The 72,089-nt window shown below is 41.1% G+C and overlaps 3 protein-coding genes, 1 long non-coding RNA gene and 2 pseudogenes across 5 annotated transcripts; 2 read left to right on the forward strand and 4 right to left on the reverse strand.

Moving 5' to 3' along the window:
- Window positions 1-5,471: 5,471 nt before the first annotated feature.
- LOC121847587 lies at window positions 5,472-9,899 on the reverse strand. The gene is made up of 9 exons (XM_042329349.1): window positions 9,877-9,899; window positions 9,419-9,468; window positions 8,782-8,843; window positions 8,554-8,665; window positions 7,144-7,509; window positions 6,677-7,027; window positions 6,356-6,496; window positions 6,092-6,153; window positions 5,472-5,971 (listed from the first exon to the last, which is right to left on the reverse strand). Exons 1-9 carry the CDS (start codon window positions 9,897-9,899, stop codon window positions 5,840-5,842), a joined length of 1,299 nt encoding a protein of 432 aa, XP_042185283.1. The 3' UTR covers window positions 5,472-5,839.
- Window positions 9,900-17,698: 7,799 nt separating this feature from the next.
- On the reverse strand, window positions 17,699-21,417 carry LOC121847428. Of its 2 annotated transcripts, none has more exons than XR_006084278.1 (5): window positions 21,333-21,417; window positions 21,105-21,164; window positions 18,718-18,858; window positions 18,458-18,516; window positions 17,699-18,341 (listed from the first exon to the last, which is right to left on the reverse strand). It is a non-coding gene; the product is annotated as an uncharacterized LOC121847428 (long non-coding RNA). The 2 variants fall into 2 exon arrangements; XR_006084277.1 differs by having other exon boundaries at window positions 18,458-18,519.
- Window positions 21,418-24,679: 3,262 nt separating this feature from the next.
- LOC112259924 lies at window positions 24,680-26,387 on the reverse strand. Its single transcript, XM_042328314.1, has 5 exons — window positions 26,041-26,387; window positions 25,545-25,895; window positions 25,299-25,430; window positions 25,135-25,184; window positions 24,680-25,030 (listed from the first exon to the last, which is right to left on the reverse strand). The coding sequence occupies exons 1-5, from the start codon at window positions 26,360-26,362 to the stop codon at window positions 24,887-24,889; spliced, it is 999 nt and encodes a 332-aa protein (XP_042184248.1). The 5' UTR covers window positions 26,363-26,387; the 3' UTR covers window positions 24,680-24,886.
- Window positions 26,388-40,575: 14,188 nt separating this feature from the next.
- Window positions 40,576-41,574, reverse strand: LOC112260991 (annotated as a pseudogene).
- A 10,785-nt stretch (window positions 41,575-52,359) lies between these two features.
- On the forward strand, window positions 52,360-55,336 carry LOC112259921. Its single transcript, XM_024434620.2, has 6 exons — window positions 52,360-52,450; window positions 52,576-52,926; window positions 53,044-53,394; window positions 53,502-53,630; window positions 53,774-53,823; window positions 53,934-55,336. Exons 1-6 carry the CDS (start codon window positions 52,408-52,410, stop codon window positions 54,051-54,053), a joined length of 1,044 nt encoding a protein of 347 aa, XP_024290388.1. The 5' UTR covers window positions 52,360-52,407; the 3' UTR covers window positions 54,054-55,336.
- Window positions 55,337-65,680: 10,344 nt separating this feature from the next.
- On the forward strand, window positions 65,681-67,456 carry LOC112260992 (annotated as a pseudogene).
- The last annotated feature ends 4,633 nt before the right edge of the window (window positions 67,457-72,089 follow it).

Raw genomic sequence — 72,089 nt, forward strand, 5'->3', positions numbered from 1 at the left:
CAAAAACACCCCTAAGCTAGACTAGCCTACTTTAACAGCTAACTAACTAACCAAAAATACAGTGGGTGGTCCGCCCAGTTCTAACTAGTGTATTTAACAAAGTTCACCTACGGGTAGTGTATGCCCATGGGCGACTTGTCTTGGTTTCCCCCTTTTCCCACCAGCAACAAACAAACACCATAACCAAAAACAATACTCACAGGTGATGACAAAGTGCTATGGAGGTGCTCAAACAAAAAGGAGGTTAAGACACAAAGCGAGAGTGAAACACAGAGACCTACAAACATGGCATTTACAGAGAGATTGAGCTCTAGAGCAAACAAATGATGGGGTTTTTAAACCATGGGGAAGGAACTGTGATAGGGTAGGAAATAGGAGGAGGTGTGTCTTCTGATTGATGATTGATTGTTGACTGATTGGAGAGTGATGATTTTCACCTGTGAGGGGAGAAGGAGAGAAAAGAAACACACACACACAGGATACACACACAGGATAACTGTATCCGTAACAGTATGTTTGGAATGCGCGCAGTGGATTCATTTAAAATGCAGCGATTCTAGCTTTGGGGTCAATGAAGCTTACCGTTGCTGTCGGTGTGCTGTACCCACGGGGTGTGCGAGCATTGAAGGTGGAGTGGGACCAGAGGACTACTGAGGGTGGAGAGTGCACCGGAGGAGGGGGGGGGTCCACAACAGAGCGGAGACAACCAGAGACGAGTGACGGGGGACACGGTGGTGAGGATGATGGAGTGGCACCTGGGGAGGGGTGCTCCATGGCGACAGAGAGGCCACCGGAGGCAGGGCAGTGGGAAGATGGCAGCGCAGTGGGAGGCGAGTTACAAGTGGATCGGAAATTCAATGAGGCCTTGGGGAAGAAGGGCTTACATTTTGTGCACTTAAACGTCCGAAGTCTACTACCGAAGATCGATGAGATACGCCTGTTGGTTTGCAAATCAGAGGTGGGTGTCATGTTTTACTGAGACATAGTTCATCTGTTTGTGACTCAGAAATTGAGATAGGTAATTACTCTGTTGTCAGGAAGGATTGGAATCAGAACGGTGGGAGAATATGTGCGTTTGTAAGATCAGACATTGCTTTTAACGTCAGATCGGATTTAAACGCTGATCTGGAGATTGTCTGGCTGGATATCTGCCTTCCCAAAACCAAGTCGATTTTGTTGGTGGTGTGTTATATTATAGGCCGCCGAAGCAGAATGCATTCTATGAAGGTCTTGAAATTGTGTTGTCAAACTGTATTGATTCCCTGTTGACGGAAATCATTTTGTTAGGGGATTTCAATACTGATGTCTGCAAAAAGAATAGCCCAACCCACAATGTTTTTATGCACTTTTGTAGATCACTTGCTCTGACCCAAATGATAAAATAATCCCACCAGGATATGTGAAACAGTGCAAAGTACAATTGACTTAATATTGGTGGCTGATAAACCTAAAATATCGCAGAGTGGAGTAATAGTCTATGGAATCAGTGATCATTTGATTACATTTTGCACAAGGAGGGTTTTTACAGATATATAAGTGTCACAAAACCGTTAGAATCAGAGGACTCAAAAAATACTGTGCAGAAAAGTTTAGGGAGGAAGTGGGTAAAAATGACTGGTCATCTGTGCTAGATAGTGTAGGGGTAGACAGTGCCTGGGAAGCCTTTAAATGTTGATTCCTTGATGTGGTGAATGTGATGGCTCCCATTAGACGGGTCAGGGTAAAGCAGAGATTATTAATCAGCAAAGTAACCCCTCTTAGCTTCATCTTTCCAGCCCTGTGCTTCATTTCTATGACGTTTATATAGGACAAAATCATGCTGCTCTTGAGAGTTCTTACATTTCTTAAAGGTCTTATTCCTTGCTTGGATAGATTCTAGAATCTCATGATTAAGGAACTAGGCTGTAGTAGTACTACCAAAAACAAACTAAATAGTATTGGACTGAACATCAAAGGGGAGATGGTATATGAAAAAGCAAAGGTTGCCAATGAACTCAACTCTTTTTTTACTTCGGTTGCCAGCAAGCTGGTTAGCAAGCTGCCCACCAGTTCTGGTTTGTATGGAAGCAACTAAGTCAAGAAGTATTATGTAGAGTTGAGGGTTCAGCCAAACTCTTTTTATTTTGTAAAGGTAGCAACAGCCAACATAGTCAGTATGCTGGCAGAGCTTAAATGCTCCAAAGCCACAGGTCTGGATAATATTCCTGCAAGGTTTCTAATAGATTCTGATGAGCAAATTGGCCCTTCTTTACGCATATTGTTAATCACTCTCTTGAACAAGGCACCTTTCCCAGGGACATGAAACAAGCTAAAGTTATACCTCTGTATAAGAAGGGGATAAAGTCTGACCCTGGGAATTATAGGTCTGTATCTATCCTCTGTGTAACATCAAAGATCCTGGAGATAATTGTACATTAGCAAATGTATGAAAATGTTAACAAACAGGATCTAATGTATGATTTTCAGTCGGGTTTTAGAAAAACATACTCCACTGATTCATGTCTACTTTACTTGACTGACTTCATCAGGAAAGAGATTGATGAGGGAAATCTGTGTGGAATGGTACTGCTTGACCTACAGAAGGCATTTGATACAGTTCACCACTGTCTCCTAATCTCCAAACTGGAGGCACTGGGGTTAGGCAGTATCCCTCTAGGCTGGGTAAAGTCCTATTTATCAGGAAGGGAGCAAGTAGTAGAGGTTAATGGTTCACTGTCTCAGGCAAAACCAATGAGTTGTGGCGTTCCGCAGGGGAGCGTGCTTGGGCCTCTGCTGTTTTTATTGTATATTAATTATATGAAAGACACTTGTTCTTGCCGTCTTTTTCTTTATGCGGATAACTCTACACTTCTGGTGTCTCACAAAAGTAAAACTATGTTGGAGAGCATACTTAGCACAGAGCTTACTAACATTAGCAAATGGCTTGGAGATAATAAGCTACCTCTGCACTTAGGGAAAACTGAAGCAATTATTTTTGGATCCAGACCTAAATTGTGTAGGTCGTCTGAAATCAGAGTGGAGTTAGGGGGTGAGGTGCTGACTACTAAAACCTCTGTTAGCTACTTGGGATGTATCCTTGATGGAAGCTTGGGAGGTGTGAGCATGGCCAATAAGGTGCTAGGGAAGGTTAATGCCAGGACTAAGTTTTTGGCTAGAAAGTCCAAGCTGCTTGATAAGGACTCCATGAAAGTGCTAGCTACTGCCCTCATTCAATGCCATTTTGACTATGCCAGTTCTTCCTGGTTTGGGGGCTTATCTAAACGTATGAAGGGAAAGCTCACAGATAGCCCAGAATAAGTTGATCAGGGTAGTATTGAAGGTGAGTCCACGTACTCACATAGGTAGGAGCTGCTTTCAGGAACTAAACTGGATGCCTATTGAGGCTAGGGTGTCCCAGATTAGACTAGGTTTGGTTTACAGGAGTATTTATGGTCCTGCGCCCAGATATCTAAGTGATTACTTTCCTCGTGTTAGGGATGCACACAATCACAACACCAGATCAGGTGTTGCTGAGGTGTGCTTACACAGGTTCAGGAGTAATGCTGGGAAAGGTACTTTCTTGTATACTGGAGCCTCAGAATGGAATGAGTTTTCTCTGCCTATAAAAACAACGTCCTCTCTGGACAGCTTTAAACATAAAGTAAAAATATGTTTGATGTCTTCTGTGCCCATATGAATAACCCCTATGATGTAACTGGAACGATGAGATAGATTATCTTCTTTTACGTTTTTGTTTAATTATTTCACCCGCCATACTGTGTTCGATCTTGTCCAGCCATCTTGTCTCAAGAGGACCACAATGGAAATAAGTCTCATACTTTATTGTATGTTATCCTCAATGATTTTATACATGTGCATGTATGGCTTTTAAGTTTTATGTGCGCGTGTTTTTTTTTTAAATGGTCGAATTAATAAACTAAACTAAAGGGCTCTTCTCACACTGATCCCTACTGAAGTGTAAATGATTCTTAGACAGGATTCCCAACTTACATACAGATACAGAATGACGTTTTAGTCTTTTGAGCTTCCAGTCATGAACTCTATGCAGCCTACCCATTCACTTTTTATAGCTACAGTTTACAGGTCTCCGGGGCCATATACAGCGTTCCTCACTGAGTTCCCTGAATTCCTATCGGACCTTGTAGTCATGGCAGATAATATTCTAATTTTTGGTGACTTTGATATTCACATGGAAAAGTCCACAGACCCACTCCAAAAGGCTTTTGGAGCCATCATCGACTCAGTGGGTTTTGTCCAACATGTCTCCATACCTACTCACTGCCACAGTCATACTCTGGACCTAGTTTTGTCTCGTGGAATAAATGTCCCCCCTTGGGTTGTGCCGTGGCGGAGATCTTTGTGGGCTATACTCGGCCTTGTCTCAGGATGGTAAGATGGTGGTTGAAGATATCCCTCTAGTGGTGTGGGGGTTGTGCTTTGGCAAAGTGGGTGGGGTTACATCCTGCCTGTTTGGCCCTGTCCGGGGGTATTGTCGGACAGGGCCACAGTGTCTCCCGACCCCTCCTATCTCAGCCTCTAGTATTTATGCTGCAATAGTTGATGTGTCGGGGGGGCTAGGGTCAGTCTGTTATATCTGTAGTACTTCTCCTGTCTTATCTGGTGTCCTGTGTGAATTTAAGTATGCTCTCTCCAATTCTTTCTTTCTCTCTCTCGGAGGACCTGAGCCCTAGGACCATGCCTCAGGACTACCTAGTCTGATGACTCCTTGCTGTCCCCAGTCCACCGGGCCATGCTGCTGTTCCAGTTTCAACTGTTCTGCCTGCAGCTATAGAAACCTGACCTGTTCACCGGACATGCTACCTGTCCCAGACCTGCTGTTTTCAACTCTCTAGGGACAGCAGGAGTGGTAGAGATACTCTTAATGATCGGCTATGAAAATCTAACTGACATTTACTCCTGAGGTGCTGACCTGTTGCACCCTTGACAACCACTGTGATTATTATTATTTGACCCTTCTGGTCATCATTGAACATTTGAACATCTTGGCCATGTTCTGTTATAATCTCCACCCCGCCACGCCAGAAGAGGACTGGCCACCCCTCATAGCCTGGTTCCTCTCTAGGTTTCTTCCTAGGTTCTGGCCTTTCTAGGGAGTTTTTCCTAGCCACGTTGCTTCTACACCTGTAATTGCTTGCTGTTTGGGGTTTTAGGCTGGGTTTCTGTACAGCACTTTGAGATATCAGCTGATGTAAGAAGGCCTATAAATCAATTTGATTTGATACGGTCTGTATTCATTGATGAACCAGTGATGAGTTTCTCTTTAAAATGCTTACGCTTTCAAAAAGTTGTGATATCTATCTTCAAATGGTGTAAAGTCAGAGTTACTGCTCTGTATTTTTTCATCATTTGAGTTGGTTTCTGAGACTAGTAGCACATACAGTGCCTATAGAAAATCAACACTAACATTGGATGTCTTCGAATTTGGCAAGTCATTAAACGCATGAAATAAAAACATGTTTATTTAAATATCGCACAAGCATAAAGACAGTTTACAGAGTTCCATGTTACAACCATTACCATCAAAAGGAAGAGTTCCAACATTTGCAAAATCATTAAACATACAGTATTTTTTGCAAAAGCAGATATATCCAGTCTGTCAACCTCAGCCACTATTGCTGATGATTTTATACTTATGAAACCATCCTAGTGTCAGCTTTTACACTTGCTGAACAATTATGGTCTGCATCTGAATGATTCTACATTGATATTAGGAGAGTATGCCAATGCAGTGACAAAACAGCCAAGTCACACAGACACAGTCTAGCTCAAAAAGGAGGTCAGTAGGGCTCAACTTAAAATGATGCTGATTGGAGGACTGTCACATCCTGACTTGATAACTCACACCAGAGTAGATGGTTTCTTCCTCTCTCTGTTCTCTCCTCTGTCTCCTGGGCTTCTTGTCAGTGAACTTTAGGCCAGCATAGTTCAGGCCATCATCGTCACCGTGGAGCTGTTGGGATGAAACAGACTCACTCAAATCAGACTCTGGGTCAAATCTAATGCTGTAATCTTTTGCTTTAACAAACTTCTCCAGACTCACTCTTGATACAGTACAATTGATCCTGCTAACCTGTTGGTCTGAGGTGTTGGAATGAGGATTCCCATAGTGGCTTTGTTGAAAAGGGGTTCCTGCTAAAAGGCAAATGTCAAAATATTCAATATATTGGAAAACGTTTCTTGTTTACTGATAAAAACACATACTGCTGTGAATGTCATATTTTCTGCTTCAGAATGAAGTAGGCCCGAGAGGGAAGTGATAAAAGGAGTTTGAGCCTTCACCCTACTTTATGATCTATTACTACTATTGCTATTAGAATGAAAACATTTACTGTACCTGCACAGTGTTCACATTGTGACCTCTTCATTCTCACGCAGAGGATAATGTTGACAATCACACTCAGAATCACAGTAGTTGTCAGGCAAGATATAATGATGAGGAAAAGAAGATTACTCTGATCGCCCAACAGGTCTGTAACTTAAAAAACAAGCCGTGATTATTTTCGGTTATTCTTTATTCCTCTGTGATTTTGGCATAAAAATGAGCTATACAAGTTATATTTTAAATCTAATATGACTTGAAAGTAATAGAAATACATATTGATATTTTCTACCATTTGAGAGAAAATGTGTGATAGTTTGGTTATGCACAGCTTACCTTCGATGTCCAGCTTGGTCCTGTTCCCGAACAGTATCTCCCCACATGAGGCCACAGCACAGTAGTAAATCCCAGCATCAGAGAGGCTGAGGTTCCTCTTGGGGAGGTTGTAGACACAGCTCCGTGTAGGAGATCCAGCCTCAGGGCTCTTCTCACAATGATCTCTCCTGTCTCCATTGTTGTAAATGATTCCTGGATGGGATTTTCCTGAGCCATGTCTGAACCAATAGACACTGTGTTCTCCTGCAAAGGTCTCAGTGTGTATTGTACAGTTCAGAGTCACAAAGTCCCCTGGCTGGACTGACTCAGACACAGGTTGCTGGAGCACAGACATGCTGTTGGACTCCGAATCTGAGGAGAGTGAGTAAGATCATTGTGTGTACGTTCTATTTTCCTGAGATATGAATTAATTTAGCATTATATGAACACACTTCAGTACCAACTTCTTTAAAAGCAACTTATATTACCTTCGACCATTAAAACAGTTCCTTCTCCAAATTTGACTTTGCTTACTACCAAAGCAACACAGTAGTATGTAGCTGAGTCTCTTGACTCTGTCTTGGAGATGGTCAGGTTGAAGCTGTCAACTCCTCTCTTCACACTCAAACGTTTAGTCTCAGTAAAGTCTTTGTTAAAGTTGTTGGAATAAAAACTGTTTTGAGTGTGATAAAATGATGATGCCATGAGAAGAGGCTTCTGTCCAACAGTTTGCTTGAACCAAGAGACTCTGACTATCAAATTAGATTGACAAAAGCAAGTGAGAGATACATTTTGTCCCAGTTGTGTAACTATCAAAGGGTCTGTTTGGATTACATCCTTGTTAAGTGCACAACCTGTGAAGCAAACAAACTAAATAAATCAAAGACAAAGGTATAGTACAGAATTATACATTATTGTCATTATTCAGACTACATAGTCAAAAACACTGTGACATGAAAAATAAAAGGAATCATAGGAATATTTCTTACTTACCCAAATTGGCGTAAAACAAAAATATTGTCCAATATATAATCATCATTTCCTTTCTGCACTATACAGTGTGTGGGTCTGACAACAGGGCACCTTTTATATGATGACACTCATCGGGTAATCATTATGAAGTAGGAGGAAACACTGAACTGAGTGATATTATTGGCTGTCTGAACAGGAATAAAACATCTGATTAAAACTACAATGTAACATGTGTCCTGTGGCATACCATAGTTAGAGCAGACATTCAAATGATGTACAGTCAGAGTTACTGGTCTGTATTTTTTCATCATTTGGGTCAGTGGCTGAACTGGTACATATGTCCTCTTAGACATACACAGGGGGGTTACATTGTATTTCTCACTTCACGACTGTAGAAGGCAGTTCAAGGTTTCAGGAGGAAGTGAACTCTAGTGAGTTTGGCAACTTGCAATAAAAAAATGCAATACTTGATACCTGGTGCAAATAAGTGTTTTATTGAAATATCATATAAGCATTAAGGCAGGTTACAGAGGTCCATTTTACAACCATTATCGTCAAAAGTAGGAGTTCATATATATATCAAAATCATTATATACATTGTGTTGTACACTTCTCCAAAAACAAATGTATCCAGTCAGTCAACCTCAACCACTATTTCTGAGGATTTGAGACTTCTGAAAACATCCTCGTATCAGTTTTCACACTTTCTGAACAATTGTGCTCTGCATCAGAGTGATTTTACATTTAAATTAGGCAAATCTTGGCTCCTGCAATGGCATCCTAAAACAAGATAGAAATGTATATTATCGCCAGGTCACACTGGAACAGTCAAGATCAATGTGGAGTTCAGAGGAAGAGTGGAACTTAATTTAGAATGATGCCTATTGGATGACTCTCACATGTCACATGCTGCCTCTATGACACACCAGAGTAGATGGTTTCTTCCTCTCTCTGTTCCCCCTGTATCCTGGGCTTGGTGCTCTTTTTGTCAGTGAACTTCAGGCCAGTATATTTCTGGCCATCATTGTCACGGTGGAGCTATGAGGAAGAAACACACACTCACTCAATTCAAACTCTATGTCAAAACTAATAATGTACTCTTTTGCTTTAATATTCTAATCCAGTCCCACTCTTGGTACAGCAATTCTGCTAACCTGTTGATCTGACGTGTTGGCATGAGGATTCCCATACTGGCTTTGCGGAGAAGGGGTTCCCACTAAAAGACATAGACAAAACGTGTAAAAGAATTGAAATCTCTTCTTAAAAGGCGGACTACCATGTCTTCTTTTCTTCTGAATTAACAAATGATACCAGAGTACCAGTAAATAGGTTGCTGTGTGTGTGAGGCGGGTGCTAGTGGCATGAGAAGAGTAAAAACTATTCATCACTACAGCATAAAGAAGCCTGCATATGGAATAAATAAATACATTCAACTTATTTTGTCTTGATTATTGTGAAACGCTTTATTTATCACAAGTGAAATGAGTGAGGCAAAGAAGCAATGCACCTAATTCATTACAGTTACAGCTAACAAAGTTAACAATTAAGGCTGCGTCATTCATCCAGTTCTACTGTCTGATCCCAGAGTACACCATCTCATCCAACATGTTGCTTCTCTGTCTTTTAGACCTGTTCTTCTTGTTGCTCAGATTCAGAGCTACGTAATGGAGACTGTCTGCATCTTCGGCCTGTGAAGAACAATTATAAAATGTAAGGGACTATTACTATATGTTTTTGTTACCCCTTTCACACTTCTTTATATGGTAGTTCAACATCAGGAATTCTGCTTACCCCTGTATCTGAAGAAGAGACTGCTGGACCTCTTGTCTGAGAGACGGGTCCTGAAAAGAAAGACAGAAAAGATAAAGATACAACTCCTTCTTCCAGTAAAGGTACATCTGGTGATGTCAAAGAAGAGCAACTTCTATGAACGACTTTACCTGTTACAGCACACTAAGAGAAGAGAGTCTGCGCTATTGTCTGGGAAATTATTGCACAATTTCTTGTGTGATCTAAAAAACTAGTACTGTATGCAGTTTTACACAGTAGATTATACAATAGATAAAAACAAAACTGTAAGATGTTTCACCTGCCCTTGATGTCCAGCTTGGTCCCATTCCCAAACAGTATCTCCCCACATGAGGCCACAGCACAGTACTAAGTCCCAGCATCAGAGAGGCTGAGGTTCCTCTTGGGGAGGTTCTAGACACAGCTCTGTGTAGGAGACCCAGCCTCAGGGCTCCTCTCACTGGACAGGATTCTCCTGAGCCATGTCTGAACCAATAGACACTGTGTTCTCCTGCACAGGTCTCAGTGTGTTTTTTACAGTTCAGAGTCACAGAGTCTCCTGGCTGGATTGACTCAGAAACAGGCTGAGGTACAACGGTTGGGTTTCTGGATGCAGAACCTGACAAAAAGATTTTGATGTCAGTAAAGGTGTTTCCTATTGTCACGACTTCTGCCGAAGTTGGTGCCTCTCCTTGTTCGGGCGGCGTTCTGCGGTTGTCGTCACCGGCTTTCTGGCTGCCACCGATCCACGTTTCTTTTTCCATTTGTTATGTCTTGATTTTACACACCTGGTTCCCATTACGTTATTGTTATTTCCCTATTTAACCCTCTGGTTCTCATTATGTTTTGTGCATGATTGTTCCTTGTTTTGTGTGAGTCTTTTGTGTTAGGGTGGGTTATTCCCTGCGTGGATTTCATGGTTAATTATTTTCAGAGTAAAGTACGTTATTTGACTCTGTACACTGTCCTGTGCCTGACTCTGTCCTCACCTCTGCACACTAACATTTGACACCTATTTTGTGTCCGAAACTAAACATTTGTTGAAAACTTAAGCTGCATTAATGTCTGATTTTGCAAATAACTCACATTTTAAATAATACCTTGTATTTCCAAGACGTAAAGTGCAAGAATGATCAAGATTGTAGTTGCAGAACATTAGTTTCTATTTATTTGCTCTCTAAATTTAGATTGTGAACATTTAATAATGAGAATGGCTCCTTCTCCAAAATCCACCTTGTTGGAATAAGAACTCTCTCATTAATATGTTGCTGAATCTGAGAGCTGCATGTCTGAGATCATGCACTGAGAAGCGAGGGTTGCCTTTAAATTAATTGTGGACACAAGGCGCATGACTGAGGATTGTACCACAGCTAGAATACACACAAAGACAAATATGAATTGTATCAATAAAGTACCTGGGTGTCTTCTGTTGGGTTGTAATTTGAAATACTTGCTACACCAGAAGGTAATGGTTATATGTAGGAGGAATGTATATGGTGGGGTCAAGTGAGGGTAGATAAGTGCCATGGGCCTGAAAAGTTACTAAGTAAGGGAAAAGGCAATCACATGGTTGTGGTCACTGATACGGGTGGATAGCTGTGGATTAGTGAAGAATGTGAAGAATGGGCCGAGGTTAGGTCAGGTCACATGAAGGGAGAAGGAACAGTTTATTACCCACGTCACTTAACGTCCTACCTAGCAACAAAGATGTAGTGTTTGAGAAAAGGAAGGGACTCTACCTAAAGTGGAGTATAAATACTTGTTCTGGTGGAAACATGTCTTTGTCTTTGTAGCTGCTTGACCCACTGGGTGAATAAACTTGGTCAGTCTTACTTTCACTATCATTATCAGAAACATTAAGTGTAACACCTGAGAATTTAGTAGGGGCCAGTGTTTGTAACTGGATAGGTAGCGCTCTTGGCTGTAGTCTGGATACACCTTCTACTCTACACTAAACTAATGATTACAGTTCAAGAATGGATAAAACATTTGATCTTGTAAGTGATAAGATACTGTGTTAGTCTACATGGCATGCAGTATGTCAGTGGAACTGTGTTTCTAATAGTGATGGGGGTGAACAACGACGAAAGAGAGTAACTGACTGACACCACATAGACATCCTTCTAGAACCACATAGTGAGTGAAAGGCCAACCAGGCCTATACAAAGCAAAGAGACAGCCTTGTCTTGAGCTCACCACAGATCAAAGTGTTCAGATACCTGTGAACAGCTCACTGAGTGCATGATGTGTGGGTGGGTTCAGCATTGTAACAGTAGGTTGTCTCTGCAGAAGCCCTCTGGACAAACATTCATACAGGCAAACTATGTACAAAACCCAAGAGATGGAATATGTTTTTTTCCATATCAGTTGCTTAAATAGATTAAAAGAAGGTGCATTCTGAACATAGGGATTTCAGGAGAGCAGTTCAATCAATTAACACATACAGCATAAGCAAGGATGATGATGCTCAATTGAATTAAACATTGTAACCTAATATTTTTCAAATGCACCACAAGCAACTAAGCAATCTCTATAAATAATAATTTGCAATGCATAGCAATGATACAGTATCTCCTACTTTACTCCAAAACCCATCTCTAGTCTATTCACGCTGGTCTTAGCTTTATCTATTTCCGGGTGGTGTAGATGATGATGAAGATGATCAGACAGCAGAGGAGAATTCCAGTTCTCATGATGGAGAGAAGGACCAGGATTCTCATCTGTGGATCAACATCACAATATGAAATAATACAATTGCTCTTTAAATGACATAGACTGATCAGGTGAAAGCTATGATCCCTTCTTGATGTCACTTGTTAATAAATCCACTTCAATCAGGGTAGACTAAGGGGAGGACACAGGTTAAAGAAGGATTCTTAAGCCTTGAGACAATTGAGACATGGATTGTGTGATTCAGAGGCTGAATGGGAAAAACAAATGCATATGCTTACATATGCTCTTGTTATCAACATCAGATGTGTGCCTTAGATATCTTTGACTCCACCACATGCAGCAGTTACATTTCTCCTGATGACCTATAGGAGGACTGTTATTCATAGAACATCACTTGATACTGTACGTACAGGATGAATAGGGGTGGAGCATCATGAGTGTATAAGGGGATAACACTTACAGGATGAAGCAACTATATTTTATGTCAGTCTTACTTTCACTATCATTCACAGAAACATTAAGTGTAACACCTGATAGTTAAGGGGTCAGGGGTTTACCTGGGTGAGTAGGGCTCTAGGCTTTAGCCTAGTATACATTGATTCAACTTATACTTTTAAACTCTGTAAATCAATTATTGTAGTTCAAGAATGAACACGAACATGTATTTTTTGTCCAGGACCAGTCATAATCTGTATCTGGGAAACTGGCCCATGTGATAGATAGAGGCTATATAGCATGAAGTATGTCAGTGGACTGTATTTCTAATTGTCATGGTTGTGATCAGCAATGTAAACATGAGAGAAAACACACTGACACCACATAGACATCCTGCTGAAACTATGTAGTGAGTCAAGGCCAACCAGGCCTGTCCAAAGTAAAGAGACAGCCTTGTCTTGAGCACACAGGAGATCAAAGTGTTCAGGTACCTGTGAACAGCTCAATGAGTGCATGATGTGTGGGTGGGTTTAGCATGGTAACAGTAATGTGTCTCTGCAGACGCCCCCTGGACAAACATTCATACAGGCACACATTATGTACAAATCCCAAGAGATGGAAGAATTCTATTTTAGTCCATATTAGCTGTTTAAATAGATATTTATTCACGCGAAAAGAAGGCATATTCTGTACACAGGGTTTTCAGGAGAACAGTTCAATCAACAGCATAAGCAAGGATGATGGTTCTCAATTGAATTAGAAGTCGCAGGCTAATATTCTTCAAATGCAATACGAGCAAATAAGCAATCTCAATTAATCATAATTTGCAATGCATAGCGATGATACAGTATCTCCTACTTTGCTCCAAAACCCATCTCTAGTCTATTGACACTGGCCTTAGCTTGATCTATTTCCACAACTTTTAGGTTGGCTCCATTGGTTGATTGTAGAGGAAGTGCAATTAGGAAAGTCTTACATTGATTCATGTGTTCATTACATTGTGTTCTTTGATTAATCATTTATATTTTTCTCTCAGAAATGCTTATGCTATCAACATGGTTTTCTTTCTGTCTTAACACTATAATGTTAGAGCTATTGGTTTGTATTTCTTTACATTTGGGTTGGTGGCAGATTACTAGCACATATGTTGTAAAATCAGGGGTTGGAAACAGTTCAGGGAGCAGAACCGAAATCTGAAAAATAACACATTTTTCAAGAAACAGAAACAAAACCGGGAAAGAACTTGATCTATACTGTTCCAGACTAGAACTGTTATTTGAAAAGCATGGGAACTGGTTAATAACTTCATTTTATGTTCAGAGATTTTTTTTTCCAGTCTCAGAAAAAAACGCAACAAACTGCCTTCCAGTATCTGCCTGCCAGCTGAAAATATTTGCCACTGTGTGTGTAGGCTACCTGCCCCTCCCCTCCGAAGCCTAGTCTACTAGCCTACTACTGATGTTACAAGGTTGATTCAGAAATTAGGGAGAGATATGTTTAATTAATTATAGTTATCACGTTTCAGTTTGGATTTTTTAACTACAAAAATGTAAGACTTTTTAATTTGAATTCTGGTGCTGCTCTGCACACCACAGCTAGTTTTTGGTCCAACATTAAGCCAAGTCTCTGAAGTTCAAAGACATTAAAAGTTCCTTCATAGAAGAAGGTGGGTTGGTGGTAGGTATAATTCTGTGGGCCTAATTCTGATTTAGCAACAAGATACTTAGAGCTTCATGCTACTCCTCCATCCGATCTCTTTCAAATCAAATCACATTTTATTGATCACATACACATGGTTAGCAGATGTTATTGCGAGTGTAGCGACATGCTTGTGCTTCTAGTTCTGACAGTGCAGTAAAATCTAACAAGTAATCTAACAACTCCACAACAACTACCTAATACACACAAATCTAAGTAAAGGGACGGAATAAGAAAATATACAAATACATGAATGAGCAATGAAAGAGCGGCATAGCCAAGATGCAATAGATGGTATAAAATAAAACATATACATATGAGATGAGTAACGCAAGATTTGTAAACATTATTAAAGTGGCATTTTTAAAGTGACTAGTGATCCATTTTTATTAAAGTGGTCAATGGTTTCAGGTCTGTATGTAGGCAGCAGCCTCTGTGTTAGTGATGGCTGTTTAACAGTTTTATTGTCTTGAGATAGAAGCTGTTTTTCAGTCTCTCGGTCCCAGCTTTGATGCACCTGTACTGACCTCACCTTCTGAATGGTAGAGGGGTGAACAGGCACTGGCTCGGGTGGTTGTTGTCCTTGATGATCTATTTGGCCTTCCTGTGACATCGGGTACTGTAGGTGTCCTGGACGGTAGGTAGTTTGCCCCCGGTAATGCGTTGTGCAGACTGTACCACCCTCTGGAGAACCTTATGGTTGTGGGCGGTGCAGTTGCCATACCAGGTGGGTTTTAGGTGACAAGCCACATTTCTTCAGCCTCCTGAGATTGAAGAGGCGCTGTTGCGTGTGGGTGGACCATTTCAGTTTGTCTGTGATGTGTACGCCGAGGAACTTTCCACCTTTTCCACTTGATGTGGATAGAGGTGCTCCATCTGCTGTTTCCTGAAGTCCATGATCATCTCCTTTGTTTTGTTGATGTTGCGTGAGAGGTTTTAATCCTGTCACCACACTCCGATTGCCCTTACCTCCTCCCTGTAGGCTGTCTCGTCATTTTTGGTAATCAAGCCCCACCGTTGTGTCGTGTTTGAGTTGGAGGCGTGCATGGGCACGCAGTCACGTGTAGTTCAAGGTATTAAGGTTGTATTAGGTTGGAAGCAAAGCTGCCTTGCGGAGGGAATAAGTACACTGTTTGTATTCAGCCATATTCCCAGTCATGTTTCCATGGTTAAATGCGTGGTTCCTGCTTTCAGTTTGGCGCGAATGCCTGCCATCTATCCACAGTTTCTGGTTAAGGTTGGTTTTAATAGTCACAGTGGGTACCACATCTCCAATGCACTTCCTTATAAACTCACTCACTGAATCAGTGTATAAATCAATATTATTCTCTTAGGCTGTCCGGAACATTTCCTAGTCCGTGTGATCAAAACAATTTTGAAGCGTGGATTCCGATTGGTCAGACCAGCATTGAATTGTTCTCATCACGAGTACATCCTGTTTGAGTTTCTGCCTATGAGACGGGAGGAGCAAAATGGAGTTGTGGTCAGATTTGCTGAAGGGAGGGCGAGGGAGGGCTTTGTATGCATCGCAGAGTAGCGGTGATCTAGTGTATTGCCTGCACGAGTGCTACAATCAATATGCTGATAGAATTTAGGTAGCCTTGTTCTCAATTTTGCTTTGTTAAAATCCCCAGCTACAATAAATGCGGCCTCAGGATATATGGTTTCCAGTTTGCATAGAGTCCAGTGAAGTTCCTTGAGGGCTGTCGTGGTATCGGCTTGAGGGGGATATACACTGCTGTGACAATACCCAATGAGAATTCTCTTGGGGAGATAATATGGTCAGCATTTGATTGTGAGGAATTCTAGGTCAGGTGAACTAAAGGTCTTGATTTCCTGCATGTTGTTACGATTACACCATTAGTCGTTAATCATGATGTAACAAATCTCTTCGTCGTCTGAGGAGGAGTAGGAAGGATCGGACCAATATGCAGCGTGGTAAGTGTCCATGTTAATTTATTAGACTGAACACAAAAACAAAATAACAAAGCGAATGAAAGAAACAGTTCTGCAAGGTGACATTCACTAAACAGAAAACCACTACCCACACCCATAGTGGGAAAACAGGCTGCCTAAGTATGGTTCTCAATCAGAGACAATGATAACCAGCTGCCTCTGATTGGGAACCATACCAGGCCTAAACATAGAAACACAACACCTAGACATACAACATAGAATACCCACCCACATCACACCCTGACCAAACTAAAAATAGAAACATACACACATGAAACATGCACCCCCACCCCTCTTCTTCCCAGAGAAATGTTTCTTTCTGTCGGTGAGACGGTTAAAGAATCCCATTGGCTGTACCGACTTCGACAACATATCCCATGTGAGTGTATTATTATCCCTGATGTCTTCTGGAAAGCAACCCTTGCCCTAATTTCATCTACCTTGTTATCTAGAGACTGCACATTGGCGAGTAATATACCCGGAAGCAGTGGGTGTGTGCACGCATCCGGAATCTGACCAGGAGGCCGCTCCGTCTACCTCTTCTGCGGTGACATTGTTTTGGGTCAGCCTCTGGAATCAGATCCAAAGCCCTGGGTGGTGGTGCGAACAAAGGATCTGCTTCAGGAAAGTCATATTCCTGGTCGTAATGTTGGTAAGTTGATGTCGCTCTGATATCCAATAGTTCTTCCCGGCTGTATTTAATAACGCTTAACTTTTCCTGGGCTAATGTAAGAAATAATACATTTAAAAAAATACTGCATAGTTTCCTGAGGACTAGAAGCGAGGCGACCCTCTCTGTTGGCGCCATCTTGCAAAATTTCAGTCGCATCTCGTGCCCTAAACTTGTCTGTCCAACGCATGTACATACTTTGCCCGCTCCATAGCAAGCTACTCTGCACTGAAGTAATTAATTCATGTTGAGCTAAATGTAAAATAATTACTATATCTGATGTTCCAAAAGGAACAGAGGCGACGATATAAACTGTTACTTTTTATTGGTTAGATCCAGTTCAGAACTCTATTTTGCAATTTCGGAACAGTGGAACAGAACTAAATAATTATTGATTTTGTTCTGAACGAAACGATTGGAAAATAATTTCAGTTCCAACCCCTTCTTAAAATACTATAAAGTTAAAGCGTTTGGTTTGTATTTCTTTACGTTTGGGTCAGTGGCAGACTACTGGCACATATGTCTCCAAATACTATAAAGTCAGAGTTACTGATTTGTATTTTTTCATAGTTTGGGTCGGTGGCTGAGACTACTGGTACATATGCCCTCTTTGACATACACAGGGGGGTTACATTGTATTTCTCACTTCACGACTGTAGAAGGCAGTTCAAGCTTTCAGGATGAAGTGAACTCTAGTGAGGTTGGCACCTTTTTGACAAAATAAAGATGTGATCATTTGATACCTGGTGCAAATAAGTGATAAGAATTAGGCAAGTCATTAAAAGTAGTAAATAAAAACATGTTTATTGAAATATCAATAATATATCAATAAATATCAATAAATCATAAGGGCAGGTTACAGAGCTCCATGTTACAAGTATTATCATGAAAAGGAAGAGTTCAGACATTTGAAAATCAAAATATATATTTTGTGGTACACTTCTACAAAACCAAATGTATCCAGTCAGTCAACCTCAGCCACTATTGGTGAGGATTTGAGACTTCTGAAACCATCCTAGTATCAGCTTTCATACTTTGGGGAAAATTATGGTGAAGCTAGGCCCCTGCAATGGCATTCTACAACAAACCGGAAGTGTACAAAATAGCCAGGTCACACAGACACAGTCAAGATCAAAGTGGAATTCAGAGGAGGGGTGGGGCTTAACTTAGAATTATGCTGATCACAGGAGGCTGCTTAGGGGAGGTCAGCTAATAACAATGGCTGGAATGGAGTGAATGCAATGGTATCCATATGTTTGATGCGTTCAATAGCATTCCATTTATTCAGTTCTAGCCATTACTATGAACCCCAATTAAAGTGCCACCGGCCGCCTGTGATACTGAATGGAGGACTGCCACATCCTGTCTATCTGACACACCAGAGTAGATGGTTTCTTCCTCTCTCTGTTTTCTCCTCTGTCTCCTGGGCTTGGTACTCTTCATTTCAGTGAACATCACGGCAGTGTAGTTCAGGGCATCATTGTCACTGTGGAACTATGGGGATGAAACAAATACTCACTCAATTCAGACTCTGGGTTAAATCTAATGCTGTAATATTTAGCTTTAATACTCTTATCCAGTCTCACTCTTGATACAGCAATTCTGCTAACCTGTTGGTCTGACGTGTTGGCATAAGGATTTCCGTACTGGCTCTGCTGAGAAGGGGTCCCTACTAAAAGATTAATAACTAAATATTCAAAACACTTGAAACATACTATGTATGTCATATTTTCTGCTTCAAAATGAAGTAGGCTTGTGAAATGAAAACAATGTCCAAAGAGGGAAGTGATAAGAAGAGGGCCAGCCTTCACCCGTCTTTATGATCTATAACTATTGTTACTATTGCTTAGTATGAAGACTTTTACTGTACCTGCACAGTGTTCACATCGTGACCTCTTCATTCTCACAAAGAGGAAAATGTTGACAATCACACTCAGGATCACAGCAGTTGTCAGGCAAGATAGAATAATGACAAAAATATGCTTACTCTGATCACCCAACAGATCTGAAACTTAAAAAACAAATATACAATACTTTAAAATGATTTTCTACTATTTCTTCTCAAACACTTTTACCCATAGACTGGTGATGTTGGCTTAAAAGTTGAGGATCTACTATCTCTTCACAGTTATATAAAGTGACAAAGCCCTATAGTGCTTCCGGAAAGTGTTCAGACCTCTTCCCTTTTTCCACATTTTGTTACGTTAAAGCTATATTCTAAAATTGATTAAATAATTGTTTTCCCTCATCAATCTACACAGAATACCCCATAATGACAAAGCGAAAACAGGTTTTTAGAAGTGTTTGAAAATGTATTAAAAATTAAAAACCATAATACCTTATTTGCTATGAAACCCGAAATTGAGCTCAGATGCATCCTGTTTCCATTGATCATCATTGAGATGTTTCTAAAACTTGATTGGATTCCACCTGTAGTAAATTCAATTGATTGGACATGATTTGGAAAAGCACACACCTGTCTATATAAGCTCCCACAGTTGACAGTGCATGTCAGAGCAAAAACAAAGCCATGAGGTCGAAGGACTTGTCCATAGAGCTCCGAGGCAGTATTGTCGAGGCACAGATCTGGGGAAGCGCACCAAAAAATATCTGTAGTATTCAAGGTCCCCAAGAACAGTGGCCTCCATCGTTCTTAATTGGAAGATGTTTGGAACCACCAATACACTTCCTAGAGCTGGCCACCCGGCTAAACAATCAGCAATCAGGGAAGAAGGGCCATGGTCAGAGAGATGACCAAGAACCCGATGGTCACTCTGACAGAGCTCCAGATTTCCTCTGTGGAGATGGGAGAAGGAAAACCATCTCTGCAGCACTCCACCAATCAGTCCTTTATGGTAGAGTAGCCAGATGGAAGCCACTCCTCAGTAACATGCACATGACAGCCCACTTGAAGTTTGCCAAAATAAACATAAAAGACTCACAGAGCACGACAAACAAGATTCTCTGGTCCGATGAAACCAAGATTGAACTCTTTGGCTTGAATGCCAAGCGTCACGTCTGGAGGAAACCAGTCTCCGCTCATCACCAGGCCAATACCAACCCTATGGTGAAGCACGGTGGTGGCAGATTCATGCTGTGGGGAATATTTTTCAGTGGCAGGGACTGGGAGACTAGTCAGGATCGAGGGAAAGATGAACGGAGCAAAGTACAGAGAGATCCTTGATGAAAACCTACTCCAGAGCGCTCAGGACCTGTCCTTGAGTGGCCCAGCCAGATCTTGGACTTGAACTCTGTCGAACATCTCTGGAGATACTTGAAAATAGCTGTTCAGCAACACTCCCCATCCAACCTGACAGAACTTGAGAGGATCTGCAGAGAAGAATGGGAGAAACTCCCAAAATACAGTTGTGCCAAGCTTGTAGCTTCATACCCAAGAAGACCTGAGGCTGTATTCACTGCCAAAAGTGCTTCAAGAAAGTACTGAGTAAAATGTTGATATTTCACATTTAAATATTTCACATTAAACATTCCTATGTTTTTGCTTTGTCATTGTGGGGTATTGTGTGTAGATTGATGAGGGAAAATCATATTTAATCAATTTTAGAATAAGGCTATAACGTAACAAAATGTCAAAAAAGTCAAGGGGTCTGAATACTTATTGAATGCACTGCTATGTAGGACACCCAGGCTCAATGCTCTTCTCACACTGATCACTACTACTTTACATCTCTATGGGTGTAAATTATTCCTGGATGGGATTCTCCTGAGCCATGTCTGAACCAATAGACACTGTGTTGTCCTGCAAAGGTCTCAGTGTGTATTCTACAGTTCAGTCACAGAGTCTCCTGGTTGGACTTACTCCGACAGACTTCTGAAGAGGGTGACAGAGTAAGATCATTGTGTGTAAATTGTATTTTCCTATTTTTATTTATTGCCATTTTATTTGAATTTTATTGTGCAAAATGAATATTCAAAATGAGGGAAGGAAGTTAAGTTACCTTGGACAGTTAAAGCAATTAAACATTGATTTTGCCCACTAACATTGCATCACAGTATTATGTACAGAGCCTCCTAACTCTATCTTGGAGATTGTCAGGTTAAAGCTACCATCTTGTCTCTTCACACTCAGACGTTTAGTCTCGTTAAAGTCCTTGATATAGTTGTAGACATATGAACTCTCTTGAGCGTGTTGAAATGATGATGCTATCAGTAGACGTTTCTCTCCAAAGGTCTGCTTTAACCAAGCAACATAGGTCATCATATCAGATTAACAAAAGCAAGGGAGAGACACAGTACCTCCCATCTCAGTACAAATCCCAGGGTCTGGTTGAACCATGTCCATATTCAATGCACAAACTGTAAAATATAAAAATATAAATAGATCAAGAAGAATTTCTAACCATTATAAAGACAGTACATCTCATTATACTTTCCATACTCATACTACAACTAATGTAAATGGATTCAAAATACTATGGCATGAAATTATTTGAAAAAGCATCCACTTTTAAAATTCTTACTTACTTATCAAAGTAGGTGTAAAACAAAAACATTGACCAATGTCATATCTTCATTGTAATGTCAAACCTTTCTTCATTGTATAGTGTGAAGGTCTGACAATGGGGCACCTCTTTTATGATGACACTTTACATGTAGCCGTCATACAGTAGGAGGGAACACTGAACTGAGAGACTCTATTGGCTGTCTGAACAGGAATAAAAGCTACAGTCTAGCAAGTGTGTTTACAACAGTTTGAGAAGCCCAGACAGACTTTTAAAGAAGATAATCAAGTCAGAGTTATTAGATCAAGCTGATTAAATCGTGACTTGATACAATGCTTATTTATTTGTGAAATGAAACTTATTAAGAGCAATTTTCTTTTGATGTTTGGACAAACAGTAAAGAATCATATTCCGCTCTCTAGTGCCTCTGGTACTGAGCCCATCCCAACCCAGCCCTGAGCCCATCCCAACCCAGCCCTGAGCCCATCCCAATCCAGCCCTGAGCCCATCCCAACCCAGCCCAGCTCAGAGGTAAAATTAATCCAAAATGTAGTAAGTTTCTCGCCCACAGCATACTGTATCCAACCTCCATTTTTGGCTCATGGTTTTCATCTTAGGCCTCCAACATTAAATATTATTAATAGTGTGGCAATAGCATGGCCTATTATTTTCAGACCTTTGTTGGTTACCAATGCCCTTTTCAATATGGTATAGCTATATTTTTGCCCTTTTTTTTAATGTCAGCCCAGATCCTCTAATTAATTATCCTCAGTCGTGCCACTGCACTGTGCATGTCTCTTTTGAGTACATTATGTCTCTGTAGTACTTTGTCTTTGTAATACATGTCTTCTTTGATATAAGTGTACCTTAAGTATTTGAAAGAAAGCAAATATTATTAGTCCAGCTGGTCATTCAACAGTTACAATACTCCAGATGACCCATAGAAGGTCTGTTGTGTCTAGAACATGTCTTGTCCTGTACAGTATAAAGGTGAAGGGGGGTAGCAGAGTACATATGGGAAAACACCAACTTAATGAAACAAGTCTATTGTATGTCAGTCTCATTCCCTCTATATCCTTCACAGAAACATGCACTGACTGATGTGTAACACCGGAGAGTGCATGTCTGATTGGACACCAGTCAACCAGTCAACCAGTCAACCAGCCAACCAATACATGGCACATTTCATCCACTCTATTTTTCACTCCTGTTAGTTTGGTTCTTATAGGAAGCAATCTATCAGAAGGAGGATCCTCCTCTATTGGTCTCCTTCTGACAGAGGAACCTGCAGTAGTTTTTGTGCTGTACAAGACTTGTCTGGTTGAGAATGTACTGAAAGTTCTCCCATGACATCATCATAAAGTCACCCCCCGAGCCCATCGATATAGAATCGATTCAATTAACTCTCTCATGTGTGATACAGCACAGAGAGTTCAAATAGTTTTCATCAGCAGTTCTTTGTGGTTTGTAACTGATTTCAGATAACTAAATATATATTTCAGTCAGTTTAATAAATAACTGTTTTGCTGACTGTAAACTGCCAGAGGCAACATGAACAACAAGTAAAGATAGTGAGAACAACAGTGACAACACATAGACATCCTGCTGAAAACCACATAGAGACACAGAGAGCAGGTAGGAGGGTCCTGTGGGTGCAAAGTCAGCAGGCCCACCTGACCAAAGCATAGACACAGCCTCATCTTGAGCTTACAGAAGACTGCAGAGTACCTGGGAACTTGTTCACTGTGTGGGGGTGGGTGTAAATAGGTTGTCTCCCATTCTTCTTCAACCACTCCCTGGAAGTCCATTTAAAAAAAACGACACGTAAACATTTGTCACTGTCTTCATCATATAGAGATCACTCTGCTATCCATTTTATTTTGAGTGATTGCGTGGCTCCTCCTGGTAACTAAGCTACACTTTATAATATCTTAGTTGATGTTCGTATTAATGATTCAGTGATGTAGAATGCCAGGCCTGTTTGAGGTGTGTGAATACATGATGCGGAAATGCATTTATAACATGTTATAGACTTCTAATAAGCATGTACTAACTATATTACCTTGTAAAAGATTATTAACAGCCAAACGTTGTGTTATTTGGGCACTTGTTTGACCACTATTTCGGCTAGACACAAACTATCACAGGAAAGTATGTTTTCAACGATTCAACATTTTGAACATTTTCCCAACTTCTAAAAATGTATGTGACTCTACTGGCAAAGCAGTCACAGGAACTTCAATATACACTGCTGCTCCAAATTGAAAGATAAATGAATTGCAGTCCTGACTTATACGTTCACATTTTGTCAACGGTTTCAGAAAACTGCTAAATCACAATGTGTACATTGTCATACTTGAAATCAGTCTCTCAACAACATACTGTTCAAATTATATTCAGCTAAGATTTTTATTTTTAGTTCAGGCTTTTCTCATGAAGAGAGTGACATGGTTGTTTGTGGTTTAGATGAACTGAGGTGTGTGTGGAAAGCACGTGATGAGGACTGACAGTCATTGCTGGGGGATAGAGATGAGTTGAACTGAGTGTTAAATCTAGTTAAGGCAGTCAGAACACCGCAGAGATGTTTTTAGGATACATCTAAAAAATTGTTTCAGACAAACTTAAACACCAGTCAATAGATGCATATTTACAGTGCATTATGCAACTAAAAAGAGCTTTGTGACTGAGCGCAAGCCTAATATGGTTGTTGCACACTGAATCTGTGGGTGAAATTTAAGAACTGAGACAAATATGAATGTAACCCAAACAAGATCTCTATATGTAAGCAGTTTAATGTTTTATTGGATCCACTCTAAAATGCGCAACCACACCAATGTTAATAAACAAATTAGGCACATTTGGGCAATCTTGATACAACATTTTTTGGCATAAATACAATGGTTCATTGGATCAGTCAAAAATTTTGCTCATACACTAATGCCATTTAGTGGCCAAAATCTAAATTGTCCTTGGCTGGAATGATACATTATGGACTTTCTCTTGCATTTCAAAGAAGATGGTACAAAACAAATACAAAAGAACGGTTGTTTTTTCTTTGTATTATCTTATACCAGATCTATTGTGTTATATTCTACTACATTCCGTTCACACTTCCATAAACGTCAAAGTGTTTCCTTTCAAATGGTACCAAGAATATGCATATCCTTGCTTCAAGGCCTGAGCTACAGGCAGTTAGATTTGGGTATGTTATTTTAGGCGAAAATTGAAAGAAATGGGGGTAATCCTTAAGAGGTTTTAATTCGGGATCGGTGACCCTTCCACGGGACGGTTGAGCTAACATAGGCTAATGTGATTAGCATGAGGTTATAAGTAACAGGAAAAATTCCCAGGACATAGACATATCTGATATTGGCAGAAAGGTTACATACTTGTTTATCTAACTGCACTGTCCAATTTACAGTAGTTATTACAGTGAAAGAATACCATGAACAGTTATTAAAAGGAGCTTGAACAGAATACAACAAATTGTAACACACAATGAAAAAGCCATAGTTATACATATAGTGTAGGAAACAACAAATCAATTCACATTATTAAAGAGCAAAAGTTGATGTTTCAGTCCATGTTTTGGCACCTCACCCCAGAGTACACAGTGTCTCTCTCCATGGTGCTCCTCTGTCTCTGGGTCTTTGGCTTCTTGTAGATGACATTCAGAGCAGCGTAATGGACCGACGTGAGTGTGTGATCATCTTCTTGATCCTAAGAGGAATAACAAAACAAATCAGGAAATGACCTGATCATTTGATAGAAGGATCTGTTTAAAGTTAATCCAAAAATGTTATATATCTTTATGGTCTGCATACCTGGTTATGAGACCTGACGACTGCCAGACCACTTGTCTGAGGGTGCGTTCCTTTTAGTAAAACACATGAAGGAATCATCATCATACAATCAGTTTCATGACTAAAACATATCGTAAACCGCACCAACATCTTAATCATATATTGTTGGCAATGATAACGCTTACCTCTGCACAGTAGAGAGGTTTTCTTGATCATCTTATACAAAACATAAGCAAGGACAATGATGAGGATGACACAAAGAGCCAACGCTACACCCAGACAGTACACCAAGAGAAGATGGTCCTCTTTACAACCATCTGTGGAAATACAGACAGTGACAGAGGAGATTCAGGACATTTTGCTCCACCAGACATTGAGTTTATTCATAGCACCATGGAAGAATATCAGAACATATCAGAATGATTATTTACGGTCAACATCCAGCTTTGTCCCGTTCCCAAACAGTATCTCCCCACATGAGGCCACAGCACAGTAGTATGTCCCAGCATCAGAGAGAATGAGGTTCCTCTTGGGGAGGTTGTAGACACAGCTCTGTGTAGGAGACCCAGCCTCAGGGCTCTTCTCACACTGATCACTCCTGTCTCCATAGGTGTAAATGATTCCTGGATGGGATTCTCCTGAGCCATGTCTGAACCAATAGACACTGTGTTCTCCTGCACAGGTCTCAGTGTGTATCGTACAGTTCAGAGTCACAGAGTCTCCTGGCTGGACTGACTCAGACACAGGCTGCTGGTGCACAGACATGCTGTTGGACTCTGAACCTGAAGAGAGTGACGGAGTAAGATCATAGTGTTTAAATTGTATTTGCCTGATATATACTGTACATTTAGTACCAAATTCTAAAGTATATTTCTAATTTAATGGTGCAAAATTTAAATCCCAAATTAGGGAAGGAAGTTTAGGTACCTTTTACAATCAATAAAGTTCCATCTCCAAATTTGACTTTGCCCACTTTCATGGCACCACAGTAGTATGTAGCAGAGTCCCATGGCTCTGTCTTAGAGATGGTCAGGTTAAAGCTGTCAACTCCTTTCTTCACACTCAGATGTTTAGTCTCAGTGAAATTCTTGGTAAAGTTGTTGAAGTAAAAATGTTGTCCACTGGAAAGTGTCGATGTCATGAGAAGGGGTTTCTGTCCAAGAGTCTGCTTGAACCAAACAACATAGGTATTCACATCAGTTGGCCAAAAGCAAGTGATATTCACACTAGCTCCCCGGTGAGTAACCATCACTGGGTTTGGTTGAACAATGTCCTTGGTTAATGCACAAACTGTAAATCCAAACAAACATGGATCAACGATCAAGATAAAGACAAAATTACATCTAAAATACTTGCTTCAAAGTAATTCAAATGGATTCTAAAAGCCAATAATATATAGATTGTTTTAAAGGATGTAAATAAAAATGTCTTACCGGAGTTGGCATGAAACAAAAAGATTGCCCAATGTCTGATCATCATTGTAACGTCAATCCTTTCTGCACTGTATAGAATGAGGGTCTGACAACGGGGCACCTTTTATGTGATGGCACTTTACATAGCTTTTATACAGTGTAGGAGGGAACTCTGAAACAAGAGATTGTATTGGCTGTTTGAACAGGAATAAAGAGTACTGTCTAGAAAATATGTTGTCTGGTTTACCACAATTTGAGCAGGAAAAAAAAAACGTTTAAAGAAGACATTGTAAAGCAAGTCAGAGTTATTGTTTTGAGACAATCAAATAGTGGCTTGATTCAGCTGGTTACTTATTTGGGAAATTACACTTTAATTACATACCAGTTCTCTTATGATGTTTGGGCAAACAGTGAATGATCCTATTTTGCTCTCTTGTGCCCCTGATACTGAGCCCATCCCAAACCAGCCCAGCCCAGCTCAAAGGTTAAATTAATCCATAGTATGTTTTTGGTCTGTCTGACAGGTAACTCATACCAAAGACAGTAAAAATGGGAACTGATAAGCTTTGCTAATTAAAACAAAATCAAATTCACTTGTCACATGCTTCACAAACTAAAAGTGAAATGCTTACTTGCGGAATCTTCCCAACAATGTAGAGATAAAAAAATGAAATAATAGAAAAGTAATTACATGAGGAATAAATACACAATGACTAACGATAACTTGGCTACATACACGGGATACCACTACCAAGTCGATGTGCAGGGATATGAGGTAATTGAGATAGGTATGTACATAAAGGTAGCGATAAATTGAATAGGCATCAGTATAGAAAATAATCAGTGACAGCAGCGTATATGTGATGAGTCAAAAGAGCGTCAAGCAAATAGTCTGAGTAGCTATTGGTTAACTATTTATCTAAGTATTTAGCAGTCTTATTGCTTGGAGGTAGAAGCTGTTCGGGGTCCTGTTTGTTCCAGACTTGGTGCATCGGTAGTGCTTGCCATCCAATAGGAGAGAGAACAGTATGACTTGGGTGGCTGGAGTTTTGAACATTTTTAGGGCCTTCCTCTGGGCCTGTTGTAGAGGCCCTGGATTGCATGGAGCTCGGCCCCAAGTGATTAACTGGGCCATACGCACTACCCTCTGTAGTCCCTTGCAGTCGATTGCCAAGCAGTTGCCATACCAAGCGGTGATGCAGCCATTCAAGATGCTCTCAAGGGTGCAGCTGTATAACATTTTGAGGATCTGAGGGCCCATACCAAATCTTTTCAGCCTCCTGAGGTGGAAGAGGTGTTGTTGTGCCCTCTTCACGACTGTGTTGGTGTGTGTGGAACATGGGAACAGTTGTGTTTGACCCGACACACTGATATTTTACTGTAACAAATTGACAACAGACTGTGCGGGTTTTGACATTATTGATCATAGTCTGCTGCTGGAAAAATGTAAATGTTATGGCTTTACAGTCCTGCTATATTGTGGATGAAGTGCACCTGTCTAACAGAACACTGAGGGTGTTCTTTAATGGAAGCCTCTCCAACATGATCCAGTTAGAATCAGGAATTCCACAGGGCAGCTGTCTAAGCCCCTTACTTTTTCAAACTTTACTAATGAAATACCACTGGCTTTGAGTAAAGACCATACGCAGATGACTCAACACTATACACGTCAGGTACTACAGTGAGTGAAATCACTGTAACACTTAACAAAGAGCTGCAGTTGGTTTCAGAATGGGTGGCAAGGAATAAGTTAGTCTTAAATATTTCAAAAACTTAAAGCATTGTATTTTGGACAAATCATTCACTAAACACTAAACCTCAAATAAGTCTTGTAATAAATAATGTGGAAATTTAGCAATTTGAGGTGACTTAACTGCTTGAAGTATCCCTGGATTGTCAACTGTCATTGTCAAAACATGGTGATACAACAGTGGCTAAGATGGGGAGAAGCGCTGCTCTGCCTTTTTAACAACACTATCAACAAGGCAGGTCCTACAATCCCTAGTTTTGTCACACCTGAACTACTGTTCAGTCATGTGGTCAGGTGCCACAAAAGTGCGACCTAGGAAAATTACAATTGGTTCAGAACTGGGCAGCACGGCTGGCCCTTAAATGTACACGTAGAGCAAACATTAATAATGTGCATGTTAATCTCTCATGGCTCAAAGTGGTGGAGAGATTGACTTCATCACTACTTGTTTTTGTAAGAACTGTTGATATGTTGAATGCACCGAGGTGTCTATTTAAACTTCTAGCATACAGCTCGGACAACCATGCATACCCCACATAGCTACACAATCCGCAAGTCTAGAACAGAGTTTGATGTACAGTACTATGTAGAGCCATGACTACATTGAACTCTATTCAACATCAGGTAAATGATACAAGCAGTAGAATCAGATTTAAAAAACAGAATAAAAATACACCTTATGGAACATCTGGGACTGTAAAGAGACACACACAGACGCACAAACAAACGCTTACACATACACATGATAAGGTGTCTATCAGGCACACGTACACATGGATTTTGTATTGTAGATATGTGGTAGTAGAGTGGTGGGCTGAGGGAACACACTTAATGTATTGTGAAAAGTGTTATGAAAAGTATTTGAAATTGTATATAACTACCTTAATGTTGCCGGACCCCAGGAATGGTAGCTGGGGATCCTTAATAAATACAAATGATAATTCCTTAGTGATGTGGACACCGAGGAACTGGATTGGGTTCAGGGTGTCTGGGATGATGCTGCTGATGTGAGCCATGACCAGCCTTTCAAAGCATTTCATGGCTACTGATGTGAGTACAAAGGGGCGATAGTCATTTAGACAGGTTATGTTGCCGTTCTTGAGCACAGGGACTATAGTGGTCTGCTTGAAACATGTAGGTATTACAGACTGGGTCAGGAATAGGTTGAACATGTCAGTGAATACACTTGCCAGCCGGTCAGCGCATGCGCTGGTAATCCGTCTGGACCTGCTGCCTTTTGAATGTTAACCTGTTCAAAGGACTTACTCACATCGGCTACGGAGAGCATGATCACATAGGCGTCCGGGACAGCTGGTGCTCTAATGCATGGTTCAGTGTTGCTTGCCTCGAAGTGAGCAGATATTTAACTCGTCTGGAAGGCTTGCATCACTGGACAGTTCGCAGCTGGGTTTCCCTTTGTAATCTGTGATAGTTTGCAAGTAATGCCACATCCGACGAGCGTAAAAACCGGTGTAGTAGGATTCGATCTTGGTCCAATATTGACGCTTCGCCTGTTTGATATTTAGTCAAAAGGAATAGCAGGATGTCTTATAAGCACCCGGATTAGTGTCCCTCAGATTTAGCTCATTGCAGATGTTACCTCTAATCCATGGCTTCTGGTTGGGATACATACATACGGTCACTATGGGGATGACATCCTCAATGCACTTATTAATGAAGCCTGATGTGGTAAATGTATTCAACTCTGTGCTAGCAAAACAGTCTTGTAGTTTAAAATCAGCTTCATCTGACCACTTCCATATTAAGGGTGCCACTGGTACTTCCTGTTTGAGTTGATGCTTGTAAGAAGGAATCAGGAGGATACAGCTGTGGTCATATTTGCCAAATAGTGTGCGAGACAGAGCTTTGTATACATCTCTGTGTACAGAGTAAAGGTGATCTAGAGTTCTTTAGCCTCTAGTTGCACAGGTAACATGCTGACAGAAATTAGGTAAACGGATTTCAGTTTTCCTGCATTAAAGTCTCCGGCTACTAGGAGCTCCACCTCTGGGTGAGCAATTTGTTGTTTGCTTATGGACCTATCCAGCTCGTTGAGTGCAAGTTTCTGGTGGTAAATAGACAGCTACAAAAAATATAGATGAAAACTACTCGTAAATAGTATGGTCTAAAGCTTATCATGGGGTATTCTAACTCAAGCGAGCAGAACCTCAATTCTTCCTTACTTTTAGAGATCGCGTACCAGCTGTTAACAAAGTGACACACACACCCTTTCCCCTGAGCTTTCCCGACTCTTCTCCCCTTCCCCCACCACCATCCGGAACCATGAGTAGTGGGTACCATAAACCTGCCTCTCAAACTCTCTCTGACCTGTGTGACCTGTGCCCTGACAGGTTGTTAGGGAGGTTATTATGGGGTCAGACATTGGCCCATCCTCTTGACAATACAGGTCACACAATACTTACAGTCTCCCTCAAGCAGTGCCAGAGAGCAAAGTGTGTTATGTGATATTTGTATAATATTTGTATATTGTTACTATCGTTGTATGCTGTGTATGCATATACATTTTCCTTGTTTAGCCTTGTTGCTCTACTTGTGTGCATAGCTGTCCAGAACCACTACCTTTCACACTTGTCCCATAATTCTTCCAGTGTAGTATAAATAAAGATCCAATTTAGAACAATATAAACATTTTCCCACAACTCATATACATCTCTGCCCATCAACAACTCAATACCATATTTTTGTGGGATGGAGGTATGCACAAAGTGTGTTATGTGATATTTGTGTATAGCTGTATTGTAATATGTAGGTAGCATATACATTTTCATACATCCCTTTGCTTGTTAATAGCTTTGTTGCTCTACTTGTGCTATGTATAAATAAAGATAGTATTGAACCAGTGGTGCCTCTTGCACTGGCCCCTCTGCATAAAGGGCCAGAGGTGCTGACCCCACAGTGTGATAAGGCCCCTTGCAGCCAATCAGTTTCACTATTTAATTGTTGTTATTTATATTTAACTAGGCAAGTCAGTTAGCCTGTCGATGCCGCCCTAGGCTTCGGAGATAGAGCCTAGGAGTGGTGCCTCTTGCACTGGAGGTGCCTGGACTGCGCCAGGAGTTAGAACGTTAATGAGTTTGAGTCCAGGAGTTAGAAAGTTAATGAGTTTGTGTCCTTGAGAGAGGTCTGTGAGAATGAGATGGTGTGCTAAGGCAGGGAATTTGTAACTGTTACAATACTCCAGATGACCCATAGGAGGTCTGTTGTGGATAGAGGTTGACAGTTCTTGAGAGCATCATTCATGTATATGGGGGAAATCCCTACAGAATGAAACAAATCTAACAAATATATCAGTCTCATTCCCTATCATTCACATAGATATCCATTACTAACTGAACTGTATCACCTTAGAGTTTAGTAGGGGTCAGGGGTTTACCTGGGTGGGCAGGGCTCTTGGCTGTAGCCTGGATACACCTTCTACTCTACACTCTGTAAACTAATGATTACAGATTAATAATTTATACAACTTTTCAACTGGTAAGTAATAAGATACTTTGTGGGTCTGCATGGCAGTAGTCTGTGTTTCTAATTGTCATGGGCGTGAACAACGAAGAATAAGAGCAACTGATTGACACCACATATAGTAGACATCCTCCTAAAAACCACAGTGTGTACCAAGGTATTAGGCCTATCCAAAGCGTAGTGATGGCGTCGTTTTGAGCTCACAGCAGACCAAAGTGCTCAGATACCTGTTAACCGCTCACTGAGTGTGTGATGCGTGGGTGGGTTTAGCATGGTAACAGTAGGTTGTCTCAGAAGCCCTCTGCACAAACATTCATACAGACATATTGTACATACAGAACACAAGAGAAAGACTAATTCAATTTCAGGTGGTATCAGTTGTTTAAGTTGTTGACACAGGATGCTGTAGAAAGGTCTTGTAAAATGTACATATTATGTACATTTCTTTATCCCTTTACACTTGTGTGTATAAGGTAGTAGTTTTGGAGTTGTTAGATAGATTACTCGTTGGTTATTACCGCATTGTTGGAACTAGAAGCACAAGCATTTCGCTACACTTGCATTAACATCTGCTAACCATGTGTATGTGACAAATAAAATTTGAATTTTTGATAAGTAATTATCTTGAAGGTTTTACTTGTTTTTTGGTTTGTGGTTGTCTCACCACTCTGGACAGACCTGGGTTAAATAGTAGACTATTTGTTTTCTCACACTTACTTTAGGTGCTCTTGATTTATCTTGCCTCCATTGCGCTGGTCAAGCTTAGCAAGTGTACATAAAGAATTGGAAAGGAAACTAACACTATTTTGACCATGTCATTCAACAGTTACAATACTCCAAACGACCAATAGGAGGTCTGTAGTGCATAGAGCGTGTCTTGTCTTGTCATGTACAGTATGACGGTGAATAGGGGTGGAGCATCATGAGTACATGTGGGGGAAACACCTACAAAATGAAACAAGTACATTTTTGTCATTCTTACATTCCCTGTATATCATTTACAGAATCATGCACTAACTGATGTGTAACACCCGAGAGTACATGGCTGACATGACACCCCAGCTTATTAACTAATACATGTGACACAATTTATCTAGTCTGTTTCACTCTCTGGTTAGTGTTGTTCTAATAGGAAGCAATCTCTTGGGTATAGAGGATCCTCTTCTATTGGTCTCCTTCTGACAGAGCATCCTGCAGTAGTCTTATAAGACTTGTCTGATTGAGAATGTACTGAAAGTCCTCCCATGACATCATCATAAACTGGCCCCTCCCCCTGAGCCCATAGATCTAGAATAAATGTATCACACATGAGACAGTTCACTCAGAGAGTTCAAAGAGGGTTCATCAGCAGTTCGTTGTGGTTTGTAACTAATATATGATAACTAAATATATAGAGTCTGTTTTAAAAATAGCTTATTTAGCTGTGGATGTAAGCTGTCAGTGCCAACATGATCAAAAAGTTAAGATATTGATAACAACATTGACACCACATAGACATCCTGCTGAAAACCACATAGAGACACAGAGAGCAGGTAGGAGGGTCCCGTGTGCTTACAGCAGCCAGCAGGCCCTCCCACCAAAACGTAGATACGACCTCATCTTGTGCTTACAGCAGACTGCAAAGTACCTGTGAAAAGTACCTGCAGTAACTTTGTGGTTTGTAATTGATATATGATAACTAAATATATATATGTATATACATATATATCAGTGTCCGTTTTATAAATAATTATTTTGCTTTGATTGTAAGCTGTCAGGGGCATCATGAGCAGCAAGTAAAGATAGAGAGAACAAAAGTGACACCACGTAGACATCCTGCTGAAAACCACATAGAGACATAGAGACACAGAGAGCAGGTTGGATGGTCCTGTGTGCACAAAGCCAGCATGCACACCTGACCAAAATGTAGATACGACCTCATCTTGTGCTTACAGCAGACTGCAGAGTACCTGTGAATTTGTTCACTTTGTGGGGGTGAATGACATGCAATCAACACAACTAAAAGATGACAACACATTACAGAGAAATGACATGAATAAATAGGTTGTCTCACATACTTATTCAACTACTCCCTTGAACTCAATACAAAACTACACACAGACACCAGTCATTGTGTTCATCATATAGAGATCACTTTTCTATCCATTTTATTTTGAGTGATTGTTTTGCTCCAATTTATAACATAGTAGATGTTAGTTGTAATAAACTAGTGATGATGACTGCCTAGCCTGTTTGATGCATGTTACTCTATGATGCTGAAATGGATTCATAACCTGTAATTTATGTGTAAGTATGTAATTATTACCTTGTTATAGAGTCTGACATTTTGAACCTTTTGACAACTTCTAAAAGTTGCTGAAACTCTAATGTTGAGCTAGTCATGAGGACTTCCGTGTATACTGCTGCTCCCTATTCAAAGATCATATCGTTGCAATACTTCAATGTGCACATTAAATACATTAAAACTGCTCAGTTTGCACTGCTTTTCTCTTGAAGAGAGTGAGTTGTGCTCTTAGTGACATGGATGTTTGTGGTTTTGATGCACTGAGGTGTGTGAAGACAGTGTGTGGTGAGGACTGATGGTAATTTCTGTGGTTTAAAGATGAGTTAAGCTGAGTGGAAAATCCATTTAAGGCCGTCAGAACACCACAGAGATCTGATACAGGATACAGCTTAAAAAGAGAGCTTTAGAAAAGCTTTGTTATATAGAGCATAAGTCGTATATTGTTTTGCACACTGAATCTGTGGGTGAAATAATCAGCACCTCACAACCCTGAGCTACACACTCCACTCCCCTTCCCCCATGACCTTCCGGAACCTAAGAGTCTAGCGGGTAGCATAAACCTGCCTCTCAAACTCTCTCTGACCTGTGTCACTGCCCTGACAGGTTGTTAGGGAGGTTATTAGGGGGTCGGACATCTGTTCATCTTCTTGACGATGCAGGTCACACAATACTTGCACTCTACCTCAATCAGTGCCAGAGAGCAACATCTCTGTCTCTACCCATCAACAACTGTACTCAATAACATCTATCTGGGCTTGTGGGGTGGTGTGCGTGCACAGTGAGTTATGTGGTATTTGTTGTTTGTTCTTCATAGTTAGTTACGATTGTTGTATGCTGCCTTTGTGTATAGCTGTATTGTAATGTGTAGGTAGAATATAAATTTTCATACAGCCCTCCCCTTTTTAATAGCCTTGTTGCTCTACTTGTGCTATTAGATAGTATTGTGTACCGTGGATTCATTACCTCTGTTTTAGAACTACTACCATTCCACTACCTTTCCCACTTTTTGTTCCCATGTACATTCCTATGTCCATCTCCACATTCATCTCCAGTGTGTGTAAATACATTTCCTGTGTGTGTCAACTCTTGGACTGCCTTTTGCCCCTCTATCTGGGGGCGGTGTCAGTGGGTCGCAAACCAGTCGAATACGTAGAGCCGGTTCACTCTCTTTCACCACTGTTCTGTCCTGCCGATGTATTGAAAAAGCAGCTAGATTTGTATTTACCATGTCCTTGTCAAAATCAAATCAAATCAAATCAAATGTTATTTGTCACATACACATGGTTAGCAGATGTTGATGTGAGTGTAGCGAAATGCTTTCACTTCTAGTTCCGACAGTGCAGTAATCTAATAATCTAACCATTCCACAACAACTACCTGTTACACACAATGTAAAGGGATGGAATAAGAATATGTATTCATGTATAAATATATGACTGAGCGATGGCTGAGCGACATAGGCAAGTTAGCAATAGATGGTATAAAAAATAGTATATACATATGAGACGGGTAATGTAAGATATGTTAACATTATTAAAGTGGCATTATTTAAAGTGAGAAGTGATCCATTTATTAAAGTGGCCAATGATTTGAGTCCGTATGTAGGCAGCAGCCTCTCTTTGTTAGTGATGGCTGTTTAACAGTCCGATGGCCTTGAGATAGAAGCTGTTTTTCAGTCTCTCTGTCCCAGTTTTGATGCACCTGTACTGACCTCGCCCTCTGGATGGTAGCGGGGTGAACAGGCAGTGGCTTGGATGGTTGTTGTCCTTGATGATTTTTTTGGCCTTCCTGTGACATCGGGTGCTGTAGCTGTCCTGGAGGGCAGGTGATGCGTTATGCAGATTGCACCACCCTCTGGAGAGCCTTGCGGTTGTGGGCATTTGTGGGGTGCATTTGCCGTACCAGGCGGGGATACAGCTCGACAGGATGCTCTCAATTGTGCATCTGTAAAAGTTTTAGGGTTTTAGGTGACAAGACAAATTTCTTCAGCTTCCTGAGGTTGAAGAGGGGCTGTTGTGCCTTCTACACCACACTGTCTGTGTGGGTGGACCATTTCAGGTTGTCAGTGATGTGTACGCGAAGGATCTTAAAACTTTCCACCTTCACCACTACTGTCCCATCAATATGGATGGGGGTTGCTCCCTCTGCTGTTTCTTGAAGACCTCGATCATCACCTTTGTTTTGTTGACGTTGAGTGAGCGGTTGTTTTCCTGACACCACACTCCGAGTACCCTCACCTCCTCCCTGTAGGCTGTCTCGTCGCTGTTGGTAGTCAAGCCCACTACTGTTGTGTCGTCTGCAAACTTGATGAACGAGTAGGAGGCGTCATGGCCATGTAGTCATGCATGAACATGTCTGCGTTCAGCCATGACTCAGAGAAACATAGGACATTACAGTTCTTCAGTTCACGTTGATAGGCTAGTCTCGAACGGATTTCATTCAGTTTATTCTCCAGTGATTGTACCTTCGTAACTAGAACGGAGGTTAGAAGCGGTTTATCCACTCTTTGACGTAGTTTTGCAGGCATCCCACACACCAGCGTCTATATTTGGGTTGCCTCCTCCATCTTCAAGTGTCGGGATTTGAGCCTGGTCCTGGATAATCAATATGGTATCGCCTCTGACTCATTGAAGTAGAAGTCCTCATCCAAACTGAGGCTAGTGATGGCTGTTCTGATGTCCAGAAGCTATTTTAATCATAGGAAACCATGGTGGAAACATCATGTACAAGAAAAAGTTAAGATCTGCTCCAAAAATACACAAAATAGCACAATTGGTCCCTCCAGCGCCATTCTACATAAACATCAGCATTATGCACTCAGTATTATGGAAATAGATTTCGGATAAGGCAATATGATCGACTACAGTCCTGTCAAGGGGGTGTACTTGCACATCAAGCTGCCTCCTTCTACAGAAACAGGATATAGGTTGCGGTTCCTATGAGCTGTTCTGGCTCGCAAAAGCCAAGGCTCATGCTAGGCTACCTCCTTTTGACAACTAACTAGAAAACCTCCTGACTTCAGAGTCGAAAATGAAAGGGGCTGTGCTTTTTTACTGATAGGTTCTCCCCTGTGTCTTTCTCACTCAAACACCCACATGGACAGCCACACACAATCCCCTGTGTCTTCTATGATACAAGTGTACCCTACGTCTTTGAAAGAAAACAAATATAATCTTGACCGGGACATTAAACAGTTATTGAAAAACAGCAACCCAGCTTTACGTGTTTACTAGTCTGTGACCAACTGACAGCCAAAGAGTTGGCACACAGGAACTTCATTCACACGCCCAGGAGATGTACATGGGGATGGAACGTGGGAAAGGTTGTGGTTCTGTAGAAGGAATTAAAATGCAATCAATATACTGTAAATGCGATATTACAAGAGCTGTAGTAAACAGTAATACAGGAATGTATGAATAGTATATAATCCCTGAAAATGTTTATAGGCCACAAACTGTACAGAGGCAGCATACATAATGTAACAATAGCTAACTATTAAGAACAATATAGACATGTCCCACAACTTTGTGCATGCACACCATCCCACATGTCAAAAGAGATATGAGTGAGTCCAGCTTTTTGTTTTGAAGGACAGAGATGAGCTTGCTGCTCTTTCTGTTACTGGTGACTGAGAGGGGGAGACAGGAATTTGGGATCTGGGACCCAAGATGACTGCCTGTGATCGGCTGACACCATGGTGTGATAAAGCACCTGGCAACCATGACCCCTTGCAACCAATCGTTTTGGCTAGGGGCAGAGGTGTGAGGGGCCAGTTTACGACCCCTAGCCTGCTAGGCTCCAGAGGGGAGGGGAGCCTACTGCAGGAGTTAGAAAGTTAAAGAGTTTGTCCCTGGGAAAGGGCTCTGAGAATAATATGATGGGCTACGAGTCAACATCAGGGAATTTGTAACAGTTACAATACTCCAGGTGACCCATACCTGGGTGGGTAGGGCTCGTGGCTGCAGCCTGGATACACATTCTACTCTACGCTCTGTAAACTAACGATTACAGTTGGGGAATTTATAAAACCTTTGAACTTGTAAGTAATAAGATACTTTGTTGGTCTGCATGGCAGTGGTCTGTGTTTCCAATTTTCATGGGCGTGAACAACGCAGAATAAGAGCAACTGACTGACACCACATACAGTAGACTTCCTGCTGAAAACCACACAGTGTGCACAAGGGTTTCAGTCCTATCCAAAGTGCAGTGATGGTGTCGTTTTGAGCTCACAGCAGACCAAAGTGTTCAGATACCTGTGAACAGCTCACTGAGTGCATGATGCGTGGGTGGGTTTAGCATGGTAACAGTAGGTTGTCTCACAAACATTCATACCGTATGTACAGAACGCAAGAGAAAGAATAATTCAATTTCAGTTGGTATCAGTTGTTTAAGTTGTTGACACGGGATGCTGTTGAATGGTCTTGTAAGTAATTGTTTTGAAGGTTTTATTTGTTTGTTGGTTTATGGTTTTCTCACCACTATGGACAGACCTGGGTTAAATAGTAGACTTCTTGTTTTCTCACACTTAATTTAGGTGCACTTGATTTATCTGGCCTCCATTGCGCCGGTCAAGCTAAACAAGTGTACCTAAAGAATTGGAAAGGAAACGAACACTATTTTGACCATGTCATTCAACAGTTATAATACTCCAGACGACCAATAGGTCTGTAGTGCACAGAGCATGTCTTGTCTTGTCATCTACAGTATAAGAGTGAGCAGGGGTGGAGCGTCATGAGTATAAGTGGGAGAAACACCTGTAGAATGAATCAAGTACATTTTAGTCAGTCTTACATTCCCTGTATATCATTTACTAACTCCTGAGAGTACATGGCTGACATGACACCCCAGCTTAACTAATACATGTGACACATTTTGTCTAGTCTTTTTCACTCTGTGGTTAGTGTTGTTCTAATAGGAAGCAATCTATCAGAAGGAGGCTCCTCCTCTATTGGTCTCCTTCTGACAGAGCATCCTGTAGTAGTCTTATAAGACTTGTCTGATTGAGAATGCACTGAAAGTTCTGCCATGACATCGTCATAAACCGTCCCCTCCCCCTGAGCCCATAGATCTAGAATAAATGTATCACACAGGAGACAGTTCACTCAGAGAGTTCAAAAAGGGTTCATCAGCAGTTTGTTGTGGTTTGTAACTGATATATGATAACTAAATATATAGAGTCTGTTTTAAAAGTAGCTGTTTTGCTTTGGATGTAAGCTGTCAGGGGCAACATGATCAAAAAGTTAAGATATTGATAAGAACATTGACACCACATAGACATCCTGCTGAAAACCACATAGAGACACAGAGAGCAGGTAGGAGGGTCCCGTGTGCTTACAGCAGCCAGCAGGCCCTCCCACCAAAATGTAGATACGACCTCATCTTGTGCTTACAGCAGACTGCAAAGTACCTGTGAAACTGTTCACTGTGTGGGGGTGAGTGTTAGTGACATGCTATCAACACAACTAAAAGAGGACAACATGTTAGAGAGAGTTGACTTGAATAAATAGATTGTCTCCCATTTGATGCATGTTATTCCATGATGCTGAAATTGATTCAAAACCTGTAATTGATGTGTAAGCATTTAAATATTACCTTGTCATAGAATCTAACATTTTAAACATTTTGACAACTTCTAAAAGTTCCTGAAACTCTATTGTTGATCCAGTCATGAGGACTTCCATGTATATTGCTGCTCCCTATTGAAATTTAGTAGAATTGCAATACTTCAATGTCCACATAAAATAAATACACAGTTGGTAGATTATTTATTAAAACTGCTCTGTTACAGTGTCCACATTGTGATAATAGATTTTTTTTTCTCAACATTATCAACTGTAATATACTCAGCTATGAGTATTACGTTCAGGCTTTTCTCATGAAGACAGTGAGTTGTGCTCTTAGTGACATGGATGTTTGTGGTTTTGATGCACTGAGATGTGTGAAGACAGTGTGTGGTGAGGACTGATGGTCATTGCTGGGGGTTTGCCATGAGTTAAGATGAGTGGTTAATCAATTTTGGGCCGTCAGATTACCACAGAGATCTGATACAGGATACAGCTTAAAAAGAGTTTTAGAAAAGCTTTGTTATATTGAGCATAAGCCGCATATGGTTGTTGCAGACTGAATCTGTGGGGTAAATTGTTGTGGAAATGTAAGGACAGAGGAAAATATGAATGCAAATCACACAATACCTTATACGACAGCAGATTCATTTTGATTTGATCTAAAATACACAACATTATCAATGTACAGTAAATAGGAGTTTGACAGAATACAAGCCATTGTTTTGTACAATAATTACACTGAAAAGCCACAAGTTACACATAAGCATAAAACACAGAGAAAGAAATGCAAGTCTATACAGAGGAAAAGTCTGCGTTTCAGTCCGTGTTTTGGCTCCTCAGCCCAGAGTACACAGTGTCTCTCTCCATGGTGCTCCTCTGTCTCTGGGTCTTTGGCTTCTTGTAGATGACATTCAGAGCAGCGTAATGGACTGACATCAGTGTGTCATTGTCTTCTTGATCCTAAGAGGACTATCATAGTAAGTAGTAAGTCCCAGCATTAGACAGGCTGAGGTTTCTCTAGGGGAGGTTGTAGACACAGCTCTGTGTAGGAGACCCAGCCACAGGGCTCTTCTCACACTGATCACTCCTGTCTCCGTGGGTGTAAATGATTCCTGGATGGGATTCTCCTGAGCCATGTCTGAACCAATAGACACTGTGTTCTCCTGCACAGGTCTCAGTGTGTATCGTACAATTCAGAGTCACAGAGTCTCCTGGGTGGCCTGACTCAGACACAGGCTGCTGGAGCACAGACATGCTGTTGGACTCTGAACCTGAAGAGCGTGACGGAGTAAGATCATAGTGTAAATTGTATTGGCATGGTATATTCATTTATAAGCAAATTCTAAAGTATATTTTTAATTTGATGGTACAAACCTAAAATCCCAAATTAGAGAAGCAAGTTAAGTTATTTTGACAATTAAAACAGTTCATTCTCCAAATTTGACTTTTCCCACTTTCATAGCACCACAGTAGTATGTAGCAGAGTCCCATGGCTCTGTCTTGGAGATGGTCAGGTTACAGCTGTCAACTCCTCTGTTCACACTCAGATGTTTAGTCTCAGTAAAGTCCTTGGTAAAGTTGTTAAAGTAAAAAATATCTTAGCCACTTTAAGATGACGACGCCATGAGAAGGGGTTTCTGTCCAAGAGTCTGCTTGAACCAAGCGACATTGGTATTGACATCAGTTGGCCAAAAGCAAGTGATATTCACACTACCTCTATGGTGAGTAACCATCACTGGGTTTGGTTGAACAATGTCCTTGGTTATTAATGCACAAACTGTTAAAGCAAACAAACAGTACGGACCAAAGACCAAGATAAAGATAGAAAAACGTCTAAAATAAAATTGCTACAAACTAAATCAAATGGATTCTAAAAGCCAATAATATGTAGATCTTTAAAGAGGATCTAAATAAAAATGTATTACCAGAGTTGGCAAAAAAAAACAGAAAGACTGTCCAATGTCTGATCATCATTGTAACGTCAGTCCTTTCTGGACTGTATAGAATGAGGGTCTGACAACGGTCCACCTTTTAAATGATGACACTTTACATAGCCTTCATACAATGTAGGAAGGAACACTGAAACAAGAGATTGTATTGGCTGTGTTAACAGGAATAAAACAATTTTTTTGTCTGGTTTACCACAGTTTGAGCAGATTTTTCTTTAAAGAAGACATTGATTCAGAGTCAGAGTTATTGTACCAAGACATTAAATAGTGGCTTGATGCGGCTGGTTATTTATTTGGGAAATTCAACTTTTATTAAAGACCAGTTCTCGTTTGATAATTGGACAAACAGTGAATGATCCTATTCCACTCTCTAGTACCTATGATACTGAGCCCATCGCAACCCAGCCCAACTCAGAGTTGACATTTTTATATAGTACTTTTTTAGTCTGGCTGAAATCCAACTCCAAAGACTGTAAATATGGGACCCGATGCGTCTCTGCTTATCAAATCAAATGTATTTGTCACATGTAAACAAACAGTGAAAAGCTTACTTACGGGACCTTCCCAAAAACGCAGAGAGAGAAAAAGAGACTGAATAGAAAAATAGTAACACAAGGAATAAACACACAATGGTTAGTGATAACTTGGCTATATACACGGGGTACCACTACTGAGTCGATATGCAGGGATACGAGGTAATTGAAGTAGATATGTACATATTGGTAGGGATAAAGTGACTAGGCAACAGGATTGATAATAAACAGTGATCACAGCATGTGTGATGAGTCAAAAGAGTTCAAAAAGCACAAAAAGCAAAAAGCATCAAGCAAATAGTCTGGGTAGCTATTGGTTAAATATTTAACTAATTATTTAGCAGTATAATTGCTTTGAGGTAGAAGCTGTGCGGGGTCCTGTTGGTTCAAGATTTGGTTCAAGATTTGGTGCATCGTCAGAGAGAACAGTATGACTTGGGTGGGTGGAGTCTTTGACAAAGGCCTTCGTCTGACATCGCCTGATGGCAGGGAGCTCTGCCCTCTTTATTACTGTGTTGGTGTTTGTGGAAAATAATAATTCCTTAGTGATGTGGACACTGAGGAACTTGAAGCTCTCAACCTGCTCCACTACAGCCCCGTCGTTGCGGATGGGGGCGTGCTCTGCACTTTGTTTCCTATAGTCCACGATCAGCTCCCTTGTCTTCCTGACATTGAGTGAGAGGTTGTTGTCCTGACACCACGCTGCCAGGTCTCTGACCTCCCTGTCTCATTGTAATCTGTGATCAAGTCTACAACTGTTGTTTCATCTGCATACTTAATGATGGTGTCTTTGTCGTGCGCAGCCACGCAGGCATGGGCCAACAGGGAGTACAGGAGGGGACTAATCACGCACCCCTGAGGGGCCCCGGTGTTGAGGTTTAGTGCGGCGGATGTGTTGTTGCCTACCCTCACCACCTAGTGGCAGCCTGTCAGGAAGTACAGGATCGAGTTGCAGAGGGAGGTATTTAATCCCAGGCTCCTTAGCTTAGTAATGAGCTTGGATGCGCTATGGTGTTGAACACTGAGCTGTAGTCAAGTCAAATGGGGCGGCAGAGTAGCCTAGTGGTTAGAGCGTAGAACTTGTAAACCGAAATGGTTGCAAGTTCTAATCCCTGAGCTGACGAGGTACAAATCTGTCGTTCTGAACAGGCAGTTAACCCACTGTTCCTAGGCCGTACAAAAATTATCACTGGAAATCAAATTTATCAACCCATGGAGGTCTGGATTTGGAGTCCACACTACAGGCTGATCCAACTTTGACGTAAAAGTAGTGACTCCAAATGACTCCAGCCTGTAGTGTGGTTTTCCACTTTAATTTTGAGTGTGACTAGCCCATCATATTATTCTCAGAGCCCTCTCCCAGAGACAAACTCTTTAACTTTCTAACTCCTGCAGTAGGCTCCCCTCCCCTCTGGAGCCTAGCAGGCTAGGGGTCGTAATGAGGCTCAGTAGTGTGTGTGGCTTCCACGTTCCTGTATGTCCTCCCTACAATTCCTGGACATGGTCTCGGATGGTCTCCTGAGGGATCTCCTCCCAGACCTGGACTAAAGCATCCGCCAACTCCTGGACAGTCTGTGATGCAACGTGGCGTTGGTGGATGGAGCGAGACATGATGTCCCAGATGTGCTCAATTGGATTCAGGTCTGGGGAATGGGCGGGCCAGTCCATAGCATCAATGCCTTCCTCTTGCAGGAACTGCTGACATGCTCCAGCCACATGAGATCTAGCATTGTCTTGCATTAGGAGGAACCCAGGGCCAACCTCACCAGCACATGGTCTCACAAGGGGTCTGAGGATCTCATCTCGGTACCTAATGGCAGTCAGGCTACCTCTGGTGAGCACATGGAGGGCTGTGCGGCCCCCCAAAGAAATGCCACCCCACACCATGACTGACCCACCGCCAAACCGGTCATGCTGGAGGATGTTGCAGGCAGCAGAACGTTCTCCACGGCGTCTCCAGACTCTGTCATGTCTGTCACATGTTCTCAGTGTGAACCTGCTTTCATCTGTGAAGAGCACAGGGCGCTAGTGGCGAATTTGCCAATCTTGGTGTTCTCTTGCAAATGCCAAACGTCCTGCACGGTGTTGGGCTGTAAGCACAACCCCCACCTGTGGACGTCGGGCCCTCATACCACCCTCATGGAGTCTGTTTCTGACCGTTTGAGCAGACACATGCACATTTTTGGCCTGCTGGAGATTATTTTGCAGGGCTCTGGCAGTGCTCCTCCTGCTCCTCCTTGCACAAAGGCAGAGGTAGCGGTCCTGCTGCTGGGTTGTTGCCCTCCTATGGCCTCCTCCACGTCTCCTGATGTACTGGCCTGTCTCCTGGTAGCGCCTCCATGCTCTGGACACTTCGCTGACAGACACAGCAAACCTTCTTGCCACAGCTCGCACTGATGTTCCATCCTGGATGAGCTGCACTACCTGAGCCACTTGTGTGGGTTGTAGACTCCGTCTCATGCTACCACTAGAGTGAAAGCATCGCCAGCATTCAAAAGTGACCAAAACATCAGCCAGGAAGCATAGGAACTGAGAAGTGGTCTGTGGTCACCACCTGCAGAACCACTCCTTTATTGGGGGGGTCTTGCTAATTGCCTATAATTTCCACCTGTTGTCTATTCCATTTGCACAACAGCATGTGCAATTTATTGTCAATCAGTGTTGCTTCCTAAGTGGACAGTTTGATTTCACAGAGGTGTGATTGACTTGGAGTTACATTGTGTTGTTTAAGTGTTCCCTTTATTTTTTGAGCAGTGTATTTAGCAGATGTTATTGCGGGGTTTTACGAAATGCTTGTGAACAGCAGTCATAAGACACTACCTTTTCCAGGTGGGAAAAGACAGTGTTGAGGACATTAGAGATTGCGGCATCTGTGCATCTTTTGGAGGGGGATTCAAATTGGAGTGGGTCCATGGTGTCTTGGATGATGGTGTTCATGTGAGCCATGACTAGCCTTTCAAAGCATTTCATGGTTACAGATTTGAGTGCTATGGGGCAATAGTTATTTAGACAGGTTTAGACAGGTTACTTACTTTGGGCGACAGGGTAGCCTCGTGGTTAGAGCATTGGACTAGTAACCGAAAGGTTGCAAGTTCATATCCCCGGGCTGACAAGGTACACATCTGTCGTTCTGCCCCTGAACAGGCAGTTAACCCACTGTTCCTAGGCCGTCATTGAAAATAAGAATTTGTTCTTAACTGACTTGCCTAGTTAAATAAAGGAAAAATAAAATAAAAAACGTTGTTGTTCTTGGGCACAGGGACTATGGTGGTCTGCTTAAAAAATGTAGGTATTACAGACTGGGTCAGAGAGAGGTTGAAAATATCAGTGAAGACACTTGCCAGCTGGTCAGCGCATGCTTTCAGTTGGCGTCTTGGTAATTCGTCTGGACCTGCAACCTTGTGAATGTTTAAAGGATTTTCTCACATCGGCTAAGGAGAGCGTGATCATCCAGAACAGCCGGTGCGCTCATGCATGATTTAGTCTAATGTGAGCATATCATTTGTTGCCTACCCTCACCACCTGGGGGGGGGCGGCCCATCAGGAAGTGCAGGATCCAGTTGCAGAGGGAGGTGTTTGATCCCAGATTATTTATTTTATGGATGAGCTTGGAGGGTGCTATGGTGTTGAATGCTGAGATGTAGTCAATGAACAGCAGTCTCACGTAGGTGTTCCTTTTTGTCCAGGTGGAAAAGGACAGTGTGGAGGGCAGTGTGGAATGCAATCAAGATTGCGTCATCTGTGGATCTGTTGGGGCAGAATGCAAATTGGAGTGAGTCCAAGGCATTTGGGATGATGGTGTTGATGTGAGCCATGACCAGCATTTCAAAGCATGTCATGGCTACAGATGTATGTATCAAGCAGCGATAGTCATTTAGACAGGTTACCTTGGCGTTCTTGTCCTGTGTGAAGTGAAGAAGATAATAAACAAAAGTGAAATAAACAATAAAATGAACAGTAAATATTACACTCACAGAAGTTCCAAAAGAATAAAGACATTTCAAATTACATACAGCTATTGATTCATTTGACCATGAATTGTTGCTAGCTAGGCTAGACTATCTAGTCTCTCTCTCTCTCTCTCTCTCTCTCTCTCTCTCTCTCTCTCTCTCTCTCTCTCTCTCTCTCTCTCTCTCTCTCTCTCTCAATAAGGCCCCACATCTCTTTCCATCCATACCGCCAGACTATAAATACCTTACCAAAACCAAACTACCCCAGGCTCTAGACTAGATGTGTGCACAACGTGGGTGGAGTACAAATAAAGACAAACCTTTATCTACTGTTGTTACCATAATACAGTTGAGTTTAATTGAATGCATGATGTACAATGATACTGTATGTTGGACACCTTGGGTTTGGGGCACCGCCATCTGCTTTTTAGTACAATAACCATACTTTAATGGGCTATGTTCAAAAATACTATAAATGTGTTCTATGCAAGATCTTGAACACTTTGAGCACTTGTAGGACTACTTCAGTCATAGCACATCCATTATGTATTTGCATGCAGAGTGAATGCATCCACAAACAATAGACCTACTGCTCTAATGTTGAGCGTACAGAGGCAGGTGTCAATCCTCTCTGCAGACTCTCATCTGATGCATTCACTGCAGACGCAACATCCTCGGCCTGTAGTCAGTGTCACCTCGCTGGCGTGAACACGGATGGAAAAAACACACCTCATACAAAGATCTCTGTGGTCCAACGTTTCCACTCAACAACTAAACACACTGACATCATGCCTTCGCACATTTGGCTGAACTTTTTTTTTCTTAGGTACTGTTGAGTTCTCACCTCCTCTGTTACTGTGACATTAAGGGTTTGTTATGGTTTGCTACCAATGCAGTTTGATTTGCATGCAGATACTTTCTCACTGTGTTTCTAAGGCCTGTGATAAGCCTTGTCACTTTTTCAATGTCACTATTTCTGCTGGACAGAGTGATTCTGAGGAGGTTGATAACTAACCCTCAGGTCCAACACTTTCAGATCATAGTTTTCACAATTTTCAGGGAGGTAGGGCCATGCACTCTGTTTGCTTATAGATAACAAAACAGTTATCAACCAAATGACAAGTGTGCTTCTGAAATGGCAACCTATGGTCCCTGGTCAAAAAACATGCCTCTGGTCAAGGGTAGTGCACTATATAGGGAACAAGGTGCCATTTTGGATGCCACCAAGGTCTCCGTACTCACCCTCTGCACCAAACCCTCTGTCTGAATCATACACACATTACATTTATATGCAGACCACAACCTGTTTTTGTCATGATATTCATCAATGTTAACAAAATACTTTAACCTCTTAAATGTAACTTAAAATGTCATCTAAAATATAAACTATGTAATCCCCAAAAGTAATAATTTATCATGAGACGGGCATAAAGAATAAGTAGTAATGCTGCATACTGCAAGAAAGTTTCAAATTTCACCTTTCTGGTAAAAAATAGTTATAAATTGCTTAGTCACTTCTGAGGACAAAGCTCAAGTACACAGTACAAATATGAAAAAATTGCATGACATATTTTCTATTCAACAAAACTACATGAGTGAGGCTTGAAAACACTTTTTAAATATAGTACAATTAAATGATAAAACCCCTAACTACAGATTTAAACCTCCTTATAACTGTAAAATGCATATTTGTATGTTTAGTGAACTTTTTAGGAACTTGTCTTTCATCTCATACTAGTCTTGTCCATCTATGACAAACAGAAAGTGTTTTTTGTTTAAAATATATATATATTTTTAGATGAACGACCATAAATCAATCTCTGAATGTGCTATAGTGATGAAACCACTCTCTCCTGCTGCGCTGTGGTGTAGGGTTCAGCCAGGAGTTGATTGACAGTTGGATGAGCGAATTAAATGGTAGGAGGGACATCCCAGGTTTAAGTGGTTTCAGAATTCAGAGTCACACAAAAATATACTACTGTGTCCGTGGGAACCAGGGCTATTGCTCAATGCAAGACATTTTGATCTACGGTGTCTACAGGTAAATTTTGTGAAAAGTGAATATGTTGGTCGGTCAGAACCGGGACCAGAACCAAGCAGGTCCCCTAAACATGGACTTTTATCACGTGATGTCTGACAAATATTAGAATGCTTTCAATAACTTGATAAAGTATTGAGAGGATACAATAATTAAGGAGACGTCTATATACAGTGCCTTCGGAAAGTATTCAGAACCCTTGACTTTACCCAAATTTTGTTACGTTAGAGCTTTATTCTAAAATGGATATATATATTTTCCCTTATCAATCAACAAACAATACCCCATAATGACAAGAAAAGCAGGTACTTTTTTATTGTTGTCGCTAAATATGACGTTTACATAAGTATTCAGACCCTTTTCTCAGTACTTTGTTGAAGCAGCTTTGGCAGCAATTACAGCAACGAGTCTTCTTGGGTATGACACTACCAGCTTGGCACACCTGTATTTTGGGAGATTCTCCCATTCTTCTTTGCAGATCATCTCAAACTCTGTCAGGTTGGATGGGGAGCTTTGCTGCAAAGCTATTTTCAGGTCAATGTTCGATATGGTTCAAATCTGGGCTCTGGCTGGGCCACTCAAGGAGATTCAAAGACTTGTCCTGAAGCCACTCCTGCCTTTTCTTGGCTGTGTACTTGTAAGGTGAACCTTTGCCCAAGTCTGAGGTCCTGAGCGCTCTGGAGCAGGTTTTCATCAAGGATCTCTCTCCCAGTCCCTGCCGCTGAAAAACATCCCAATAGCATGATGCTGCCACCACCATGCTTCACCGTAGGGATGGTGACAAGTTTCCTCCAGATATGACGCTTGGCATTCAGGCCAAAGAGTTCAATCTTGGTTTCATCGGACCAGAGAATCTTGTTTCTCATGGTCTGAGAGTCTTTTGGAGCCTTTTGGCAAACTCCAAGCGGGCTGTTATGTGCCTTTTACTGAGGAGTGGCTTCCGTCTGGCCACTCTACCATAAAGGCCTGATTGGTGGACTGCTGCATAGATGTACAAGGTTGTCCTTCTAGAGGGTTCTCTCATCTGCACAGAGTAACTCTAGCGCTCTGTCAGAGTGACCATCGAGTTCTTGGTGAACTCCCTGACCAAGTCCTTTCTCGCCCCGATTGCTCAGTTTGGCTGGGTGGCCAGCTCTAGGAAGGGTCTTGATGGTTCCAAACTTCTTCCATTTAAGAATGATGGAGGCCACTGTGTTCTTGGGGAAATTAAATGCTGCAGAAATGTTTTGGTGCCTCAACTTAATCCTGTCTCGGAGCCCTATGGACAATTCCTTTGACCTCATGGCTTGGTTTTTGCTCTGACATGCACTGTCAACTGTGGAATCTGATATAGACAGGTGTGTGCCTTTTCAAATCATGTTCAATCATTTGAATTTACCACCGGTGGACTCCAATCAAGTTGTAGAAACATCTCAAAGATGATCAATGGAAACAGGATGCAGCTGTGCTCAATTTAGAGTCTCATAGCAAAGGGTCTGAATACTTATGTAAATAAGGTATTTCTGTCTTTTAATTTTTTATAACAGGGTAATGTTGAGTGAAGGAGTCTTTGTTGCGAAATAGGAAGCCAATTCTAGATTTAATTTTGGATTTGAGATGTTTAATATCAGTCTGGAAGGATAGTTTACAGTATAGCCAGACACCTAGGTATTTGTAGTTGTCCACATATTCTAAGTTAGAACCGTCCAGAGTAGTGATGCCAGTCGGGCAGGAGGGTGGCTATCGGTTGAAGAGCATGCATTTAGTTTTACTAGTGTTTAAGAGCAGTCGGATGTCATGGAAGGAGTGTTGTATGGCATTGAAGCTCGTTTGGAGGTTTGTTAACACAGTGTCCAAAGAAGGGCCAGATGTATACAGAATGGTGTTATCTGCATAGAGGTGGGTAAAGGAATCACGCTCAGCAAGAGCGACATCGTTGATATATACAGAGAAAAGAGTCGGCCCGAGAATTGAACCCTGTGGTACCCCCATAGAGACTGCCACAGGCCCTCTGTTTTGACACACTGAACTCTATCTGAGAAGTAGTTGGTGAACCAGGCGAGGCAGTCATTTGAGAATCCAAGGCTGTTGAGTCTGCCGATAAGATTTCGATGATTGACAGAGTCGAAAGCCTTGGCCAGGTCGATGTAGACGACTGCACATTACTGTCTTTTATCAATGGCGGTTATGATATTGTTTAGTACCTTGAGCGTGGCTGAGGTTGCACCCGTGACCAGCTCGAAAACCAGATTGCACAGTGGAGAAGGTTCGGTGGGATTCGAAGTGATCTGTTTGTTCACTTGGATGTCGAAGAATTTAGATAGGCAGAGCAGGATGGATATAGGTCTGTAACAGTTTGGGTCTAGAGTGTCACCCCCTTTGAAGAGGGGGATGACCGCAGAAACTTTCCAATCTTTAGGGATCTCGGGCGATACGAATGAGAGGTTGAACGTACTGGTAATAGGGGTTGCAACAATGGCGGTGGATCATTTTAGAAAGAGAGGGTCCAAATTGTCTATCCCAGCTGATTTGTACGGGACCAGGTTTTGCAGCTCTTTCAGAACGTCTGCTATCTGGATTTTAGGAAGGAGAAGCTGGGGAGGCTTGGGCAAGTAGCTGCAGGGCAAGTAGCTGCAGGGGATGCGGAGTGGTTGGCCAGGGTTGGGGTAGCCAGGGGGAAAGCATGGCCAGCTGTCGAGAATTGCTTATTGAAATTCTCGATTTTCGTGGATTTATCTGTGGTGACAGTGTTTCCTAGCCTCAGTGCAGTGGGCAGCTGGGAAGAGGTGCTCTTTTTCTCCATGGACTTTACAGTGTCCCAAAGGTTTTGGGAGTTAGAGCTACAGGATGCAAATTTCTGTTTGAAAAAGCTAGCCTTTGCTTTCCTAACTGACTGCGTGTATTGGTTTCTGACTTCCCCGAACAGTTGCATATCGTGGGGACTATTCGATGCTAGTGCAGTCAGGATGTTTTTGTGCTGGTCGAGGGCATTCCGGTCTGGAGTGAACCAAGGGCTATCTCTGTTCTTAGTTCTACATTTTTTGAAAGGAGCATGCTTATTTAAGATGGTGAGGAAATTACTTTTAAAGAACGACCTCTACTGACAGGATGAGGTCAATATCCTTCCAGGACACCCGAGCGAGGTCGATTAGAAAGGCCTGCTCGCAGAAGTGTTTTAGGGAGTGTTTGACAGTGATGAGGGGTGGTCGTTTAACTGCGGACCCATGGCGGATGCAGGTATTGAGGCAGTGATCGCTTAGATCCTGATTGAAAACAGCAGAGGTGTATTTGGAGGGCAAGTTGGTCAGGATGATATCTATGAGGGTGCCCATGTTTATGGATTTAAGGTTGTACCTGGTGGGTTCATTGATAATTAGTGTGAGATTGAGGGCATTTCGCTTAGATTGTAGGACTTCTGTGGTGTTAAGCATATCCCAGTTTTGGTCCCCCAACACACCGAACTCTGAAGATAGATGGGGGGAAATCAATTCACATATGGTGTCCAGGGCACCGCTGGGAGCTGAGGGGGGTCTATAACAGGCGGCGACAGTGAGAGACTTATTTCTAGAGAGATTAATATCTTTCTGGGTTAAATATATGTCCACAAAACCTAAAGCTTTCTTATATCTCATAGATATAGGACAGACACCTCAAAACCTTATTCCTTGTGATTTTTTTACTGTCTTTTTTTCTCCATTCATAAATGTGTAATTCAATGCGCTTCAATGGACTATAGCAGTAAAGGCCACATTCAATATTTTTATCAAATACTTTATTGTTTTTTGATACCTAAAGGGTTCTAAAGTTCAAAATCAAATAGGTAACTGATCCATGGTATGACCATCTTAAAACAATTCCATATGTTAACTTAGTAGAACCCCCCCTCCACCACAACGACTTAGTCTGAGATGTCAACTGCTTGGGAAGACATTCACATGCATTTGTCATACTCATGAATAATGTTAATGATATGTGTATTAAATTACACTTCTATGAGTGTGTAGATAGGAGCCTGCCAATCGTAATCAAGCCATATTATCATAAACACTTACATTCAGGAACTGAAATGTGGACAAGAATATACAAGCATTTGGTGTCCATATCTCTCAATCACTACTAAGGCGATAGCTTTCTGAAGAAAACGGAAAGTGTACTCATGTAGCATGAGGATAGAAAAAGATCAGAGGGGAGGGTTCAACTTTCCTGTTCCGTGTCTTTACTAATGTCACAGCAGCCAATCAGGCCTGTGGACCATCTCTCCAGTCATGTATAAAAAGACACCCATAACCTCTTGATTCTCACTCTTATCTGACACACAGGATGACAAAAGGACATGCAATCCACAGAAGAGGACGATGACAAAACTGTGTCTCGTAATCTCTCTTTTATTTAGAGCAGGTAAGACATTGTGTTGACAAGATTTTAAAAAAATTCTGGTGGAATAAGGGTACTTAATGTTACAGGACCTGTAAACGCATGAATCTGATGTGTAGACTTTGACATAAAACGTGTATTTGTTTCAGTGTTGTCCATCGGTATCATTACTCAGTCTGATCTTTTGAAGACCTTCATCCCTGGAGACACTGTTGATTTGAAATGCTTCATCTCTGGGACAGGCGGAGACTACTACAACTGGTTCAAACTAACAGTAGGACAAGCTCCAGTGATGATAGTATCTCTTTACCTTGACTCAAAAGATCCAACGCTCTATGGGGAGTTTGACAACAACCCTCGGTTTTCTGCAGAGAAGAACGGAGACAGTTTTGTGCTGACCATTTCAAATGCCAAGCCATCGGATGTGGGGATGTATTACTGTGCTGCACGTGATTATGATGGCATGATCTTTGGAAATGGTATATTTCTGATGCATAAAGGTGAGTAACACAGAAGTTAATACAGAATGTTACTGTTTCAGTGGCTTTGCATATAGAAATTGTGAATTTCATTTGTAATTAGAAGTTCATTAGGACCTTGGTTTTATTGTGTAAAAGGTGCAGGGTCCAGGAACCAGCATCTTACTCAGCAGTCTGTGTCTGAGTCAGTCCAGCCAGGAGACTCTGTGACTCTGAACTGTACAATACACACTGAGGCCTGTGCAGGAGAACACAGCGTCTATTGGTTCAGACATGGCTCAGGAGAATCCCGTCCAGGAATCATTTACACCCATGGAGACAGGAGTGATCAGTGTGAGAAGAGCCCTGAGGCTGGGTCTCCTACACAGAGCTGTGTCTACAACCTCCCCAAGAAGAACCTCAGCCTCTCTGATGCTGGGACTTACTACTGTGCTGTGGCCTCATGTGGGGAGATACTGTTCGGAAATGGGACCAAGCTGGAGATTAGTAGTAAGTGATACGTCTTTACAGTTTTTGTTTATATCTATTGTATAATTTACTTTGTCCAACTACATACAGTACAAGTTATTTATATTTATAAGAAAATGTTTTTCCAGACAATTACGGAGACCCTCTTCTCTTGGTGTACTGCCTGAGCTCAGCATTGGGTTTCTCGTTTATCCTGATACTTTTCCTTGGTTACATCATGTACACGATGAACAAGAGAAAGTGTCTGCATTGCAGAGGTAAGAAATATCCAAATTAAATGAACTAATGATGTATGTAGCAGGTAAAGTCCTGCATTGAAGTTGCTCTTCTTTGACATCACCAGATGTATCTGTAACGGAAAGAGTAGCCGAATCTTTATATTTTCTGTCTTTCTTTTCAGGACCCGCCTCTCAGACAAGAAGTCCAGCAGTCTCTAATTCAGATACAGGGGTAAGTAAAATTCATTACATTTTCTATTACTACGTAAAACATTTTTTTTAAAGGATTTAATAATAACGTGTAGTCATCTTCTTCCTCCATTTTGTAATTGTTCTTCACAGGCCCACGATGCAGACAGTCTTCATTATGTAGCTCTGAATCTGAGCAACAAGAAGAACAGGTCTAGAAGACAGAGAAGCAACATGGTGGAAGAGACGGTGTACTCTGGGACCAGACAGTAGAACTGGATGAATTAAATTAAATAGTTGTCCTTTTATACCAGATATCTTTTAACTAGCTCTAACGTTATTAGCTTTATATGAATGCTTCAGTTTTTCAAGTGTAATATAAAGTGCAAATAGAAAAATAAAGCATTTCCATCTGTTAAACCAAATTAATTTGAATAAGTTGAACTGAATGCATTCTGTTCACACACCTCTGGGGTCATAGTGGAGGATGTCACAGTGACTTTCCACTATTGGAAACTAACCTTTCATAGACCTTTAACACAGGAAGACTGACCTGCAGCAACACACTGTACTCTACTTTCCCTCTCAGGGCCAGAGTACTGTTCCTACCCCTGAGTGCAACAATGGTTTCTAAACACAGTGCTTACAATGTAAAGGTCAATGTTTTCTCATTTATGTGAAGTCAGGTAGTCCCTTGCATCATGTTACAGTTACAGTAAATAACAGCCCCTTTCAACATAATCACTCATAGTGAAAGTGGACCACAGCCCCCACCACAAAAGGAGGACAGGTCAGTTAGTGTAGGAGGTTTTCTTCCTTGTTTTCACTTTAAGACATACGCCTAATGGTTGCACGCCACACGCCACACACCACCTCACATACACAGCAACATATTTACATGTACTCTGCGGTCTGCTATGACCAAAACATTAAGCTGTAGCTATCTACACTTTGGTACGGCCTGTTGGCCTTTTGCACAGAACCCTCTGTCTTTCTCTCCCTCTGTCTCTGTCTCTTTCTGTCTCTCTTTATGTGGTTTCAGCAGGATCTCAGTGGTGTCAGTCAGTTAGTTGTATCACATACTCTTTTACTCTTCATGTTGCCCTTTTAATCAACAATAGAACACTTTTTTTACGAGGCATCTAGTTAACTATACATAGTCGACATTGAATCTGTGTAAAAACACAATTAACTCTTTACTAGTTAATTGACCTAGACATCAGACGTCTGTAGTTAAACACAAGCCATGGTTTGAAGTGTGATGTAAAGTATCATCATCATCTGGACCAAGAAGAAAGAGTGTCCTTCTAATTATACGATGGGAGGGATTTTATCTGTCAATACATTCAGAATATATAGTGTATGAGATATTGTTGGTTAAGTAAAGACTATTGACACGTTTTCTGTTTCTCTGTGTTATAAAGTGACTGTGTGGAAGTCATAGAGGCCCTAGAGGATGACAGTGTCATAACATGTGGCCAACCAGGTCTCAACTACTGTATGACTCCCATGGACCACAATGGCAAGAAAAACATTAAGTAAAGGGATCCACTGACTCTTCTTGTGTTGTGTCTCTTACTTTGGGTGGACAAGCCTTCTGTTGGCCAGCTGCAGTACATAGTATTGCAGACAGTATGAACTGTAGTTAGACCTAATAAAGGACAAATCAACAGTAGTGACATTGTTCAAAACATTAAACTGAACATTGACATATTCAAACTTGCTATGTGATAAAGTTGTGCAACACAGAATCAAGCTGTACAACAACATAAGAGGACAGTGTTTGTTCCATTCATTGTCTACTGGGTGGCCTACCGAGTGTTCAGCCAATCAAATTTGACCATCAAAGATGAACCAATGAACGCAAACGCAGGTTTCCATTCTTTTCTGTGGAGAGACTGCATTTTACACAGGTCAGTCTCGTCCCGTGAAGGAGCAACCGGGATGAATACAGTACTCACATTTCTTTTGATTTGGAAAGCATGCCAGTAACATCTAGCTCAATTGACTAATGTTATACAAGTTCTCTATACATTTAAAGTGTTCACTATAGGCATTTGGAAAATGTAATAAATGCAGTAAACATAGAGTTTTTTTCAGGTGCATCTCAACACCAGTTCTTGTTCAGCCCACTTCTTCCCAGAAAGCAGAGCTGGGAGGCAATGTTAGTTTTGAATGCCACATGACTAGTGAAAAACAGTAGTGGCTGAGGTCGACTTGTTTTTGTAGAAGTGTACAACAAAATGTATAGATTTTTCAAATCTTTATTTTGTCAAAAAGGTGCCAACCTCACCAGAGTTCCCTTCCTCCTGAAAGCTTGACTTGCCTTCTTCAGACGTGACATGAGAAATACAATGCAAACCCCCTGTGTATGTCAAAGAGGACATATGTACCAGTCTCAGCCACCAACCCAAATGATAAAATACAAACCAGTAACTCTGACTGTACATCATTTGAAGGGCTGCTCTAACTATGGTATGCCACAGGACACATATTAGATTGACATTTTTATCACATGTTTTATGTCTGTTCAGACAGCCAATAAAATCACTTAGTTCACTGTTTCCACCTACTTCATAATGATTACCCAATGAGTGTCATCATATAAAAGGTGCCCACACACAAGACCCACACACTATACAGTTCAGAAAGAACATTAAAATGATGATTATATATTGGACAATCTTTTTGTTTTATGCCAATTTGGGTAAGTAAGAAATATTAATATGGTTCCTTATACTTTTTATGTCAGTCTTTTTCATCCATTTGAATGACTATGTAGTCTGAATAATGATAATGTGCTATACCTTTGTCTGATTTATTTTGTTTGTTTGTTTCACAGGTTGTGCACTTAAGAAGGATGTAATCCAACCAGACCCGTTGATAGTTACACAACTGGGACAAAGTGTATCACTCAATTGCTTTTGTCGATCTCAATTGATCAGAGTCTCTTGGTTCAAGCAATCTGTTGGACAGAAGCCTCTTCTCATGGCATCATCATATTATGGCAGTGAAAATACTTTCTATTTCAACAACTTTACCGAGGACTTTACTGAGACTAAACGTTTGAGTGTGAAGAGAGGAGTTGACAGCTGTAACCTGACCATCTCCAAGACAGAGTCAGGGGACTCAGCTACATACTACTGTGTTAGTTTGTTAGCGAGGGAAGACAAATTTGGAGAAGGAACTGTTTTAATTGTCAAAGGTAACTCAATAAGTTGCTTTAAAAATGTTGGTACTGAAGTGTGTTCACATAATGCTAAAATAATTAATCTAGCAGGGAAGAATGTACAAACCATGATCTTATTCACTCTCATCAGATTCAGGTTCCAACAGCATGTCTGTGCTCCAGCAGCCTGTGTCTGAGTCAGTTCAGCCAGGAGACTCTGTGTCTCTGAACTGTACAATACACACTGAGACCTGTGCAGGAGAACACAGTGTATTTTGGTTCAGACATGGCTCAGGAAAATCCCATCCAGGAATCATTTATACTCATGGAGACAGTAATGATCAGTGTGAGAAGAGCCCTGAGGCTGGGTCTCCTACACAGAGCTGTGTCTACAACCTCCCCAAGAAGAACCTCAGCCTCTCTGATGCTGGGACTTACTACTGTGCTATGGCCTCATGTGGGGCGATACTATTTGGGAATGGGACCAAGCTGGAAATGGACTGTTAGTGATATTTCTGACATTTATAAAATATTTCTAACATTTTATGCCTGGTTGAACAAAATGTCCTGAATTTCCTCTATCACTGTCTGTATTTCTACAGATGGTTGTAAGGAGTACCCTGTTCTCTTGGTGTACTGCCTGGGTGTAGCATTGGCTCTTTGCGGCATCATCATCATTGTCCTTGGTTGTGTTACTTACAAAATGACCAAGAAAATCTCTCTGCTGTCCAGAGGTAAACGTTATCATTGCCCACAATATATGATTAAACTGTTGGTGCAGTGTAATTGGAAAGTATTCACACCCCTTGACTGTTTCAACATGTTTTATTAAAACAATCACATAATGACAACGTGAAAAAAGGTTTTTAGAAATGTTTGCAAATTTTTATTTATTTAATACAGAAATACATTATTTACATAAGTATTCAGACCCTTGGCTATTTGACTCGAAATTTAGCTCAGGTGCATCATGTTTCCATTGATCATCCTTGAGATGTTTGTACAACTTGATTGGAGTCCACCTCTGTTAAAGTAATTGTCCGTAGAGTTCCGAGATAGAATTGTGTGAAGGCACAGATCTGGAGAAGGGTACCAAAACATTTCTGCAGCATTGAAGGTCCCAAAGAACACAGTGGCCTCCATAATTCTTAAATGGAAGAAGTTTGGAACCACCAATACCCTTCCAATAGTTTACCGCCCGGTCAAACTGAGCAATCGGGGGAGAAGGGCCTTGGTCAGAGGTGAACAAGAACGTGATGGTCACTCTGACAGAGCTCCACAATTCCTCTGTGCAGATGAAAGAACCTTCCCGAACGACAACCATCTCTGCAGCACTCCACCAATCAGGCCTTTATGGTAGAGTGTGCAGATGGAAGCCACTCTTTAGTACAAGGCACATGAATGCCCTCTTGGAGTTTGCCAAAAGCCGCCAAAATACATTCAGACCACGAGAAACAAGATTCTCTGGTCTGATGAAACCAAGATTGAACTCTTTGGCCTGAATGTCAAGTGTCACGTCTGGAGGAAACCTGGCACCATCCCTACTGTGAAGCATGGGGGTAGCAGCATCATGCTGAGCGGATGTTTTTCGGCGGCAGGGACTGGGAGACTAGTCAGGATCGAGGGAAAGATGAACGGTGCAAAGTACAGAGAGTTCCTTTATGAAAACTTGCTCCAGAGCCCTCAGGACCTCATACTTGGGCACAGGTTCACCTTCCAACAGGGCAACGACCCTAAGCACACAGCCGAGACAACGCAGGACTGGCTTCAGGACAAGTCTCGGAATGTCCTTGAGTGGTCCAGCCAGAGCCCGGACATGAATCTGATCGAAAATCTCTGGAGAGACATGAAAATAGCTGTGCAGCAAAGCTCCCCATCCGACCTGACATATTTTGAGAGGACCTGCAGAAAAGAGTGGGAGAAACTCCCCAAATACAGGTTTGCCAAGCTTGTAGTGTCATACCCAAGAAGACTCGCCCCACGGTACTGTTTCGGTTTGGTTATTTCACGTTTTCGTTTATTGTTTTTGTATTTCATAGTGTTCAGTGCTTTTCTTATTAAAATCGTCATGAACACTTACTACGCCGCATCTTGGTCCTCTTCAGATGAAGAGGAGGAAATCTGCCGTGACACTTCCAATGTAATTGTCTGCATCATTTCCAATCCCCCATATTTTTTTGGTAAATATATATATATATATCCATACACACATGCATACATATACACATATATACATACACATACCTATATAGACATACCTTTATTATTATTCCCCGCAAACCCTACCGCCGATCCCCCAATTGGAGTAAACTAATAAACACTTTTGCTTTTACCTTCAATTTATACATCTTATACACACTCTACAGACACAGTCTACTTTACAATAGTTCTCTCTTGTTTGTTCTTAGTCCTTCCTCTATTTCTGATGTCCATCCGGTTTGATTTCTATTTGTAACTATGCTATTTCACAAAAGTTCTGAACCTATATACATTTTACAGATCCTGTATGCTTTACATTGTTTATCTTGTTATTATTCCCACCCTTCATCTCCATTCAACCCCTTTCATCTATCTCTCAACATCATCCATTTCGGATTTCTATTTGCCATATAGTTTTCAACTGTGCTGTGATGCTTCACAAAAGAATTGAACCTTGCCATTCTCGTAGCTTCTACAGATTGTAAATTAAAAATAAGCATTTTTGCTAAAATAATTATTATATTATTGATTGACTGACTATGGCTTTTCAAATCACCCAGTATTGCTATCTGTAGTGTTAGTTCTAGGCAAATGTTGCAATTCTTCAGCCATTCCTGAACCTGTGACCAAAAACGAGCTACATATGGACAATACCAAAATAAATGAAGATTGTATCCCCCATATATATAACATTCTATTAGTTGCAAGAATTTTGTATAGTAATTTATATTGAAAAATTTGAAGTTTTGAATCCGTCGTTGTTTTGCATATCAATTCATAAACCATGTGCCATGGAATGGGTACATCGAAAATCTCTTCCCAACTATTTTGCAATTTATATGGCACAGTTAAATGAAATTGGTATGTGTTTTTATTTATCACACTTTTCTTTAACCATTTTTGTTCTTTAATACAGGGCCAACATACAAGTTCCTTACTTTTTCCCCTTCTACTTGCCTCTTCCATTTTTGTGGTAATGCTGCAATTAATTGGTTGTAATTTTGGGTGGAGCAGACATTTCCATCTCGTTTGTTTTGTTGACGTTGAGTGGAGTTGTTTTCCAGGCACCACACTCCCAGAGCCCTCACCTCCTCCCTGTAGGCTGTCTTGTCATCATTGGTAATCAAGCCTACTAGTGTTGTGTTGTCTGCAAACTCGATTATTGAGTTGGAGGGGTGCTTGGCCACACAGTCATGAGTGAACAGGGAGTACAGGAGGGGGCTGAGCATGCACCCTTGTGGGGCCCCAGTGTTGAGGATCAGCGGAGTAAAGGTGAGGTTTCCTATCTTCACCACCTGGGGGTGGCCTGTCGGGAAGTCCAGGTCCCAGTTGCACAGGGCGGGGTTCAGACCCAGGGCCTCGACCTTACTGATGAACTTGGAGGGTACTATGGTGTTGAATGCTGAGCTATAGTCAATAAACAACATTCTTACATAGGTATTCATCAGGTCCAGATGGGATAGGACAGTGTGCAGTGTGATGGCGATTGCATCATCTGTGGATCTATTGGGGCGGTAAGCACATTTAAGTGGGTCTAGGGTGGCAGGTAAGGTATAGGTGATATGAACCTTGACTAGTCTCTCAAAGCACTTCATAATGACAGAGGTGAGTGCTATGGGGTGATAGTCATTAAGTTCAGTTACCTTTGCCTTCTTGAGTACAGGAACAATGGTGGCCATCTTGAATCATGTGGGGACAGCAGACTGGGATAGGGAAAGATTGATTATGCCAGTTAACACACCAGCCAGCTGGTCTGCACATGCTCTGAGGACGAGGCTTGGGTTGCCGTCTGGGCTGGCAGCCTTGTGGGGGTTAACACGTTTAAACGTTTTACTTACGTTGGCCACGGAGAAGGAGAGCCCACAGTCCTTGGTAGCAGGCCTGTCCGGAAGCAAGACGACAGTCTCGGCGATGTGGCTGGTTTTCCTTTTGTAGTCTGTGATTGTCTGTAGTCCCTGCCACATACGTCTCGTGTCCGAGCCCTTGAATTGCAACTCCACTTGATCTCTGTACTGACGTTTAGCTTGTTTGATTGCCTTGTGGAGCGAACAACTACGCTGTTTATATTCTGCCATATTACCAGTCGCCTTGTCATGGTTAAATGCGATGGTTCGCACTTTCAGTTTCACGCGAATGCTTCCATCTATCCACGGTTTCTGGTTAGGGTAGGTTTTAATCATCACAGTGGGTACTACATCTCCTACACACTTCCTTATAAACTCAGTCACAGTATCTGTATATGTGTCTAGATTATTTTCACAAATTACCCTGAACATATCCCAGTCCACGTTATCAAAACAATCCTGAAGAGCGTGGATTATGATGGGTCAGACCAGCATTGAATAGTACGAAGCATGGGCACTTCCTGTCTGAGTTTCTGCCTATAGGACGGGAGGAACAAAATTGAGTCATGGTCAGATTTGCCGAAAGGAGGGCGGGGGAGGGCCTTGTTAGCGTTCCGGAAGTTTGAATAGTAATGGTCGAGAATCTTAGCAGCGCAATTGGTACAGTCGATATGTTGATAGAACTTCGGCAGCCTAGTGCTATGATTTGCTTTGTTAAAATCCCCAGCTACGACAAATGCACCCTCAGGATATGTGGTTTCCAGTTTGCATAAAGTCTAGTGAAGTTCTTTGAGGGCTGTCGAGGATTCGGCTTGAGGTGGGTTGTAAACGGCTGTGGCGATAATAGAGGAGAATGCTCTTGGGAGATAATATGGTCGGCATTGAATTGTGAGTTATTCTAGGTCGGGTGAACAAAAAGACTTGAGTTCCTGTATGTTCCTAGAATTACACCATGAGTCGTTAATCATGAAACACACCCTTCTGCCCGGAGAGATATTTATTCCTAGTCGCAATACTGCCATCTCCGTCGGCGCCATTTTCACATGCATCATGTTACAGTAAATATCATGCAGCTGTATTGTAGGAGTGTTTTTCATCTTTGTTTTCTCTTTAAGACATAGGCCTACTGATTGCATGCCACACACCCCCTCACATACACAGCAACCTATTTACATGTACTCTGATGTATGTTATGAACAATACACAAGGCTATAGCTGTCTATACATTGGTAAGGCCTGTTGGCCTTCTGCACAGGACTCTATGTCTTTCTCTCTCTCTGAGAGAGTTATTGGTCAGCCCACTTCTTCCCAGAAAGCAAAGCTGGGAGGCAGTGTAACTACTGAATGAAACATGACCAGTGAAGAACAGGTCTAGAAGACAGAGAAGCAACATGGAAGTTGTACTCTGGGATCAAATCAAATTTTATTTGTCACATGCGCCGAATACAATTGTAGACTTTACCGTGAAATTCTTACTTCCAAGCCCTTAACCAACAGTGCAGTTCAATAAGAAGAAAATACTTACCAATTAGACTTAAATAAAAAGTAATAATAAAAGTGTCATGATGTGGCCCTCTTTGGGTACAGCGAGCACCATCCTCCTCTCTCTCTCACCACCTCTCTCTCTTCCCCCTACACCCAGGCTCTTTCTCTCCTCATGGCCAGAGTATAGAGAGAGAGAGTGAGTTTCACAGGAGAACAAAGGAACCTCTTCCACATCTCAGAACTTGAGAACTGAACAATGTCCATGTTTTGGAGAATGTCTACACGGTCGGGGAAGAATCCAGCTACGACTGGTCCATTTCATTTAATGTTTGTGAAACTCATGAGAGACAATACAGCCACATTACCATAACTCTGTTTATACAGGAGTCTCAGTTGTGAGGCTTGCATCTACTTGTTGTATAAAATGAATGAGTAAAGATGAAACTATTTGTGAAATTATGTAATGTGATTTAAACTGTTTAATGAAGGAAACTCCAATTCCCTTTGGAGTTTAACTAGGTCATAGGCCCTCCCCATGAGCACAGACATTGACCTGGCGTCATGGGACAGCCCTCTTCTACAGTTATGAATATAATCCCCACCTGAAGGATTTCCCTTCAGACCAGCTTATCTCGATTACCACGAGAGGGCTAAGGTTTGAGTAGAGACCAGTACCTCATCACAGAGGGAGCTAAGGTTTGAGTAGATTGCTGAACCTTTTAACCATACCACGTGGTTAAACTCTGAGACTATCGATCTGACTGAATAAGAGCAAATCTTTGATACTATTTACTAGTCTGCAGCTAGGAATTCTATACCAATGAATGCGAAGGCCGACAACCGCCGAAACATCTATTCTATAACAACATTTCTGAATGTTACTCTGAAGTAGCCTTTCTAACCAAAGACTCCAGGGGCGCAGAGAGAGGTGTGGATGAACTTCCAACCGAGATCACGACGACACACTGAGCTTAAATATATATATTGATTGCAATTGTTACCAAATGAGGGAGCGTTCATGTGCAAAGGATTACCATTTCAAGGGTTATAATTATCAACTGTGTAGTTTCTTTTATCTTTCTCGCCTTTCTCAGTCCCTTTGTCTACCAAGCCACCATGCCGGTTTAGCCCACTAGGGCACATCCCCTATAATTTTCTTGTAACCATATCTACTTTGTTTGTGTGTGCATTTCTGTCATTATTTAGTTAGTTAATAAATAAATGATTGAGACAATTTATGTATGGGTGATTCATAGTGAAGACTGGGTTCGTGCAGATAACCAACAATTTATGATGTTTGGAATGAGACTAATGTGAGGTAAAAAATAATTCATTAATTAGTAGACTAATTCATCAGATATTAAAATATCTGAACGTCATGTTAGGAAAATTATAACTTTGTAATCTGAATATTTTCCTTGGTGCCCCGACTTCCTAGTTAATTAAATGTACATTATTAGAATAATCACGTAATAATAATTACAGACAATTGATTTGATAAACTAACAGTCTTCAGTTTATTGATTCCAAAGACAAGACAAAGGTAACACAATAAGAAGAACAATAACGAGGGTGTATACAGGGGGCACCGGTACCGAGTTAGTGTGCGGGGGTACAGGCTAGTTGAGGTAATCTGTACATGTAGGTGGGTTATCAGACTGTAGAACTGGATGAATGACATAGCCATAGTTGTTCACTTTATTAGCTGTAACTGTAATTAATTAATGCATTTCTTCTCTGCCAAACTCATTTGACCATTACTTACTTGTGATAAGATAAATTAATCATTTAACAAGAATCAAGACAAAGGAAGTTGAATATATTTATTTAGGCCATACTCAGGCATCTTTATGTTGCAGTAATGAACATCTATTTATCTTCACATGCCATGAACACTCCCTCACACACACAGCAACCTATTTACAGATACTCTGTTTTAAATGTTTTAATGAAGAAGAGCACAATACATACATGGTAGTACGCCTTTTGATGAGTAAACAAGAAGAGGTTTTCACGTGTTTTAAATGTTTTGTCTTTTTTTTTTTAGCGGGGACCCCTTCTCAGCAAAGCCAGTATGGGAAGCTTCATGCCAAGACATCAGACCAACAGGTTAGTAGAATGGGACTGGGAAAGAATATTAACAGGTTAGTAGAATGGGACTGGGAAAGAATATTACAGCAAAATATTACATCATTAGATTGGATCCAGAGTCTGAATTTAGTGAGTCTTTGTTTAATCCCCAAAGCTCCCCAGTGACAATGATGCCCTGAACTATTCTGCCCTGAAGTTCACTGACAAAAAGAGTACCAAGCCCATAGAACAGAGAGAGGAAGAAACCATCTGCCCTGGTGTGAGTCAACAAGACAGGAAGTGACATGTGAGGGTCATCCAATAAGCATCATTCTAGCTATACATTTCTCATTTGCTTTAGGGCACCATTGCAGGGGCCAAGCTTCAGCTAATATTAATGTAAAATCACTCAGATGCAGAGCATAATTGTCCAGCAAGTATGAAAGCTGATATTGGGATGGTTTCAGAAGTCTCAAATCCTCAGAAATAGTGCATGAGGTTGACTGACTGCATACATTTGTTTTTGTAGAAGTGTACAACAAAATGTATACAATGATTTAGCGAATGTCTTAATTCTTCCTTATGATGATAATAGTTGTAACATGGAACTCTGTTACCTGCTTTTATGCTTGTGTGATATTTCAATAAACTTGTTGTTATTTCCTACGTTTAATGACTTGCCCCATTCTTACCAATTATTTGCACCAGGTATCAAACGATCACATCTTTTTTTTGTCAAAAAAGGTGCCAACCTCACCAGAGTTCACTTCCTCCTGAAAACTTGAACTGCGTTCTACAACCATGAAGTGAGAAATGGAACGTAAACACCCTGTGTATGTCAAAGAGGACAACTGTACCAGTAGTCTCAGCCACCGACCCAAATGCTAGAAAATACAAACCAGTAACTCTGATTTTACATCATTTGAAGGGCTGCTCTAACTATGGTATGCCTAAGGACAGATGTTAGATTGTAGTCTTAATCAGATGTGTTATGCCTGTTCAGACAGCCAATAAAATCACTTAGTTCAGAGATTCCACCTACTTCATAATGATTACCCGATGAGTGTCATCATATAAAAGGGGCCCACACATAAGACCCACACTCTCTACAGTTCAGAAAGGACAGTGAAATGATGATTATATATTGGACAATATTTTTGTTTTACCTCAACTTTGGTAAGTAAGAAATATTGATACGGTTCCTTTAACTTTTTATGTAATGGTATTTTTTAATCAATTTGAATGACTATGTAGTCTGAATAATGTTAATAATGTATAAATCTGTACTATGCCTATGTTTTCTTCACAGGTTGTGCGCTTAAAAATGATGTAATCCAACCAGACCCTTTGATAGTTACAAATCTGGGACAAAATGTATCTCTCACTTGCTTTTGTCGATCTAATTTGATAGTCAGAGTCTCTTGGTTCAAGCAAACTGTTGGACAGAAGCCTCATCTCATGGCATCATCATATTATCGCACTCAAAAGACCTTTTATTTCAACAATTTTACCAAGGACTTTAATGAGACTAAACGTTTGAGTGTGAAGAGAGGAGTTGGCAGCTTTAACCTGACCATCTCCAAGACAGAGTCAGGTGACTCAGCTACATACTACTGTGGTGCTATGAAAGCGGGCCAAGTCAAATTTGGAAAAGGAACTGTTTTAATTGTCAAAGGTAACTTAAATTCCTTCCCTAATTTTGGATTTTATATTTTGCACCATTAAAATAGAAATATACTTTTGACTTTGGCACTAAATAAACATACCAGGCTAATACAATATACACACTATGATCTTACTCCGTCACTCTCTTCAGGTTCAGAGTTCAACAGCATGTATGTACTCCAGCAACCTGTGTCTGAGTCAGTCCAGCCAGGAGACTCTGTCTCTGAACTGTACAATACACACTGAGACCTGTGCAGGAGAACACAGTATCTATTGGTTCAGACATGGCTCAGGAGAATCCCGTCCAGGAATAATTTACACCTACGGAGACAGTAGTGATCAGTGTGAGAAGAGCCCTGAGGCTGGGTCTCCTACAAAGAGATTTGTCTACAACCTCCCCAAGAGGAACCTCAGCCTCTCTGATTCTGGGACTTACTATTGCGCTGTGGCATCATTTGGAGAGATACTGTTTGGGAATGGTACCAAGCTGGACGTTGACTGTTAGTGATATTTCTGACATTTTTTAAATGATCTAACATTTTATGCCTGCTTAAACAAAATGTCCTGAATCTCCTCTATCACTGTCTGTATTTCTACAGATGGTTGTAAGGAGGACCATGTTCTCTTGGTGTACAGCCTGGGTGTGGCGTTGGCTCTTTGTGTCATCCTCATCATTGTCCTTGGTTGTGTTTTGTATAAGATTACAAAGAAAACCTCTCAGCTGTGCAGCGGTAAGCGTTATCATTGACCACAATATATGATTAATCTGTTGATGCAGTATACATTACATGTTTTAGTAATGAAACTGGGTTGATTCAATGTATGATGATGATCATGATTAAGATGATTCCTTCATGTGTTTAAAAGGAACGCATCCTCAGTCAGGTAGTCCGGCAGTCCCCAGTTGTCATAACCAGGTATGCAGACCGTATAGTGAATTATTCTGAGTATTACTCTGATGAACTGTAAACAGATCCCTCAATCAGTTTATTTCCTGATGTCTTTGAAATTTGTTTTGCTTTTCCTCTTAGGATCAAGAACACGATGACACACTCACATCGGTCCATTACGCTGCTCTGAATGTCATCCACAAGAAGCCAAAGACCCAGAGACAGAGGAGCACCATGGAGAGAGACACTGTGTACTCTGGGCTGAGGTGCCAAAACATGGTTTGAAATGTCAACTTTTATTCCGTAAAGACTTGCATCGCTTTTTCTCTTATACACTGGCTTTTTATCATTATAATTGTGTTACAATCGCTTATATTCTGTCAAACTCCTTTTTACATTACTGTTGTGCATTTTAGATAAAATAAAACATGAATTCACTGTAATTTAGATGTTTTGTTTGATTTTCTCTCATATTCTTCAAGTTGTCTCAAAACTCAATTTTTTAAGCTGTATACTGCATCACATATCTGTGGTTTTCTGACAGCCTTAAATATATGTTCCACTCAGCTTAACTCATCTCTAACCCCCAGCAATAACAGGTCATCCTCACCACATACTGTCTTCTCACACCTCAGTGTATCAAAACCACAAAATAATATGTCACTAAGATCACAATTCACTCTTTAATTATAAAAGCCTGAACTAATAATGTACTTCTTAGCTGAGTATATTTTGAAGAGCGCTGATAATGTTGAAAACATGATTAAAATATCACTAAGCATTGTAACTGAGACGTTTTGACAAACAATACAAAATGTTAATATGCATTTGTGCAGGTTGAAGTACTGCACTTCATTTCTCTTTCAATAGGTTGAGGCAGTGTACAAGGAAGTCCCCATAACTGCCTGAACAGTAGAGTTGGCAGTAACTTTTGGAATTGTCAACATTTTCAAATTGTTCACTAAGAATTGTTGAAAACGTACTTACCTGTGATATTTCACGTGTGTAACAGTGGTGGGAAAAGTACCCAATTGTCATACTTGAGTAAAAGTCAAGATACCTTAATAGATTATGACTTAAGTAAAAGTGAAAGTCACCCAGTAAAATACTACTTGAGTAAAAGTCTAAAAGTATTTGGTTTTAAATATATGTAAGTGTCAAAAGTAAATGTAATTGCTAAAATATGCTTAAGTATCAAAAGTTAATATATAAAATTGTTCACATTCCTAATATTAAGCAAACCAGACGGCACCATTTTCTTGTATTTTTATTTATTTACGGATAGCCAGGGGCACACTTCAACACTCAGACATCATTTACGAATGAAGCATGTGTGTTTAGGCAGTCCACCAGATCAGAAGCAGTAGGGTTGACCAGGGATGTTCTCTTGATAAGTGTGTGAACTTTCCTGTCCTGCTAAGCATGCAAAATGTAAAGAGTACTTTTGGGTGTCAGGGAAAATGTATGGAGTAAAAAGTATATTATTTTATTTTTATGTAGTGAAGTAAAAGTAAAAGTTGTCAATAATATAAATAGTAAAGTAAAGTACAGATACCCCCCCAAAAAACACAAGTAGTAATTTAAAGTAGTTTTACTTAAATCACATTACACCACTGATGTGTAGTCATAATATCTGTTAACAAAGGCCCAACAAAGACACTGTGGTGCTGTTAAGAATCAATAACAAGGTAATATATACATTTATTACTTACATATTACACATCTGTATCATGTTATAAATCCATTTCAGAATCATAGAGTCACATGCATCAAACAGGCTAGGTAGTCATCATCACTGGATCATTACTACTAATATCAACTAAGATATTATAAAGTGTAGCTTAGTTACCAGGAGGAGCCACACAGGCACTCAAAATAAAATGGGTAGCAGAGAGATATTTAAATGAGGAAGACAATGACTCGTGTGTTTGTGTCTACTTTTGTATTGAGTTCCTGAGTAGTTGAATAAGTATGGGAGAAAACCTATTTATTCAAGTCATCCCTCCTCTGTAATGTGTTCTCAACACCTCTTTTAGTAGTGTTGATAGCATGTCACTCACACTCACCCCCACACAACAAGTTCACAGGTACTCTGCGGTCTTCTGTAAGCACAAGACGAGGCCGTATATACATTTTGGTCAGGTGGGCCTGCTGGCTTTGTGCACATAGGATCCTCCTACCGGCTCTCTGTGTCTCTGCCTCTATGTGGTTTACAGCAGGATATATGTGTGGTGTCACTGTCACGTTCGTTGTAAGGATCGGACCAAGGCGCAGCGTGAGTAGAGTTCCACATCATTTTAATAAATCGAAAATCACTGAACAAAACAACAAACAACCAAACAAACCGTGACGCTACTGATGTGCACTAAGGCAACTATACATAGACAAGATCCCACAACACAAATGAGGAAATGGCTACCTAAATATGATCCCCAATCAGAGGCAACGATAAACAGCTGTCTCTGATTGGGAACCATATCAGGCCAACATAGACATACAAAACCCCCTAGACATACAAAAACTAGAGTACCCACCCTAGTCACACCCTGACCTAACCAAAATATATAGAAAAACAGAGATATCTAAGGTCAGGGCGTGAAAGTCACTGTTGTTCTCACTATCTTTACTTGTTGTGTTAGATATACAGGGAATGTAAAACTAACTAAAATATACTTGTTTTATTCTGTAGGTGTTTCCCCCACATAAACTCATGATGCTCCATACTATACATTTAATTTTTTTATTTTACTAGGCAAGTCAGTTAAGAACAAATTCTTATTTTCCAATGACGGCCTAGGAACAGTGGGTTAACTGCCTGTTCAGGGGCAGAACGACAGATTTGTACCTTGTCAGCTCGGGGATTCGAACTTGCAACCTTTCGGTTGCAACCTTTCGGTTACCACTAGGCTACCCTGCCGCCCCACATACTGTACATAGTATACTATACTGTACATGACAAGACAAGACATGTTCTTTGCACAACAGACCTCCTATTGGTCGTCTGGAGTATTGTAACTGTTGTCGTGATGTGACTTTCATTAATGCGATAACTGTCCACTATTCAGTCCACTAACTATGTTTAATTGTTACCCGATTAAATTAATCATTTAACAATTATCTCATTAGGAATTTTGGGCTTTTTTTGGGAAAAAGGTCTTTAACGTGTTACCATCTCCTGAATTAAACTCTAAAAGATATAACTTATATAACAGTATATCGATAACAGTCACTTATTAATCATTACGTCATATCAGTCTAATTCTGAACAGTCGTAACCCTCTTGGATCCGCTAGAACCCCAAACCATTGCTGATTATTCAGCAATACACAAATTGGTTTAATTATTTATTTACTAACTAACTAAATAATAACACAGAATACACATACACACTTACATGAGACAAAAGTCCCTAGTGGACTGACAAGAAATGACAGCTTGTTACAACATAACATTAGATGGAGAGGGGGAAACAGAGAGACAGAGACAATGGGACAAAGATAATACTTATTGTATGTTTGGAAACTACTAACCATATACTTTGCACACGAACCACTACCCATTTTGGGATAAGAAGTAATGCATGTATTAACGTGTAGATGTCTTTGTTCGTTGTCTATCTCTGTTGAAACCAATCAATCCTTCTATGGGGAAGGCTCTGGTTGTCCACCAGGTCAAAATGTCCTTCTTCTTAGTTGTCCTGGCTTGTAGTGGAGTGTTTTCAAAGGGAAAACTCAGATACTTGTCTGAGATGGGATTTTCTCCTTCCTTCCTCGGGTAGATAGTCAAAGTTCCAAACCACTTTACACGCACAGCTGCAGACTGGCGGTCTTTCTGGTCTGGTAGGTGAGGTTATCTTATCCATTTCATGTTGAGGTTGAGAGTTTCAACCATTTCCAACATGTAGCTAACTCTCCACACTTCTCTGGTCTAAAGGAATTATTTAGGGTTTAGCTCCCGACCACTTTACCGCCAGTAGCAACCCGGCAATGTTTTGGTCTGATATGTTAATTCTTAGCCAGTCCTTTTAAGCACTCTGATCGAAAAGGGCAGTTCTATCATGCTGACACGCTCTCTGACCTCATTCGGGAGGTGGCTACTTAATTTGCAAAGGATATTATGAGAAGTGCTCAAACCAAAATCACATTCATAAAAATAGTTTCATCATTCTTCATATTGTATTCACATCTGATTGGGTGAAAACTTGACAGCTAAAGGGGGTTACCTTCCTAAATTACTGAATTTGGTTCATACAGTTTTTAATAACATCACAAAATGAAAAACAATATGACATGATTATTCTTTAGGTTCTCACTGACCATTCCCCACATTCTGATGTTAGGTACATGTGACTCACCACCTGGATTCAGACTTATGTAGCAAAATTTGAAATTGTGATTTTTACATTATATAAAAGTAGAGACTCAAAGCTACAAAATGGTATGTCATACACTGCATTTGAGGAACAATGGGAAAGTAATTCTGCTTTGAAAGTTGATCAACTTGTAAACTCACTTATGAGAAAAATAACCTTTGAATGTTTTGTTATCTAGTGAAGGGTTCTGCTTTGTCTACACCCATTCAGCATCGTTCACACCCTCACCCTAAGCTTTAGCCCCACCCATCTCATTTCGCTCTCGAAACGCACACTCAACGCCCGTCAGGAAGTCCAGTACCCAGTTGCACAGGGCGGGGTCGAGACCCAGGGTCTCGAGCTTGATGACGAGCTTGGAGGGCCCTATGGTGTTAAATGCCGAGCTGTAGTCGATGAACAGCATTCTCACATAGGTATTCCTCTTGTCCAGATGGGTTAGGGCAGTGTGCAGTGTGGTTGAGATTGCATCGTCTGTGGACCTATTTGGGCGGTAAGCAAATTGGAGTGGGTCTAGGGTGTCAGGTAGGGTGGAGGTGATATGGTCCTTGACTAGTCTCTCAAAGCACTTCATGATGACGGCAGTGAGTGCTACGGGGCGGTAGTCCTTTAGCTCAG

This window comes from Oncorhynchus tshawytscha, linkage group LG10 (genome assembly GCF_018296145.1).
Source record: "Oncorhynchus tshawytscha isolate Ot180627B linkage group LG10, Otsh_v2.0, whole genome shotgun sequence".
In the NCBI taxonomy this organism is placed as follows: domain Eukaryota; kingdom Metazoa; phylum Chordata; class Actinopteri; order Salmoniformes; family Salmonidae; genus Oncorhynchus; species Oncorhynchus tshawytscha.

Bases quoted from the DNA above. Each gene is read 5' to 3' on its own strand.
- LOC121847587 (XM_042329349.1), bottom strand. From the start codon at position 9,899: ATGGCTCAGGAGAATCCTGTCCA. The intron at 9,469-9,876 runs GTGAGAGGAGCC...CTTTCTTTTCAG, and splicing joins GCTCAGGAGAATCCTGTCCA to GACCCGTCTCTCAGACAAGA. The intron at 6,497-6,676 runs GTAAGCTGTGCA...TTGTTTTTTAAG, and splicing joins GACCAAGCTGGACATCGAAG to TTACAGACCTGTTGGGCGAT.
- LOC112259924 (XM_042328314.1), bottom strand. From the start codon at position 26,362: ATGGTTACTCACCGGGGAGCTAGTGTGAATATCACTTGCTTTTGGCCA. The intron at 25,185-25,298 runs GTAAGCGTTATC...TTTTACTAAAAG, and splicing joins AACCTCTCTACTGTGCAGAG to GAACGCACCCTCAGACAAGT. The intron at 25,031-25,134 runs GTATGCAGACCA...TATTCCTCTTAG, and splicing joins TCGTCAGGTCTCATAACCAG to GATCAAGAAGATGATCACAC.
- LOC112259921 (XM_024434620.2), top strand. From the start codon at position 52,408: ATGACAAAACTGTGTCTCGTAATCTCTCTTTTATTTAGAGCAG. The intron at 52,451-52,575 runs GTAAGACATTGT...TATTTGTTTCAG, and splicing joins CTCTCTTTTATTTAGAGCAG to TGTTGTCCATCGGTATCATT. The intron at 53,824-53,933 runs GTAAGTAAAATT...TGTTCTTCACAG, and splicing joins TCTCTAATTCAGATACAGGG to GCCCACGATGCAGACAGTCT.